The sequence below is a fragment of the Notothenia coriiceps genome, unplaced genomic scaffold (genome assembly GCF_000735185.1).
Source record: "Notothenia coriiceps isolate Sejong01 unplaced genomic scaffold, NC01 NC01_scaffold00031961, whole genome shotgun sequence".
NCBI lineage: Eukaryota > Metazoa > Chordata > Actinopteri > Perciformes > Nototheniidae > Notothenia > Notothenia coriiceps.
In genome coordinates this window covers 5699-63210 of record NW_011364662.1, presented here as the reverse complement: position 1 = coordinate 63210, position 57512 = coordinate 5699, and the positions used below count along the sequence as shown (strand labels likewise).

The window sequence follows — 57512 nt, the reverse complement described above, 5'->3', positions numbered from 1 at the left end:
GTGTTTGTGTGTGTTTGGTTGCCCTTCAACACATGGAGGCAGCATGAGTGTGTTAGCAGAAACATTCAGCAAAGGTTGTGAATCTTTTTTCTGTGCTGTGTCACTCCATGAACTGTAGCTACGGAGCAGTGCTTGGTCAGCGACTCATCTCCCGGTGTGAACAAAGTCTGTCTGCACACACACACACACACACACACACACACACACACACACACACACACACACACACACACACACACACCTACCCAGCACGGCTCAGAATGGCACAGCAGGACCTGGCAACATTGCTGGGTGCTACAGGTAAGAAAGCTTCTGCATGTGTCCAGAGGTAAACCCGGCTGTAAATCTGGCATCAGCCTCTGCGTCACAGGTAGCCTTCAGTGGGGGATTAAGCTCCATCCGTGTATCACAAAATGTTTTATAAACTGCTGATCGATCCCGCTGTGGCGTTCAACATAACTTTTTTCGGTTCTAAACTTCAAAGCCTAAATTAATCTATGGTCATATTATATTTGTATGTCATAAGTCAAAAGTCTAAAAGTAAAGAGATAAAGATAAACATACCATCCGGTAGATTTTGTGAGGTTAACGTCTGACTTTGAGTCTTATCTTCAGTCATATGAATGCTACAACCAAAGGTTGAGGAAGGTAAGTTAAAGACTACAAAGACGCACACAGCTTAACCCATACAGAATGTTTAAGGGATATACGTACATAAATGATTTATAAGTATGATGACTTTACAAGTGATCAATAGTATGTTTCTCTAATTTGTTGCATTACATCTAAATAACCAATTGAAGAAGTATCACTCGAAGAATAGAACAATGGCAGCAAGTACTTGAGAAGTACTGCGCTGTGGTTTAGTCAGCCTGAAGTTATCTTGGGGCTCTGAATGAGCCAGACCTCATCCATTCTCCTGGCATGGCAGAGTCACTTTAAAGTTCAGAGAGTCTTTAAGGTGCCTTTGGGGGTTCAATTTGAGTTGGAAAGAGTATGTTTGCAGACCAAATCCAATAGAGATCAATATAGCTTGGCGATAGAGCTGAAACAGTGAGCTGTTCTTTTCGTATTAACAGTAAGGCCATCTACATCATCAGTGAACTAAGGAATTGGTTTTATTTGAAGGGTTACCACTTAAGCAATCATTAATGAATCCCGAGCTAGCTTTTGATTAGTGCCCAATGCGCACCGGCTCTTCAAGTGATGAAATTAAAAAGTGTAACAAATTACCACCCCTGCTTCCTAAGTAGACATACTGTACTTTGGTGTTGGTTTGATGTTTGATGTTTTTTTCAGAATACATTATGAATCAAGACAATAGAAAGTTAGTCTTAATTGCCTCAAAGGGGGATCTGACAGGTGCTTTTACCTTTTTGGCAACAGTTTGGGGAAGGCCATTTATGTTAAAATGCCAAAGCCAGCTCTTTCTAACAAATGTTGAAAGTGCTTAAGTGGTCTGTAGAAGAGACCTGACTTTAACCTAACCCAACATGTTGGAGAAGATTTGGACCAAAGACTGTGAGCCAGGCATCATCCCCCAACGTTAGTGCCTAATCTCACTAAAGTTTTCTTGAGGCCGTATTAGAGACAATTCCTGCAGCCAGGTTTTAGCATTTTGTAGAAACCCTTTCCAAAAAGTAAAGGGTAATGTAGCAGCATGTACAAAAAGCATTAAATGAAAGGCGGCATGTTCAGGGGTTGGCATACTTTTAGCATTAGGGTATGTTGCTTGGCTATTAAGTGGACATATTTTTTAAATGTCTGATTTGCATATGTTAAAAGTCCCATGTCATGCTTTTCTGGTTATTACCCGTCCTCTTGTGCGTTATGAAGGTTTTTATGCATGTAAACGGTCTGCAAAGTCACAAACCCTCAAAGTACACCCTGTAGCGAGTAAAACTCTGTAAGAGAAAAGACCTGTCTATGCTGCCCCAGAACGCCTCGTTGGAGATTTCTCTTTTTCCATTGTTTTCTTCCTGGGTACAGTGAGATGCCCATACCCAAATGGACCCATTGGTCCAAGTGGACCAATCCGTGGAGCTCCTCACACACACACACACACACACACACACACACACACACACACACACACACACACACACACACACACACACACACACACACACACACACACACACAAACACACACACACACACACTCTATCAGCGGCAAAACTGTGACGCGCTGGGGGGGATGCTAGTGGAGCCTCGTAGCGGCCAAACTGTGGCGCGCTTACACTGTAGGTGGGCCGCGTTTGGGGGTGCGGGTGCTAGTGGAGCCTCGCAGATGGGGGTGCTGCAGCCCCCTCAGCACAATACATGGGCTGCACAGGTTGTCATGTCCGACTATCACAAGTAGAATCATAATGAAAAATACGCCGGTAAAATGTACCTGTACAAAACGGCTTATGCCACAATAGGATAGCAACAAGTACCGGTAGTCAAGATAGTCAGTTTAGCTTTGGTTGCTATGCTAACATCACCCATTGTATACCAGAGAAACTTTGATAACAGCGTTGTGATGCCAAACAGCGGGCACTACTGCAGCGGTCGGTAAATGCCACTGAAACACATTGATAAACAATGAACCACAGCATTCTGGAGAAAAGTACAAGGGTTGAGAAGTAGTTATTTAATCTGGCTTCGTATGATTAAAAGCAACACGATCATCGATCCGACGCCGTTGGGGAGAAAATCAGCGAGGTAAACGGTGACGTCATGACGCAGCAGCGGCAGCACCAGTCGGGCTCTGGGCGGTGTGAACAAAACGGGGGCTGACAAGAAAAAACGGTTCCTAATCAGAAAAGCCCTAGCACGGAGCTAGAACGGGAACCACGTTGGTGTGAAAGGAGCATAACACGTATATACTGTAACATAAAACCTCTAACAGGTTGGCATACATAGTCTACAATCAGCATATTATATAGAGAATGTTCTATAAGTGCTGCAATGCATTACGTTTTCAAATGTGACTCATGTTCAGTTTGCAAATAGATGTGCTGTTCAGCTTTATACAACAGTGGGGTCTCTTTTCATTAATTATTCAACTTAAATATTTCTTAAGAATGTCTCATCTTATTAATGTGTGTTGAGCACAAAAAAAAGCAGAATTATTTTTACATAGCCCTTCTTCATTGGTATTCCATCAATTAAATATGAAAAGCCACAACAGAGACATTCGTGTTTTAGCAAGACTCAACTATCACAAGGTACGACTTCATAGTGATTTGTAAATCCATGAAAAACCGATACTGGCCAAAATGTCCTCTGAATATTAAGTATAGACTCAGCATAGATATGAATGCTGACATATCCCATAATCCTTGATAAGAATGGCTTCGCTGGAATAATTATTCTTCTTAAATGCAAATAATCGAGGATGACAAATGTTATTCCATTATCTTCTACAGCCTAGTCCATATCTTCCTCCTTTAGGCAACATATTTTAAGTATTTATAACTTTTTATTGAAATATTATCTGTGTAAGTCATTTAAAATCAGTGAAATACACAGTTGGGCAGATAACACAGAGATATGCTATTAATGATACATGAATGTAATTACATCCCTCTGAGCATTTAGCCTAATATGCCAAATGAATGTGGAAGCAGAATGATGAGAACCCAGCATGCGTTAATTAGCCTCATCCATGAGCAAAAGCGCTTCTATTTTGCAGAGAGGCGATGTTATTACTTCAAGTTGATACAACTTCAGATTCGTGCAAATGCATTAGTTCAAATGCAGTTCAGGCTCCTTGATTTAATTGAGGTCAGACTTAAATGTGTCTTCCTATTTCAGGAAAAAGGGGAAGTCATTTCAAAATGTAACTTGCTGTCACACAAGGGAAGCCTGCAGAAACTAGTGCTTCTTTTAAACCAGATTTTGAGTCTGTAATGACAGCATGGGATGATCATGGATGTGAAAAGCTGGAATGTGCACCGCTGTTAACATTTTGCAGGAAGTAAAACTGGTAAAAGATTGGACAATCACCGATAAGTCCCGCTCTGCAGGGACAGGCATTGCACAACTGCTCCGAAGAAATACAGTTCTTCAATGCAGGAATTTTTTTACTTGATATTAAAGTAATCTTCCTCTTTCCTCTATAATGAAGTCTTGAATCACAATGACCATGAAAGTGGAACCTCATTATCCAAATTTCAAATATCCTTAATGGGTTTAATAAATCTGACAAGCCTACATTATGTAACAACACTGAAGAACCTTCATAGTAAAAGAGCACTGTAATATTAATTTTCAAGACCATTGTCTAGACATTATAATAGAACATTAAATCAGCACAGTCAATGTTAATTAATGCAGAGTTGTTAAGTTAAATAGATGCTACATTATGTACAAAGGTACTGATCAGAGTTGAGTAGAAGATTTGTAGTGGTGCAGTTCTCACTCATTTGCTAATGCTAGAGTTCGATGCTCCACTTCACTTATGTATATGGGTGATTTGCATGAGTCATAAATGAGTTGCGCTACTCAAGCAAGGCTCATGGGACATAAGGCAGTATATAGAATGATGTCCACCCTTGTGACACAGTTCTGCCTTTTTCTCTTCACCACCATAGCAATGAGAAACCACATAATACAGTAAGTGAAATATAAATTGTTGGAATTGAATTAGAGTCCCAGAGATAAAATTCATTTAACGTTTCCCAAACCTTTGAAAGGACAAAATCAGTAAAGATGCTAAAAAAATATTCTATTTTTTTCTTTAATTTGAACAGCATAGCTTTCAGTCTTCAAATGTCAACTCGCTATCTATCTTGCTTACTAACTAATCAAGTTAAAACTAATCAACATCTTTTATCTAGCAGAGCTAATGACTCAGCACGCTTAAGATTTCATGGCATGATTTTCAGTTACTAAGAGAAAAAGTTTTGCAAAGTAAGGATGTTTGTGTCATCCTTTGTCCATTGGTGTATGTAAGTCTTAAATCATGTGAGAAAACAACATCCGTTTCAGGATCCAGGATGGCTCTGCCTCAAACAAAAACGCAATGAGGCAGCAATGAGTAAAGTAGGTGTGTTTAAATTATTTTATATTAAGTACCAAATATAGAAACAGTGCAAGATAATAAAATAAGCAAAAGAGACTGTGTGGTCCCAGCTTTTATACCACAATCTTTCAATGTCAGTTGACATCAATGTCGATAGAGCTTGGCATATCTCAGGGGAGGATTTAGAGAGATTCATATATTTTTCATCAGTTCAACCCCCTTTCTCCATACATGTGCACTAATGCACACACAGGAACACACTCACACACACACACACACATAATATAGCAACATCCATGCATGAATATTATATATTATTCCATCCACATAGACAAAGATTAAAATAATGCGACCCAAATCCTATTCAGACAGCAGTATAAATATTTGATATTTCCCTACACACTGTTTATTTCAGCGGCCTTAACAATGCACCTGTATATACAGATTAACCTTGGATACAGACCTTCAGACCTACAGATCTTTATATATACAGTCTATGATACAGACAGAACATTTAACAAAGGTCTGAGAGAAAAGGGAGACTTTTGACATGATATGCCTCATGATTATGTTGTTTGTGTCCACTGGATTGAGGAAATGACGTTCAAATATTTCAAAAATCTTTAAGAAATGTGTTCTGTTTCCCCAACAAGTCCTACTGCTGAGGTCTCTCTTTCAAATACCCTCCACCAGTAGATATAATGACAACAGACAAAAGGTGAGATTGGTAACATCCAATTCAAATATTATTTAAGAAAAAAATGAAATCTATTTATTAATGAAGGTGATATCTCTAACTCTTGTGAATGGAAAAGAACATAATGTGACCTGTCCCTGACCCATTATCTATTAAGGCCTTAGAGGAATTGTCCCAAAAGTGGATGGATGCAGTATTTGTACTTTTTGTACTTTTATCTTTGCAATTAAGATATGGATGAAGATATATCTGTGTGTCTCATTTGATTTTCTTAGATAAGGTGTGGCACTTGGACTCCAGATATTCTAACTCCCACCCTTGGCTCAATGATGATGACAATTGTGCATCAGTGCTGGGCTTATGTATACTGGGTTTATATGACTCATGTCTTTGTCTCCTTTGACTCTGTATGTTTGCAAAAGTAAAGCACTCAAGTAAGTCATCTTGCTCCAGTTTCCTTTGAAAGCATTACATCGCTCTGTGTAGATAAATGCTGAGTGCTCTGGGCATCTCAAAAACATTGAAAGCATATATTGGCAGTCTCCATGCACCATTTTATCAGCATCTCTTTCAGTTATCCCTAAAGCTTTATTGACTTTTCAGACATGAGGCTGTATGTGTTTGAATGAGTAATGAGGTGTGAATCCAGGAATCCTGTCTATAAAATAAATCCAATCCATTTGGACTGAGGACATTATCTTATGTGTTTACATATAAACAGGCCACTCAGATTGATCTGATTGAACAGTTCCCTAAATAAAATAACATGCATGTTTGGTACATTACCATTAATCTAACAATGAAGGTTTTCTCCAAATGTTTAAACAGCGATGGAAGCTTTTGAAAAGTGAAGTTTGAGGTGCGCAGTCTGAACCTGTATCCAAGTTAAAGTTTGCTTGCACCCTCTGGGTTAATGTATACATGGCAAAAAAAAGAGAGAGTGAAAGGATGTTAGAGTCAGACAGACAGATCAAAAGATTGTAGTAGAAAACAGAAGAAAAGAGGCAACAATGGCAGAGTGGGAGAGTGGATGAGACGGAGATAGAGAACAACAGAATTGTCTACAGTTACTGCTGCTACTCTGAATGCATTATGCTATCATCAAAGCCATCTGAAAATGATGGTAAACTGTGATTAAGGTCAGCGCTCTGGAACACCCACTCTTTAGTTAACCATTTATACTTACAGCATGTAACATTCTAATCAGCGTCAGCCATTGTGTTTTTAAAATATATTTTGACCTGGTAAGAATCCAGATGAAAAAAATAATTACCAAGACAGAATCAGCCAGACCTTGCAATGCTTCAATATAACATTTTTAGGCTGATGAATTGAAATAACTAAGCAATGCAAAAATCATTGTTAACCCAGTTTCGAAAGCAGAAAGTTCAAATGATGGGACCTTTAAAAAAATAGCTGACTTGCAATTTGCTTATGAGGACATTTTGACTTGCCCCGAAGGAATTTAAATAAATGATTTTGACAATTTTTGGCAAAAAAAGACATATTCTGCCTGTGAACATACCTCTTAAATGTGATTACCCTCCAAACACACATTTGAATATTAATGAGTCAACAGTGCTCTTGCAGGCGTCAGTCTGACGTTGTTTTTGTTTTTAATTAGTGTAATCAAAAAGCAAGGTTGAGTTGATTACTGTGATCCCTTCCCTCTATCATCCATCGGAGTAGTGTTTTATTCCTCCCATCCGACTCAGAATGACAGCTGAATTATCACTTAGCTCACTGAGAGACAGCTCATTCAGACACGTCAACATAACCATGCTAGCCACAGCTGGCTCTACAGTATCTGATTTAACACTGGACTTGCTGCTTCTGCTTAGAGGAAATGTTATTAAACATCTCACCCTTTTTCTCCCTCTCCCTCTTTTTACTGCTGTCCTTAACCATTGACACTGTAATTCATTCACTGCCCCATTTCCGTGGGCCGGGGGTTTCACTGCTGATGCATTTAGGGTGAAGAGCCTCTCCTCCAGGGCCCGGCCGTCGCTCACACACATGGGAGTCTGCCCCACTATTATGCATGCTATTTGCACAAATTGCTCCATTTGTGTTTGAATATGAAATACATTTTCCCAAATATGACTAGAGACTGTATCTATCCCCTAAGAGAGCAGTTGAGATGTGGGAGATATTTTATTCTTTAGTGTGATTGCCTCTTCATCTCCCCTTTTCCATTAGCTGTAAGGGAAGTTTTAGGATTTCTACGAGTAAAAACCAAAAAATCCAACTGCTAATGCTGGATTGTTATTGTTCAACGAATCTCAATTGGTCCTTTGTAAGGGATGGAAAGCAATAAATCCCTAAATACCATGAAAGAGCACAGAGCACTCAATTTAATGACACGACTGCACATTACAGCTGCTGCTTAATATCAAGACTTGTACATCAGGCCTTTAAATGTCTTTCTTTTATCTTTAATCTTCAGATACTGGCTCTCAATTTGGTTACATACCCAGGCATTGGAGCTGTGTAATTTAACTATATTTATTTTGGGTCAATGAAGTTAAGATGATAATAAATAATTTATTTGTAAAGGGCTTTTATTTCCAATAATTGGTATTTTCCTCTTTAAAACTAACAATACAATCACAGAGATTGCTAAAAGATGTGACTGGGTTATTATAGATGTATTGACTTAACCCAAAATGCCACATAATATAATCCATATAATTGTATAATGACAAAGAAAAAATCTACGATGTATTTATTGCATAATGACTATTGAAATCTGGAAACAAGACTTATTCATACCATGTAGTGGCCCTCAACCAATTTGAAAATAACTAAGAAAATCAGGATTTAAGTTGTTGTTAGCATCACAGAAATGTACCCTGGAATATTGCAGTCTGTGTGCTATACATTGATGTTGTACGTGTGCATGGTGCATTAACTCAGGTGAAAACATCTTCCCTCAGGAAACATATTTTACAACCACTTTTTAAAGGCAGGGAAAATACACATCATCCAATAGAGTGTTGTAAATACAAATCACAACCTTTAAAACCCTGTTACCTTGTTAATCAATAGGCGGAGTGATATATAAAAAGTGCACTGTTAAATTAGTTGGCTTAACAGAGTTGGAATACATTACATCCAGCGATTAAGCTATTATAATATTTATATCCACTCATTATTACTTGGAAATGAAATTGTACAACATTATTAAAATGATTATTCATATACATTAAGTATATGAAGCAATGACCAGCAACTACTCACACTGATGTGTTAAGACCAACTGTGAACACATCCAGATACATCTTATTTCTGCATTAAAATGAATGCTTAACCTGAACTGAAGCCCCAAAAGTTACCAACCAAACCTTAAACTCAGTGTAACTTTACATTGCCGAGAACATGAGATAGGAGACAGGTAATCATGGCTTAATAGAAATATATTTGCTCATAACAGAACAGCTCAACAGGAGAACTCAAGCCAACCTTTTAGAATAATTTCGACCTCCCTGGCCCGATGGGGGTTTTGATAATGAGAAAAACCCTGATAATATGAGCTGATTTAACAATCTGACATCATAATTAATCTTGTGATGCTGACAATATACCATAAAGGACCTACCAACTTTGACCCGTCTTCCATTTCATCAGACCTCATGACCTCATCTCATTTCATATGCATGATTCTAATCACCTTTTTGGACACAGGTGCTTACCTCGACTCACAACGAGAGCAAAACAGACCCTCTTGTAATATTTGTTATTTTTGCAGCTGATCTCTTCCCCGGTAGCTGGCTGCCCGAGCCATTTTACATTTAAATGTGTTGAATAATAAATTATTCAGTGATTTAACTCTAAAGAAAGTGGCAAGTATTTCTGAGAACAAGCAGCGCACCTGCCTAGCTATGGGTGCCATTTCCTCAGTGACTTGTTTATAAATTACATCCACGATAGGATTCTCATTAATCTTCATGCATTTCAAAAGGTTTCAGGGATCATAACAACTTTCAAAAATAGACTTCTGTGTGAGTATAAGGAGTGACAATGATCAGACAATCCTTGGAGTCTATGAGTTTATTTCTGGAGACTCTTCTCCGTGGGATATGGGTATACAGTAGTTTGTCGAGATCACAATGTCTGTCACAGCAGCTACGGTGCTTTTATGTGCCGTCTTGTCGCTGGAAAAAAAAGAATGGATGTGGACAAAGAGCTTCAGAAAACCTCAAATTGCATATTGAATTCTGAAAGCACAGCCTCAAAGGCAGAATCCTGGCAGAGCCCGCTCGCTCATGCTGCCAAAACCCTGACAATGGTAATTGCCTGTCATATTTAGGAAAATGATGTAGGAAACACAAATGTCACATTACATTTTTTTTTTTTTAATTCAAAGCCCATTTGATTCATATTCATATCACTTTGTCCTGGAAAGTTTTATTGGTGTGATCGCTGTCTTGATTCCTTACTGACTCACTGCTTTAAATGTTGTCTCATGTATTTCATATTAGCCCCAGTGCCTGAGTATCTCAAATTCAATTGTTGCCTCTTGAAGGTCTTTCTTTGAAACTGCCAGTGTATCCATTTCAAAGCAGTGACACCAATTCTTATAAAGTGCTGCAAAGCACAATGTGAACATTTCACTAATGAGTATCACAGATAGGGCGTAAAGGGCACTATACACAAGCAGGTATTTCTGAGAACATCTGCCATACGTTTGGCACGGAAAGGTGGAAGAGACACGGAAAGAAACACACCCACGTTTTATTAAACAGCTAAAGCGTGCGAACCTCGACAACCCAGCTGTCCTCTAATGTTCTAGCAGAGAGAGAGAAAAATGGGTGAGTAAATCAGTGCCCTACAACATAATCATATTTTCCACATTTAAAACCCTAAAACAATAACTACAAATAGAAAATCCATATGTTGCCCTCTGCGTTGATAATGTGAAGGGCCACGACAAATAAGTCCATATAAACTGAGCCTGAAGGTTCATTCATGACCTTGGAAATAGCAGTACAAGCGTCTGAAATGCATGGGTCACTAATGGACTGAACACCGTCAATGCTGCTCTTGGGTCACAATGATTTCACCCCTACAGATACTGAGAGGTTTGCCAGATGGCCAGAGCTAGTGTGGCCGCAGTGAGAGACTGGACCTAGGAAAACTGAACAGTGAGAGGTAGCAAGTGTTGACAAGACTGCACGGACAGGGGCAGAACCAGGAGCACATAAACAAGCTGGAGAAAGGTCACACACAGAGGCAGAAACACAGCAGACTGACTCCATTGAACCGGCTCAAAGTTCTACAAACAAATATGATTTATGTGAAGTTATGCATGCTGAAATAATTCACTTGTTTGGAGAGAACTGGGCACTATAAATAAAAGCTAGGAAGAGAATGAGCCTGCCCCTTTTTGCCATGCTCTTTATAACCAGATTATACATGCAGCAGGATACAGATTTTTCCGTTATATACAAACTACTTTTAAAGGCATTATTGACCTATTGTATGAGATGAAATACTTTGTTTCATATGTGTGTAAGACGAAGGGATGACACACTTAGTGGACAGGCTTTCCTCCTTTTCTTGCTGACACTGAAAGTAAAGTAAAACTTTGACAGCTCGAAAAGAAGGATAAATAATTAAGCGTAATGATAATTGAGGATGAAAATAACATCTGCCTAATGCTTCTAATACTAGGACGGGTTAAATGCAGAGTATTGATTTCCCCTCTGTGTGTCTTGTTGTGTAAAAATTGAAAGTTGATTTCATTTGAATTGTACATTTACAATTGTAGTAACTATTGTCCTGTACTGTTGATGCTCCTGGTTGAGTAATCAATCGTCTATTTACTTTTTGCTTGACTGCAACTGTCCCCTTTTGATGACCCTTTGCAGTCCACTGTGGTGGCCACAATGACATGCAGTGCTTGCCTACCATTCGGCACATTGATTATTTATCTTCATAATCACTGGTGTGAAGATAATACAACAGAAGAGCAAAATTGTTTCGAACAAAAGGACGTAAATAACATCAAGTTGAAAACAACCACTCACAAAAATAAAATGTAACTCTTTATCGCTAAATGCAAGGGCACAATTGGGTACTTCATCTTTAAATGAATCCATCAGGGTGAGCACCTTTGTAACTTATATAATTGTATGCTGTCTCTGATCCAATCTTAGATTCTGGGACAGAGGGCCATGTCTCCTGCTTGCCTAAGTTATTGGTAAGAAGGCCCATGACTTGGCAGTAATGATAGCATTCACTCTGAATGGTAATCTCTTTCCTCAAAGTCTTTGTGCCACCTTTTAACAAGGATTCGACCAATTATTCAGGGGTGTTGAGAATTGGACAAAAACCTAGTTCACCTTCCATCAGGTAAGAATAATAAATCTGATCACATCCGTCTCTTTCCCCTGAAATGACGACCTGCTCTCACCCAGCACATGATTATCAGATTAGCAGATAGTAGATTAGTTTGTAGCAAAAAAATATTCAAATTCTTCATAAGGAACAAATCATTTGAGAAACTCGTCTACAAATATTTTGTGATTTATACATCCGAATAAACTTAAAACAACGTTGATGACATCTTGGGTGTATTGAAGTATTTAAGATTAAGTGTGTTTACTTAGTCATAGAAATGTATTCTGACATTGGCTTATTAATTGTTCCACTTCTCTGGGGGTATGCTAATAGACCTTTTCCTCTGCAAAGTGCTACTGAGTGAAGACCTTGCTGGTTGAGATCCAAATACAACGTTTCCTCAAACTCTGGCAGGAATATATGTTCTGTGTATAAATGCTTGTGAGTGTACGTGTGTGTTAGAGATGGGGAAGAGGGTAGGCTCAAAAAGATTGAGTGTCAGGAAAAGAAAAAGCTGAGCGCAGAGGCATATAATCTGAATTCGAAAGCAATCATTTTTTTCTCAGCTCATAAAGCCGTCTTCTGTTGATGGGTAACGCAGTAAAAATCATAAGGATGAAGGAAAAGAATGGAGTTTGTAGTGATGCAGACATTGAGACAGCAGCAGCTTTAAATACAGGATATAACCTCCAGCGAATTATACATGAAGCCTAAACAGAGTCACAGAAAAGGACAGTCGTTCGGTTACAAATACAGTAGTGTATTTATTCTCTGTTAAGAGTAGCTGCCAAAAAAGATAGAATTACATTTTACTGAGATAACATAATTTGTAATCAAAGATAACATAATTATTTGATAAAAGAAAATCAATCAGTGGGAAAAACAAGCCACTTAGGGTTTCACCTTGGGATCTCGGACACTAAAAAGTGGATTCTGGCATTTTAGAGACTTCAGGATTAATCAGCGAATTAAAAAAAGAATGAATCGTTAATGAAAGTAATCATTAGTTGCAGTCCTATCAACATTAGATTAAGATCTTGGCAAGGCCAGTTACTGGCATGTGCAGAATAGGCAAATGGGGCGCCAAGATACTGTAGCGAAGAAATGCAACTGAAAGGGACACAGGTTAAGAAAATTAGCACTTTTCTTTTTTTGGATAACATAACTCAACCACTAATTATTTTGTTGCAAAGTTTTTGATAGAAAAGCGAAAAAATTGGGTCAGAATTGACAAACAATAGATGCCATATTTTCTGTATCTCTCTTGTTTTAAACGTAGATCAAAAGCTTTCACATTAGCTTTGAATTATGGAGTGGTGCAGCAATGTGTCCTAAAACCCGGAAATTAGTTTTCAACTTGTCCCCAAGTCAATGTCTTTTTTGAATCTGTATTTGTTTTGATGCCTTAAATAAGGTCAGAGGTCAACAACAAGGGAGTGAATGTCTGAAGCTTTTATATTACATTACATTACATTGCATTTAGCTGACGCTTTTATCCAAAGCGACTTACAGTAAGTACATTCATACAGATACAACCTTGAAGATAATAGAATCATAAAAGTACATCAGGTTTCATAGAGCCAAACATTTCAAGTGCTACTCAACTGGCTTTAGATAAGCCAGTCCTTTGTTAGTATATAAGTGCTCTGTTAATAGTTCTTTGTTAGTAATTCTATCGCTCAAAGTGGAGTCTTAAAAATGATGGTTGCTAACAAATAGCTACAGTGGTTGATAGGAAGTCAAGCAACGGTGATGAAGTCAGGTTATAGCCTAACAATAGCCTCAACTTCTGGATATTCTGAGGATTTACGCTTCCACAATTATCAGCGTAAATCCTCAGAATAATAATATGCGCATATCATTGTTTTTTTGACACAGGGTTTCTTTTCTGCAAGATTCCAAAGACCAATGGAAACATCTTGTTGTCTTTTTGTCAACAAGCTTTGCTAATTTTAGGGTCGGCCTATACAAATATGTACCTCTCCATATATCATAAATTCTTTAAAGATGAAAAGAGGGAAGCTGGGAGGACTCTAAAATAGTGTCTACCTTCTCCTGCTGAGTTGTCCTGCATGTCTTTCTCCACATGTGTGTTTCAGTCTCTGTATCTATATTCTATAGAGTGTGTGTGCGTCCCACTGGTGCAGCTTGACCCAGTCAGAGTAAAGTGTTATTCAGAGTGCCACTGTCGTTCCCTTTTAGTCCCTGGAGAGTCCGTGTGCCCTCCTTAAGCCCTTCAGCGGTATCTGCAGGCACGCTCAACACGGAGCTTACACTGCTGCTACAATTCCCTTTGTCTTTGACTTTCAGACTTTGGCAAAAAATTATCACAGCGTGAAACTTTGGCTCCCTGTGAATTAAATCAGGGAGGGAATGAATCATAAATCCTGGTCCGATCAAATTTAGGTTTATGACAATGGGAAAATTGTGAGATTTATGATGCAAATCATAACTTTACTTGAAGATTTTCAAATGTTGCGACCACATCTATAAAAAGGTGGGGCGATTTTAGCATAGCCTGTTTCATTTTACTTTTTGATTAGGTCCTCAATGACTCAATGAACTTTTCGCTTGGTAATCTTTATTGCTCTGTGCCTTAATGAAGTCACATTTCACAGAGATTTATGATGTGACTGAGACACTGACTTACGACGTTCACAAGTGAATGTGTATTTTTTTCCCCTACATTCTAATATTGCAGGATGTCTTTAATAATCTACATGACAGTAACTAGTCAGCTCTCTAAACTGGTTTTGAGATGAGACTTTTTGTGAAAAAAAGTTAAAATACAGTAGATATGATGCATAAACACAACACTCTTTGATACAAAGGATGCTTAGATTGAGTTGCAAAAGAGATGGAGAGAGACACAAGTAAAACTAATTGATTAGAGTTAACATCTAGACCTACAGCAGAGCAAGAAATATTGCCTCAACGGTCCATAATTTTCAGTACGTCGCATCTTTATGTGAGAAATCTGTGACGGAGGAAATGCAAACGTTAGCAGGTTTTGTTTTCCACCTAGCGATTTACTGATTTCCTTCTCCACCTTGAATGCAGTGAGAGTGAGCATTTCACTTCCACAGTGCATTATACAATATCACTCCACTATCACTTCTCTAATGCTACATCTGCACTGTGATCATGCCTCCTCATCACCTTTCTCCTTACTGTCTAGAAACCTGCAGATCTTGAACAAATTATAAAGTACCACCTTGAGATGTGTGAGGTATACAACTTGATTTTACAGTTCATGAACACAGTGTGGGCTGCAGAAGAAAACCTCAGCTATGTAGTGCAATGTGTATTCAATGAATAAAACACAAAAAGGTTTAATGACTTCCTTAAAAACTTCCTGAATGTAAAAAGCAGTATTTCAGTCATGAAGTAAAGTGCTTTCTATAGTTATCTTTGGTTTTAACAAGTTATAATACAACAGTTGCCAAATTAGCCCACATTTTCTTCTCAAAATAAACTAGATAAGAATCAATACATTATTTGAGTCTAAAGGGAACAAAATAAGTGAGATAATTCCATTAGGCAATACATTATTCATTTTCTGCAAACTCAGTTAAAAAATTGTATTAAATGTAATCTTAATCTTTTTAATTAAATGTTTTTTTGTCCTATCATAAATAAAGTCATTTTAATTTGCTTGTGGTATAAAGATGTTATGCAAATAAGCTTGTTTTGTCTACACACCAGCATCTCATACACATCTTACTGCAACTGTCTGGCTGTACCACATGTAACCTCTATCACTTCCATCAGTTCAACACTGCTGAACACATCCCAATTATATTAACGTCCACAGCCATCATACTGTACCACAGTTACCTATAGACTGCTGAAGACATGAGCAGTTTCATTGAATTAGTAACTGGCCAACATCCATCTTTTTCTCACAAGAGCATTCATCAACATCACCGACTGTCTTCAATCAGCGAGCAATTAATGAATTGCTTACAGCAATTGTAAAGTTCACAGCCAATTCACAAGTGTGTCTTCCTATATGTTCTGTTAGCTTGGAAAATGGCAGATAAATACCTGCAGCTATACAGGATGTGGAAACAGTGCTGAGTTATACATCTAATTTAAATTCGTATTGCAATGTCCTTCAAAAAAACGTTTATATTGCAAAGCCGCATTTTTGTTATGCTACTAGGGCTCTTCCAAAAATGATGCTATATGTGAAGAGTATGTAACAGTTGTTGTATGTACTTTCCCCACACTGTTCCTCCTCCCTCCTGTTTGTCTCTCTTATCATGTGAAAGTGAAACATTCAAATACAATTGTTGAAGGTCATATGGACTTCAGGAAAAAGTCTTGAGAGACAGTTACTGTAGGAAGCAAATATCAAACTCCAATTATACAATAATTGAACATTCTTTATTCATGGGGCTTAAACAAGGTTCCATCTCCTTCCTTTCTATGATTTACATCCTATCCTTTGTTGCCTTTAATTTTGTCCTACTTTCCTCTCACCTCTATCTTTGGTGATTTGTGTTAAGTCCCTCTACTCTACTACTTTCTGCTGTTCCCTTATCCATCGCTCAACAAATCTTTAGTTTTTGTATAACGTTCACTAAGGTCCACACTGTGACACAAACACTGGCCTTTGGACTGCTTTTAGGACAAAATAAATAGAGACGCTGTGACTGTCTGTCGATTTCAGCCAGCTTTATAAAGCTACGTTTTGTATTAACAGTAAAGCAGACAGTAAGCAAAACTTCAATATCGCAAAAGGTCACAGCATGCCAAACAAAAAGGCAATCAAACCATGTTATTTAATTGAGTTACTAAGCAAGAACATGACTTCCATGCGAACATATTTTCCTGGCCCCTCCCACATTCCTGCTTCCCCCCGAGCTTCCTCCACTCTCCTTTCCTCCTCCCAGCATCCTCCCCAGTCATTTTCCGCTTATTAAAGAGTCTCTCTGTCAACCTTGTCCCATCTAATTCTCACCCAATTACAATCTAAATGAACCACAGGAATGCTTAACTTGCCTTGCGTCTTCCATTTGTTTAATTTGTGACGGTAACAAACGCTGATTAGTGCACGGTAAAGGTTCATGAATTAAGCGCTCAAGGCCCAATTAATCACCATTCCCTAGGAAGATAAATGGGAAATATTCAATTTTCCCATATGGATCCAAATGACAACAATAACAACAGTGTGGAAAGAATCTCAATGACTGCATATTTTCCAGACCGTAGCATTTTGACTACGGGTGGCTGTGCATCACCAGCCAGTGAAATGTCACTTACTGAGAATTTCTGTCTAAGCTAGCTGAAAACTTTTAGATGCATTTGTTATACTAAAGCAATTTTCACTACTAGCATCTCCGTTCCAGAGGTAAAAGTGGGCCAATCTGATTAATGTCATTGTCTCAACGTGAGGAGCATAGACACCACATTAAAGGGTTTACCAAAGAGGGAGAGAATGAGGGGAAATAAGAAGTACAGAAAATGAAAGGAAGGGTGGAGAAAAACATACAAAAAAAACATTTTACAGGGGAAAAAAAGTGAGGGTAAACTAAAAAGAAATTAGCAATCGAAAGTAGGGGAAACGACCAGCCAAAGGGTGTGGATACAGACAATCCCAAAGAGCTACACTGATCATCAGAGAGCAAAACAAGAAATGAAACGCAATTGCCTGATTCTGACAGTGGATCTAGTTTAGCATACAAACAGGAAGTGGATAATTAGTCTCGAGAGGAAAATCAGCACACAGTAAGTGGGAAAGAAGGCCAATATTAGAGCAGCTGTCCTCAAATGGCAGGGCAGACACATTACAGACCTTTCTGGTGGCTGATGGAGATTTCCCCCCTGCCCTCAACGTACTACTGCATCACTTGTATCTACTGTATGGTATGTATATATACATTTTGAAAAGCATCAATCATCTTGAAAAATATACATGTACAAAGAGAAAGCATCAGCATTCTATGAAAACCTGAGGATTAAAAATAGCTACTATTATAGCCTACCGAACTATAGGCTGATAACCTGTTCTATCGCAGTCCGAAGAAAGCATCACGATATGTGAACAGATAACTGCAGCTTGGTAAAACCTGCTCAGGTTGTGTGGCGTGAGGGAGACTGAAGCTATTAAATACCAGGCATTAGTGAGATATACCACTGCATCTCCCCAGTGGTGAATAATGTTCTTGTCAATTATAGTATATTCTGTCAGCAGTGCTGCAGAGCCTTTCAGTAAGTCATACACCTTATCTTGGTATGCTGATGCTGTCATCCAGACAGCCAGAAACACAGGAACACACAAACATGTTTACACACGACATGCAGAGAATAAATGATACAGCAGGCAGGCACAATGAACAGCACATGCAAAGTGTGTGACCCCCTCCTGTGTGCTCTCCACCACACTCACAGTTGGTTAGCTGTCGGTGCAGGTTGTTGGTTGGGTTGGGTACCAAACTCTGTGCTTTTTAAGGATGCAATACTAATGAAATTGGTACTACCAAGTTAGATTCACCTTAGATCTAGAGATTAGAGGAACAGAGAGAGCAGAATTCATGATGGAGACTACTGGATTGTTTTCACTCTCTATACGGAAGGAATAGTCAACATTCTTTAAAATACTAAATGGTGTATGATATTTTTTTATTGTGTGTGAAACCTTGATATGGAACCATAGTACGCAAAATTGCCAACCATTTACAACTAATATTATATGTTCGTGATTACAGAGAGTACAAAACCCAAGAAAGATGCCGTTCATTACAGGTACCAAAACCCAGGTATGTTGAAGTGTAACCTATCTCAGTCACATCATGCTGTAACACATTTAGCCTTCCATACACATCATTAACAGTCAAACTAAATGTTGCTGTAAAGATGCGACTGTCCACCATGATTATATCCTATTATCACCTTGTCCATTGCAATGACTCTGAGACCTGACTCAGATCAGCGAAAATAAAAAATGAGTCCAGAGACAAAAAAAGGCCTGGAAAGTTGTTGCTTTGCAAACTGTCAAATGTAGATGCTGAAAGGAAATTAGGCTGACTCCTCACTTGACAGCAATCAATGAATCTAAAGAATGGCAACTAAGCCATCATTATTGATGAACAAGCATAGCCTCCACATACTGTATAGTCAGATCTTCACATTCACAGACACGAGGGAAAGCAACAAATAACCACAAGAATCCAGAAAACAATTACTTTGTCACTTTGACTCAAAGCTCCAGAGACAATTATTTAACTGACATGTTTATGGAAATCCAACGGCATGATCTTGATACATTGTCAATCATTTCTAAGGTTCCCATTAACATCCTGCGACTAGTTTTTCTGCCAACACAAGCTTATCATTTTTTTATTTTGCCTTATATTTCTTTAAGCTTTAATTAGCCCCATCCCCAAAACACTGATGCATTTATTTATATTTATTTTCAACGTAAACATATGTCAGCATCATGCACATATGTCATTATCAACAACGGATTATAATAAAACACCTGTCAAAAAAGCCCATCCCATCGCATTGCCCATCAGGATGTGTTAAGGCAGCTGCAATATAATAGGCAGCTGAAGAAAACACATATTACCAGAAAACCAATTATCACTTAGAAAGCTACATTTCAGCAAATAATCGGATGTTATAAAAAAGAATTCAACTAACAAAGATCCAGAGGTAAAAAAAATAAATAATAACTTTGCTGCAATAGATGCTGGATAGTATTACTGAACATGAACAAAATAACTCCTCTGGGTCATTTTTAGGGCAAGTAGAAGCGAGCACGGAGAACTCCGCTCTGCAAGCAGAGAAGCAGTTTCTCACTCTGGAGATGAAGACAACACATAATAATGGGCCTAATGCTTTAGAGGAAGTCACTTGTCAAATAGGAAGCAGTCAGCCCTAGAAATATTGCTGTTACAGTAACTTGCACATAAACCGTTCAATCTCCTTGTTACGCAATACAATACAGCAAAATATACTCAGCGGGCAAAGAAAAACATCTGTGGATGCTTAGGCCGTACACAAGATGGAGTAAAAAGGAACAAACAACACGTCATCTTTATGAGTGAAGCCAATGCAGCTACATGACAACACCGTTCACAACAACTCTAACCGCCTCTAACAATTGATGTGCTGCATGGAGAAGCCACCAGGAGTAAACTAAAGGGTATAAAAGCAACATTGCTGGTTGCCAGATAATTCAAACATAAATAATTTCAGGATTGATGCTTTGAAAACTGGATTAAAATGTAGTTACTTTCAACCTCACTAATAGTGGACATTTACTTTGTATGTTACACAACTTTTGGCAGTAAGCTGCAGCAGAGGTAATATGTATCATTACATGTGTCCCTCAAATCAATAGAGAGTGGTACAAATAATTAAACAAACAGTAAGAAACTATCCTAGTACCGTAATTTTCGGACTATAAGCCGCGCCTTTTTCCCCATTTTTCGACGCTGCGGCTTATATAACGGTGCGGCTAATCTATGGATTTTTACAGCTAACGGCCACTAGGGGACCTCCTAAATCTATGGATTTTACAGGTTACAGTCCACCACCTTTAACTCTATGGGCTCTATGGCCGGTCCGCGCCCCCCACCTTTAAGCGGCGGGTTCCAGCAGGAAAAGCTGGAGGGCGGAAAAGAGTGAGACGGGTAGCGCGCAAAAGTAAAAGTGGAACCGAGAGTGGTACGAGAGACAGAACGAGAGCAAGACAGACAGACATTACGAGAGCGAGACAGTTTGTCCCCGTACCACTGGTTGAAAACCACTGCTGTAGATCACTGCCGGTACGTGCGCTGGGTCCGCACCGTTTAAGTTTGAAAGTTGAAAAGTTTGTGTGTCTGAAACGCTATGTGATACAGTACAGTTTACACAGCACAGTACATGTTCTGTAGCTACTATTGCACTAAATGGTAACACTTGAATACGTTATGCAAATATGCAACTGGTTTGTTGAAATGTTAATAAATGGGAGCTTCCTCAAACAGCCATCTCTTTCCCGACAATCCCCTCTGTGCACGAACCCTTACATATGGTAATTAAACATTAAAACACCTGCGGCTTATAGTCCAGTGNGATGTGTACATATATAAGCCGCACTGGACTATAAGCCGCAGGTGTTTTAATGTTTAATTACCATATGTAAGGGTTCGTGCACAGAGGGGATTGTCGGGAAAGAGATGGCTNCAGCACCAATGAGATGTTACTTTATTATAGCAGTAGTAGTATCAAGATAATTAGTATAAATAAAAAATGTAGAGTACAAACAAAGAGCTTGATTGGTTGGTTATCTTGATACTACTACTGCTATAATAAAGTAACATCTCATTGGTGCTGGTATCATAACTCTGGCTGTTGCTTCTGTCACTCACATGATATAGCAGATTAGTCATTCATCGTGGAGTTATTGATGCCCGTTACTTCTCTATGCTTAAGTCTTATCAGTCAGACTAATGGGGGGGGTTGAGGGTCATAAATGTGACTGATATTCCTTATGGGGCATCAACCGTCTGAGCAACCACTGCATTGTAAAACCGCCTGAGGTCTGAGCCAAACAAACATTACTTAATCATTTCTGACAGGGGACTGAGGAGTGTTGACAGCTGAGTAATTATTCACCTGACAAATATATCCTTCAACCTATAGAGGAGTTCCCACCCGGCATGAGAGATTTCAGATGCTTTACCTCATTGTCTGTTGATTTGAAGAAGAATAGCAAAACATGGTGGAGTTGAGTTTTACACTATAAATCAAAGATTCTCCTTTTTATTTAAACTAGGCTATCTTGCAACCAAATAGACAAATGAATGCATGCAAGTCCCTCAGCTGATTTGTTGGATCTGTTGGCATCAAATGACAACTGAGATTCTTTCATAGTTTTAAATCTGAGATGTTTTCAAAAGCTTCCACTGAGGGGAATACAGTAATAAATGTGACGCAAGTGGGATCTTTTCAAATTGTCATTGTTATATCATCATCATCAGAGGTCTTCTCCATAACACGCTCTGTGGTCTGTTTTATGAGACCCGTTTAGATTTGAATGATTTTCCAGCAGCATTTCCCAGAAATCAGAAAAGTGTATGCCGGAATAACAGCAGAGACAAAGCAAAGAAACAAATACTTTGTCATGGAGCACAACATGGTATATTTTGAAAAATGCTGTTTGGTTTGAACACAGTAAGTGTACTCACATTGATCGATGTTCCCGTCTGCTTTCCCCTTCTCCTGCAAACAGAGAGCACACACAAAAGTGGTTATTACAGGTTCGAGGAGTGAGACAAAAACAGCCATTTCTGCAGCATTTTCGCGCAAAATCCGTTACCGTGCCTTTGCTCCTTTCTCGGTTCAGAGAAAGACGACGACGGGAAACAAAAGGTGAATAGACAGATTGAGTGTGAAAAATTAAAGAACAGAGAGACAGAGAGGGTGTGACAGAGAATATATATGACGGAGTCAATTCAACCCTAATTGGAAATACACTTTAACAACAGGCTGCTCGATGGCAGTTGTCACTATATTGTGCTGGAATCTTAATCATGATGTCAAACAATTGACACCACAAAGATGATTTCATTCGTCAGTCCTCGCTGTGGTTGTGATATTGACATGCAGCTTTACATTTATCTTAATACATGTCTTTCCAAATACGCTGTGTGGATGTGATTGGATGACATCCAAGTGAGGTACTGTATATCACAATTATCAAAGTTAAACAAAAACATATTTGCTATATCAAAGATGGTCAGACTTAATTCACTGAATTTAATAGGGAGACACCACACTGTACTGTATATTGGTGACGATAATATGACTGGCTGTTAATTAAATCTGAAGAAATAAATGGATTCATTTGTGGGATTTCAGCCACTTGTAATTATGCAAAAGCATGGCTGCGGACTAGGGACGCCAATAAAAAACAGCTTTTATCTCGACTGATGCATTTGTGCGGACAGTACGGTCACTTTGGGGCCACAGCAGAGATTAAAACTGACTAACTGACAGAAGCCACAGACCACAATGCTCATAACCGTAATTGCAACAAAATATGTCAGGGAGAAAGACAGTATGATTAAGTTACAACTCTTGGGACGAGGGTGGACAATATAAAAGGTACGGTATGTTTACCAATTTTCCACATTTTGTCTGGATTTGGTTTTTGTTGTTGCGGTGGCAACATAATGTAATAGGTGTGTTCCTGAACACCATGTCCTACCCACTAACACAGCATTGTGTGCTTGTTAGTTACTGATTATTTGTGCTTATTACAGCACAGCGCTCTGCATACATGCATCTGAGCTTGAGACGCAATTGAACACAAACTGGCAAAACGAAGGATTGAAATGCTGTTTAAAAATAGCACAAAAGCAGGTCTTCTAATGCGACACAGCTCCTGGAGCAGCCAATATGTGGCAGCAATTGAAGTGTTTTGACATTTTGCATTCTTGTCCCTCAGTGTGGATGTCACTGGTAATGAGGCTCAGTGATAAAACATGTGTGAGTCTGCAAGGCCCTTTCAGCTTCCCAGGAGACTAAGAGCTTCAGGAAAAACACAGCAGTTTTAGTGCCTCCTGTCACTGCCTCCTCCTTTGTCTCCACATCTCTCTCCCTCTGTCTTTCTGCCATCTGTCCGTCTTAATTGCAGACGTGCTTCCTCATGATGGCAGGATACAATTGAGTGTGCTCATCAGCAACGCCTTCCATCATCTGGAGAGCTGCTGTTTGATCAATTGATTAGAGAATCAAACCAAGCATAGAGGTGAAAGACAGGCTATGTGCTTCTTTCTAAAAAGAATCATTTTTACCATGAATATTCAGGGCCCTTTTCCTTTATACATTCAGATTGAGATGATTTGAAATATTAATGATGAAAGGCAACTACAATCATCATCAGTTGATAAGATAAAGTAGATACATTCAACATAGGATTGGGAAGCAGATAATATGTTTCTCCTTCAATGCATTTACACAACATACATATAAATAACTTTAACACCATCATTAAACCCACTGTGTTTCAATTAGGTGAGATCTGCGTTTCTCTATCATAATCCCTCTTTGTGATAGAGGCTGATTAGATGGCTGTATTATTACATACAATATAAATGCCCAGTGCAGTTAGGATTATGGGATAAGATTATGATAACATTAGGGATGCTGAAAGATGCACAATAGCCAGACAGGAGATTTAATGTATACCGTCTAACCTCTTGAGCCTGGGGCTGTTTTTGTTCGAATTACGCTTCCTCCTCCTTCCTATGCCTCTTATGGCATAGTTCCGACATGTTCCCAGCATGTCATACATTGTTATTTTCAGTGCATCTGAGGCTACTCTGACATGAGACATTTTAACGTGGAAAAAAGGGTTGAAGGGGGTTTAGTTACCTTGAAGCAGCAAGTATGTGCACATTAGGAAAACATGTAATGGATGCATAACACGTAAAGGGAAACGGAAGACCAAGTATGATCACCAGATGCCATGGCCTCTAACAAAAAAAGTGTTTCATGATTTTTTAATATCATGATGTCGTTTTTAAAATTTGTTTGTAGAGAAAACGGATGTCATTATACATTGCATGTTACAGTAATTAAGTGTTGTTAAACGATTTTTTAACATAAATGTCAGCCATCAGAAACTGATACTTGTATTGGCTGTGGAATAACTTGGAAAGAGTTGACAGACCTACAGTATAGCTATCTGGTTTCACATACTTAAAAAACACCTTAAATGTCACGTTGGTTCAATGTTATTGATGTCAAGGCCTGTTTCAAGTTTGACTACTTTATTCGTTTCTGGGGGAGCAATCAATAGAGATAGAAAAGAATACACATTCAAAAAGATGTTTATAGCCTCTAGAAAAATGTGAACAAACAAATCTCTTAGTGCTACATGCCTCCATCTTGGAAACCATAAACCCACACATAAAACAAGAATCTGACATTGCTGCCACAGAGACAGACATTTTGTACGAATGCAATTTGGACAGCAGGGCAGTTCAAGTTGTGTCTAGTACAAAGTGTGCTTCAATATTTGTGTTCCCCCCGCTGCAATAGAGGCCCTCTTCATTCAAGGACCCATATGTCTATTTGTCTACACTTAGTTTCTCTGGTTTTTAATCCCAGTCAACATCAAAACTCTCTGCTAAAATCAGCTGCCTGTATTTTCTCAGTTTTACTACTTATAAGCAGTAGCTTTTCATAAGTTATTGTTATGTGACGCTTATTGATTATTTGAACTTTATAAGATACTACCCGATTAGGATGAAAAGGCAGCTAGAGAAGCAGGAAAGTAAAGCTGAGTCCATCAGTGTCTGTGTTTTCACAACAGCCTTTCTACATTCAATAATATGTGTTCCCCGATGTCTGTTACTTAGAAATGTCGGCTTTCTTATCTAGAGTAATCCATCAGTGCACCAACAAACTACTTAATGAGCTGAACGAATAGGAGCCAAAAGAAGAAAGAAAAATGTTGGCAATGTACTGTATGTGAGTGGCAATACCTTCAAAGGCTTAACTTTGATTTATCTGAAAATATAATTAAAACCCAAGACATTCCAGCTATTTCCCTGCATCAAATAATAAGGTAAGGGAACATTATTTCCAGCAATGTTCACTGGCACGATCTCTCCTCTAAACATCTTCATTTATTTTAAATTGTCCCCAGCTTCGCTACCTTACTCTTTTTATATGCTACTAAGATACAGCACTTCTTCGATCAATGTTCAACCAGGCCACATTTCTGCTTGAAGAAAAAAAAAAAAAAATGGAATATATGTTCTTTTCATTGCTGTTTACATTTCTATCAAAAATGATGGAAGTTCAATGCCTATACAAATGTCTCTTTAGTGTTTGGTACATTTACAGTGGCACGTTTAAAAAAAAACAAGAAGTACTTTACACCGTTTTTCATTGTTTTTGTTTCTTATTTGAGGATTCAACACTTATATTTCACTTAATTTAAGAATATTCAAACATCACATGTTGTACTCCCTTAGCTAGTATGCACACGTTATTTGAATGGCTTCTAGCTGTGTTAAACCCATAGTATACACTTTAACTCAGTAAAATAAAACATGTTCTGAAACGGGCCAGAGGGTTGTGCTGAGAAAAGAAGGTGTCCCTACCACACAATAATTAAAGAAGAGAAAGGAGTATTATTCTTCATATTTTCTTCAGCTTTGAGTACAAGCTCTCAAGAGACTTGAAAACACCCTATGGGACCACAACAAAAACTAAAGCTATGTACAAGTCATAATCAAAATGTAAATGTAGTAGGGGGTAGCCCCACTACTGGAAATAAAAACATAACAGAAAAACATGCGTTCATGGAGAGAATACTTTCTTCATTATTTTCCTTTTTCAATGTTCCTGCATTTATTCTTGATTCATTCAATCCATAAACCTATTACTCCTAAACCCTTCATCCACTGAACACATTTCCGCCTTTTTCTGCGTAACAGCAAAACCAATTTACTGCTCCACTATTTTCCTGCTTCATATGGACCACTCCCGAGCCAAATTACAATCTTACCGTCAAATAAGCAGTCTATAAAAAGCCCTATGTGTTCATCAGTGTTGCGTTCAGAATGCTGCAAGATTTATCATTACCACTATAAGAATCCTGAACCAACAGCTACTGCCCCGTCACAGTGACACGTTAAGAAAGTGGTCAGATGAAGCATTTGGTATTTTTTCTGCACTGTTTAGTTGAAAAAAGAGATGAATTATTGCAAATAGTCAACATTAAACTGTGTCTTTCAATCTAAGTCCTAATTGTATCAAAGCTGACACCAATACAGTATGAATAGCACATTACAGAGATCTTGGTTTCTCTGAAGGTATCCAGGAAGCTGACAAGCGTAAAAATCAAAGGCTTTCATCTGGACTTTTTTCTTTATTTCACACTCTGTTACACTGCTAAGATGTCTTATTGTCCCTCTGTCTTCATGTTTTCTATGGGGCTTTTTTCAGGGTTGGGGTATATATAAAGAAAATGAAAATCTGGCATAACCTACACATCACTAAAGGCTTTAAGAATGCATCCTGCATAATCATGTGAAGGCACACATTTGGAAGATTCTCCCCAGGGTCGACTTTAATTGCTGGTGCCAATTGAGAGCTTTTTAAGTTTCAATTCTGGCCAGATAGACAGAGGGAGGAATGCCTGAGAATTTCTGTTTTTTTTAGTCAAGGGAATTCAAGGGACACAACCACCAGGGCAAATTGCATTCCCCTTCCTGCTGCCAACTTGGCAAAACCCAAGACCCAGACTTAGAACAAACCAGGGAGTGTACATGCTTCATTTCACGAAGAACTAGGACGACCGCAGGCTCTATGGTCCTGTGTGTGTCTGTCTGTGCGTATTTCTTTCTGACAACCTGTTAGGGTTTTATGTGTCTCTTATGCAGAGAACATTTGTTTAAGGCTTAATTCTTGTTGGCAAGGACCTGCTTGCTCAAAGGGCAAGTCGTTTTTTCCCTCTCTTTAGCCTGGGAGTCTCTAGTGTGCAATCAGGATAAATGCAACCAGGCAAGCTCAAGAGTGTTTAGGCAATTATCCTTTAGCTGTTGCGTAACGATAAACAAACAAAGCTGGGTTTTAAAAAGGAAATACACAAAACAAGAAGTTGAAGGAAAGCTACTTGCTTGTTGTTGTAATAATTAACAAAAGTACAACAAAGTTCACATTAAAAACAGGCACCAACCTGCTAACCTTTAGCTGCAAAATTGAGCAACAAATGAGTTTAGTTCGACTGCTTCACTTCATTTTCCTCACCACTCTGATTTGCCTTATGGTTGATATGATTGATTGATATCTCTGTAAAGTGTTTCTCTAGCTTGATAGAGAGTGAAGGTGATGTCCTTGTTCGGTAGCAGTTTAATGTGTGTGCGTGCGTGTGTGTCTGTGAGTTTGGACAGGATATTTACCATGGGGTCTGGTTCCTGGGAGGAGCTACGTGGCATTGCAGCTGAATGAACGCTGCCTCTCCTGCTGGTCTTGAGCCCTTCAGCCAGCCAGCACCCTGAGGTGCCCAGCAGAGCGGCCACAGCCCAAACACACAGGCTACCCATGAGTGCTTACCTGTATGGAAAAGTAAAAAAACAAGGCACACAACATTTAGACTCAATTATGTGGTAAATAATGCATATTGATAAAACAAGTGATAAGTCATTTTCGTATTCATAACACATCATCGTATTTATGTTCTGTTATCAATATAAAATGTGTATTGGTTAATTTAGTGAATAAACCATTTTAAAGATGTGTCTGATGTGTGATTTTATTCTTTCCTTAAACTATTTGTATGCAAATTAATGAATGGCTGGTGATATAATTGTGGGTTTAACACCTTGTTTTCAAGCAGGCAAAATGAGCATCATTGTGTTTTCATGGGAGATAATAAAGACTGATGATTCAAACTCACTTTCAAATCAACTCGTGCTTAGTAGTGTATGTGATCTTATCTTTTTTACGTGCAATAAAATAGATACAAATGTTGCATGAATGTCTGCAGGGTAAGTGAGACAGAGGAGAACACATTTCAGAGTTAAAAGCATCTTGAATCAGTCGATATTTCCAGGCAAGACATGACGAAAGAAAATATGTTATGCCATAAAGAAGGCAAATATTTACAGGCTAACATATAATACCAATAACTCAATAAAGCTGTGTGAATAGCATCTGTTACTGATATTGTGTCATTTTCCAAGTCTTCTTTGAAATCCTGTGATATACAGCTCTGTATTTTCTACACCCGATATTATGTTCATTCACACACGGTTACACACAATGGATAACATATTGTACACTCACACAAACTGAGCACACACAAGCACATGAACACACAGCATAATACGGCTATGTGAGCATCAAAGCCCACACTGATATAGATAATTATCTGTATTACAAAGGACACAGAACATCTTTTGATGTCAACAAAGAACCCTCTGAAGTCACAATTCGGGGAGTGGGTATGAATTCAGCAGATCAATTTCCCTGCTGTGACACAGAGACCCTGACACACACACACACACACACACACAAATCACATTCAAATCTTCAGAAATAATACATACATCCCAACTGTTCTGATAAAAGCACCTGAATAAAAGCTGCAGTGAAACATCATTATTATTATCAGGTAATGCCTTGTTCCTATGGTGAATAATATTGAAAATGGCAAGCATGCATTTAACGATTAAATGTTAAAATGTGTTTAATGGTGCTACTCTGGAGGACCCATAAGCTCAAGGGTGGATAAACCAGACAGCTATTCATTTCAGCTGGAACAAGATCACTAAATCATGTTCACAAGGGAATAAAGTAATAATAATATGACAACCTCTCATTAAAGCGCAACCCAATACACCAAGACCGCAAACTACAGACACATTAAATAGTAGAGTAGCAACAAATAATGAAATCATATCTGCTTTCCCAAACATTATTTATTGCAGGGATATTGTCCTTGATTTATGCTGCATTGCACTGGTTTGTTTTGTATCCTGTCCACCCTCTGTAATGTCTTACATCTTTCAGAAAAGACTTGATAAGAAATATTTATTGGACTCCATCAAAGCACAAACTTCTGTTGTGTCTAATCAGCTGATGCAGGTCATTATGTGACACAGCAGTTTGTTATGTGTGTTTTTGCACTTTCAAGTAATGTGTTTATTGTTTTTATCGTGGTCTTAAACTTTATTATGGGATTTTATTTTGTATTTTACAGCATCGCCAGTCTGAAAACAAATTTCCCTTAGGGGGCCATAAAGTGTGCAATTGAACTGAAAGAAGGGCACACAAACATGTGATGCAGCTCAAACAGCGCAGGAGCTTGTGGTGTTATGTGTCCGCAGCATCTCCTCACTAGAATATTTAATATTGGAAGGGTGTTGTGATTCACCTTGACCTGTAGGTGCCCTCGTCCTGCTGGCTGCAAATGTGTGTTCTGCTTTACATATCCATTTTTGCATTTTGCAATAAAGAAATAAACACATATCTTGAAATATATCATCATATTAATACACTGATAAGATGAGACATTTTGCAGCTGTAATGAACAGTATTTGTCAAAGAGAAAATCATCTTTTTCTTTACAATATCACAATGTAAAAAACCTAGAAATAGAATGAGAGTAGAAGATAGATTCCCATTCATATCATATCATCATGTATCATCATTTATCATATAATCAATGCGCTCCACTATTTTCAACGGCTAGTCACCTCCTTTTTCATAAGAGCTTTTTTATTGAAAACCTCTGGCTGCATCTGTAAATGAGCTTAATAAAAGCATAGACTTGAGCAAGAAAACCGACATTGATCCAAAATACGAGAAAGTGGATGCAGGAAGAATTGCCCCTGTCGTTATGAGTATCATTATGTGTGATCATTTGTATATTGATTATTAGAGTATGTATGACCCAACTCCTACAGTCCATTTACTCTCATTTTTACAACTTTCTCTCGCAGTCCTTTTGAGAAAACTGAAGCTGGCCTAGATGTCAAACTTTGAGATGTGTTTGAAAGCTCAGCGAAAAAAAGTGGACTCGTAAGTAAAAGTTTTCTTGTTACACATAGAGCTACCAATTGGACAAGAATGAATTAAGTATGTTTCTGAAATTATAATCTGCAAAATAATGAGAAGTGTCAAATAAGTGCTGTAAAACAATATTTGTCTAAAACATCATGGATGTTAAAATTCCCCTAGAAATCACCATTATTATAATATGTAGCTATATCTTCTTTGCACCACTGCTAACCATAGGAAATAAAGTCCTGTGAGTGTTTACATCATTCTGCAAGGAACCACCAACATCCTTCAGCTAGCTAGCCGGAGGCTAAGGACCCTCACAGATGAAAGATCTCTCTTGTTAAATTAAACACGAAATGAGAATCTGCCAGTCACTGTCTTAATGTGTGGCCTGGCCTCCTGGCGTTGGCCTACACACAGCTCAACACACTTTGTTCATTTGTACACACACAAACACACACACAGAGCCTTGGGGGTGTGGATTGAATGGTCCATTTAGAAATTCATCAGGAGGGAGAAAGTCTAAGAGGAAGCCATTATTCGACCGGCATATTAAAAAGCTTAAAGAGACAGAGTGTCCCTTTTGGCAGCTTTAGTCAGATCAGACTGTTTCAATGTACTTGTATTACAAAAAGACTCAATATGCCAAAACATTAAATATAATCTATTCACATCCAAACTACTTTCAAGCCCTATCTCCACTTTTTCATGTTTCCTTCTTTCAGAACTTCATATTTAAAGGGCACAAAAGTACTGTCGGGCACTGAAGAGTCCTGCTGAGCGACCTGCAGCTGCTTCCAGTCGCTTACTTTCTGGAAGTTAATTTCATTTTCTTTATATGTCTTGCAGGTAAAGTGGAGAGTGCTTTTTAAATTATAACCTGAGCCACTTAATGAAATGAATCACAAGCTTGTAATAAAAGGTTTAAACATGAAAAAGTGAGAAGAAACAAAAGGGAAGAATACAAAACAGGAGGAAATGAACATGACGTACAGAATTGTGAGGGACTGACTTGATATACATACTGTATAATGTGAGTATTGCATTAAGACAGACTTGTTGTGTCCAATAGGGAATAACAAATGATAACTTGTAGACCGTGCCACATTTTGACTTTCATTGGTTGTTTGGGTTGCAGGAATTGAAGATCTATTCTATATCTTTAAACGTAATGGAACTAAAGGAAGAAGTCAGCTTAATGCCTGAAATGTGCAGCGCTCGGGTTCAGTAAAGCACCATCTGCTCACCATCACGTTTTAAGATGAGGCATTTGGAGCAAGGTGACATCTCACTAGCCTTTCAGACGCATCAGCGACATTCAGACTTGTTTCTAGGTCGAGGTAAAATATTCATTTTCACCCACTGTTTAATTTTGAATGACTGCAAAGGTTTCTTAATGAATGCATGGATAGGCACATGGAGACACACACACAAACACAGAAACATTGACATGATCATTCCTCCTAGCAGGAGTCTGGTCTCATGAAGATATGGGATTGTTAAAGATGTGAAATGTCTCAGACCTGCATGAGAGCATTTGAATGATTAACGTTTGAAATAGGTTTCATCATGATTGAGTTTCCTTTCAATATTTCTAAATGAATCGTAATGTGTGAGAGACTATTCAAGAGGCTAACATGAGTATATGAGTTGACTTTAGATTTAAGTTGGTATTCTGCATTTAAACAAGAGAAATACCTTATCTATGTTTTTCTAACAGCTCAAAGTTACTTTGTGTTAAGTTATTGACCAAACAATACACCAGTAAAAAAAAAAATGTTATCTCACTATTCTTTTAAATTGTTTAATGATTACATTGTACTATGCTTACACAATAATAAACGAATGTATAGCCTCACCCCACTTTTCTTTGCCACAGTCAAAACTTCTTCATCTGGAAGTTTTCTCACTTCAAAAATTGAAGTACTTGGCTAAAAAACAACTTATTTTAATTTGACTATACAGTAAACACGAGATATGGTGAACTAAAATGTGAGGCTCCTATCAAAGTATGATTAGACACATCTAGACTAAACTGGAACAAATGTTGACCCTGAGCCTGGGGGAGTAAGTCTGGCTTTTGGTAGAAAATGATAAGTGCGTGATTATGTGACAATTTCTATAACTTCTAACACAGACAACACAAAAGCCCTTTCTTCCTCTGTGTGAAAAAGTACAAAACATCTGGCTCTGCTCTAAAGAGAACAAACAAACTGTCAGGCTGTGGATAATGGTGATATGTGTTGGCAATATCATGTATGGATCCTAGAGAACATAATGTTCCCCTGCAGTGATGTTGACTAATGTTTCCGGTTTCTTTTGTGGAAAGAATTCTTTACTATTTTCAATGTTTGACTAGGGTGTATTTTCAACTTATCTTTTCATAAACTGATCCAAGCAATCAGCACACTTATTTCTTTTGTTAACAGTGTTAGTTAAAACATACATGATATGATAATCTTATGCTAAAGAAAAATGTTAACAAACAGAAAACAAAATGTTTAAATATTTTGTTATTAGTATTTTCCTGTCACAATGATGATGGCATAAACGTACCACCACCTACAATTTGTGCACCTCTATGTTCTATGTTTTTGCATTGATTTATAACAAATGCGAGACAAATGTCATACAAATGTTAGCATGCATACAGTCCTCTTTAAAGGTGGGGTAGGTAATTTTGGAGAAACCAGCTCGAGTGCGCTAGAATTTGAAAATACACAGCCGGAACAAATCTGCTACTTCCTTACAGAGCCCCTCCTCCAACACACACGAACGCGCACATGACCAATGAGGGCACGAGATAAGTTTGTGCACAGATGGAAGGCTGACAGGCAGGTAGGCCATCCAGTTATTTTAGCCGGCCCGGCTAAAACGATTGGTCGTGCTTTTTACAGTACTACGGCTTCCACAGATGATATTTTTTGTCAAAGCACTTAAGATATTCATTCTTATCGGGACGTTAAGAGCATTCCATTCCGGTTTCTCAAACGTACCTACCCCACCTTTAAGTCATTTAAAGATGTCAAAACACTATGTTGTCAAAACTTAGATAAGAAGGTCTCAGACCATATTTAGTTATACAGTATCATTTTAAACTTTGAATAGATATGATTTAACTCAAATGGAACTAAATGAGACTAAAAGTATTGTAATGAAGCCGAGTCTATACAAATTGGCATATAAATGATCTCTGCATACTGTTTCTCTTTGTCACAGTATCAGACTGCCTCCACCTGACCTCTGAGAGAAATTCAAGTGATTGTGGAACAGGTTTAGCTCTCTTTCCTGCTCTCTTTCCAGCTCTGTGCTCCAGCTACGTTTGCTGTCACAGTTACAAATGACACGCGCAGTTCCAGTACGACAGTCAGTCCCCACTCAGCATGCTTCCACTCTGCAAGTTGCTGAGCATTTAAAAATATTACAAAGTAAGTCGGAATGAGCAGAAAAAAAAACCATCTGCGAACATTGAACACCACCTGCTGAAACCGTAATGTATGCAGTTCACTCTTTGAACTAAAATACTTTGCATATGAAGCATTCTATTGAGCAACTGACATCTATGTATTTTTAGAAAATATTCCTCCAATAATCATGAGAAGAACTCTGTGTGGAAGAGTAATGTGTTTTGTCAGCTTGGTTAACCTGCTAATGTTTAAAATTAGAAGCTAAGATTTGCCCTCAATCATTCTGTGAAGCAGGTGTCACTTTTTCCCTACATGGTGCATGCCTCAATTTGGAACAAACCTCTCTAGTTTTTACTCTGAGTGCTGCCTCCAACTCATGCTCCTCTTCAGTTAAATCTCTGCTATCATCCTGTGGCTGCGACCTATCTGCCTGCACTCAGGTTTCAAACGGCCTCTTCCTCAGACACATGTCTATGTAGCAGGAAATAGAGCCACCAAGGGGATCGCCTTCGCCCAAAATGTTTTCTGAGACACTTTGCGTGCGGCAGCGATTCGTTCGTCTACTTTTCATTTATTCTTGTTCCTGTGTGGTTGGGGAAGATATGGAAGAGACCAGAGGTGTCAATCTGTCTGTCAGACAGGCATCAGGATCAGAAGCTCTAACCCTAGTTATCTCCCAGACACTCCAGGTGAAGAGGATACACATCCTTTCAGCGTTTTCCTCCTTTTATTATTTTTTTTTATGACAAGTTATGTGAGAAATCTCAGGACGCTCTGGAGTGGTGTTTCCCAAAGAGAATTGATATAGCACAGTAGCCCGGAAAGATAAGGTTATGAACCGTCATTCACTGCAGTGTAAAAGGCTCATAAGCATTGCCCCTTGGAAAGGAGACGGTGTTGACATCTCACTGGTTAAAAGCTCACAGGCCTTATCAGCCAAGATCCAGGCAGCTCTCAATTAAAAGGATTTTGTTCAGAAAATGTTGAACTAATTACAAATGGTTAAGACCCAATTAATGATGACTGTGAGCAGTTGGAACTAAAGGGAATATCCAGACGAGTTCATTTCCAGCAATTCAATTTCCAAAACTGGCTATAAGGTTTATAATAGGACCAAACCAGTGTTTTACCTCTGTCACTTATCATCAATTGACCAGATAATATGAATTGTGAAATGTGTCCCTTGTAATGAGTTATTTTTCAACAAATTGCAGTTTCCTTTTAAGTGTCTTTTAGTCCTTTGAACCATGGTTTTACATCCTACATTTTGCTGATGTCTTTCCTTTTTAACATTGTTCCAGGCAACCATGGGTTTTTGCTCATTGCTGATATGAAAATCAATTAGCAGGCGCTTAAAATGTGTCCAAAGAGATTGATTGTAAAAACATAGACAGGCAATATGCAATAAATACCATTACAAGACCAAAAACTATGGTTAGTTTGTTTGTCTCTTATCGGTCCTCTGTCACAATTGTCATACATTTATAAACTAAATCTATTCCTGCAGCAGCTAGACAGTCAATTTGTTCGGGGACACTTTCAGCCGGTGATGTTGTGCTCTATTGAGTATTTCCGCAGCAGGATGGTGTATTTGGAATTGAATCCAAATGAAATATAGTTAACATAATCATGAGTGACACTATCCTTCATTACCATGTACATTGCCATGATTATAGTAATGAGGGATAAAGTCACTCAGTGTTACGGTGCGGCTCATTGGCGTTTTAATACTTTTTGGACATCAATGGTGGTCTAAGGCAGAGAGGAGTAAGCTATACAGGCGCTTGGATATACAAACAATATTTGTTATTAGATCAATTCATTAGTGGTTTCGGTCTTTTCATGGGATTTTCTGACAAATAAGGAAAATATTGATTTCACAACCCTTTAAGAAAGTTTCAAGTGTCTGCCAATTTCTACTGTGTGTACCATATCAAAGAATAATGGAAACCAATGGCTACCTGGAATGGCAAACAAAACACCTTTAAACGTTAAATGGTTAGCTGTGAACTAAAGCATTTCTGATTTGTAGTAATGAAGATGCAATGTGCAAAACTAAACTAATTAAAGTTCTTTCATTTAAACAGTATGCAGGGCATTTGTTGAGAATCAATAACTACATTTGAGAGAAAAAGGAAGAAAAGTATAGCAATTTGTAAACACAATACAACTCTAACATAAGGCAGAAGCCAGAAGCAATCAAGCAGTGCAAGTAATGTGAGAAACAACAAGGGCATCATTAAAGCAATTAAAATATGCCACAAAAAACATATGGTAGCAGTGATAGAGGAATGAATGTCATGGCTGTTCAGTTAAAAAAACGGAATGTTTCATATTATGTTCTTGTAAGAGAGATAAAACAACGAGTCAGCCTCCAAGAAAAGACACAGCAAATACAGAAACAACACAAGGCAGGTTATGGGGGTTTAGCAAGACCAAATATCCTTATCAGGCTTGGCTTCTACTGCTTTACCTCAGAAGTAATGACTAACTGAGACTCTCTCTTTGCCACTTTGTGTCTCTGGAGCAGAGACAGGGCTTCAGGCTGTGAGGTAGTAATAAGACCCCATCTCGAAAGCAGTGAGAGGAAGAGTAAGAGGCTCCTCCTTTCTGTGTCATACTCTACTAACCCCCCCTCTCTCTCTTTACCTTTCTTCCTCAACACTGATATTGACTTTTGGCTTTTTCTCTGACAAGTGCCTGTGACCAGATAGGCAGCCCAAAGGGTGTTAAAAACCCACATCCTGCTTGTCAGGTGGGGTGGAAAGACACACAAACAGCAAGCGACTTGTTAAATCCAGAAATCCCCCCGCCGGCTGTATGATATGGCTGCAAGAGCAAAGAAAGTATCAGGATGATCTGCAGTGCCAGAACAGGGCGGTCTGCCTGGCTAACAGGACTGCGGATTGCTAATTATAGAGCGGTGGCATAGTGTTTGAAAACAACATGAAGGATGTCTGTATTTGCGACAAATCGAAAAAACACCCTTTTAAGCATAAATGGCTTTTCAGAGGAACAATGTGGTTTGTAATCATCATCAATCAAGATAGCGCCAACTATAGTCAGGTGAATGAGAAACCCACACTTAGTCTCTACAGATTCAAAGTTATAAATATGTATTTTTTTTGCCAATACTATTTAGACTTTGTTGCAAGATAGTTATATATTAAGGTTCACGGAGGGGTTTGTTTGGTGATGAGTTTAGTACTTTGACAGGCTGTAACACTCCGCGCTGGTGGTTGTCATGTGTGTCCTACTTCAGCGCAAGTTTCAAATCAAATCATAAATCCAACTTTTTTAAAGTCAAAATATCAGGAAAGCTGGTTTCAAGGGATAAAGCCAAATTAGTAAATCCAAGGGGAACTTTAAAAGAAGGCTTCAAAACCTTTACTTGTTATATAATTGGGCAGAACTTTCTCAGTTTGCGGTGAAAGAACAGGGTCATGTCTCTGTTTTGTGATATGAGGTTTCCTACCAAATCTAACAGAGTGGAACGGTGTATCTTAAATAGATGTTGTAAGTGTTATGTTGCTCAAAGATCTGATCATTTCAGACAAAATGAAAGGTGGCAAATAAGGCCAAACAGTCATATACTGTACCACCAAGATGTATTTGGCAGTGAAAATATGACCGTCCTTCTTTAGATACTGTTTAAAATATCAAGTTAAACACATGGCACAAGTTCATGTTTGACCTTGGGAGCAGTATGAGAAAAATAATAAGCGCCTTGAATTCTTAGAGCTTTTCAACACTTTCTACAGAGAACTTCAAAACAAACTTTCTAAATATAATTGTCCTGTATTCACTGCATCTCGAAGCTATTTCCTCTCATCATTTTGCCTTTGCAACCAACCATTATCTTAACAAAAGAAGCTGATCGTGTTGATTACTCAACCTCACAGTCGCACTGATATGTATTCATTAAACAGGAGGCATAAGACATGTTGAAATGATTGCAGTAACATTTGTGTTGAGTCACACCACTTTTACGTCACAACTGAAAGCAAAATCACTTCTATAAAGTTCAAATAAGTACAGTGGGGGATAGGCAGATGGCAGACAGACTTTGCTGCCGAAAAAAACAATCTTTTCTGGTGACCTTTCTGTAACCTCCAGCTCGTTTCTCCCTCTCGACCGACTCTTTCGTCAGTTTCCTCCATTCAGGCAGAGGATGCAGCGAGCACTCTTTGCTCAGAGCTGCGCTGCTGATGCTCTGAGCTCAGCTGCTGTGTTCATATGGGATGCGGTGGTAAAGGTCATTTCTAGAAGTTCAACATTAGTGATCGGAATTTCAAGTGAACCGTGTTGCCCACATTTTGTGACTCTGCTCTCTGCAGGGAGTACAAAGCACTCCTCGGGTGATCTGACGGGCACGGCCATATGTCTCTGGATTAAAAAAGGATACAGAATGTAATGGTGCGAGTAACTGGTGCCCCTGAGTTTCAGTCTCATTTATATTAAGTGCTCCTCATTGTCAGATGCCTCATGTTAATCATGTAATACTTCCCTGGCCATGAGTGTGTGTGAGTGCCAGTGTGGACCAGCTTAACCCACGAGTAAGAGTTTCATCAGTTCAATTTAAAACTAATCTTGTGATCAGGATGTGAGCGTATGGCGAAAGCGCCAGCTCAGAAGAGTGCGACTCAACATCTGTAATGCGTTTTTTCCTTTGTTTTGGAGTATGGCTCGTTATACTTCTTTGGAACACTTGCAAAGCTAAACAAATCAAAGTCACAAAGCGTAAAGAAGGAAAAAAAGGGGAGGAAGTGGGTTTGGTTTACCCGAGGGGGTGGCTTTGTTGTGTGGAAATAAATCCTGCTCCTGATTAGACAAGCTCTGCATGGGGTTCAGGCGCTGTGATGCCAGGCATTTCAACTGTTCATGAGAGGGGCATTATAATTGAAACATTTAATTTATTCTTCTTCAATCTTATATGGACTTGTCATCCATGGCCCTTTATATGTGGATTGCATAAAGCATGCAAAATCTACCTTGAATTTATATTTTTTGTCTATAGCGTACTCTGTGTATAGAAGAAAAAAGAAAAAACCTTTGAAGCATAAATGTTTGAAATTCCAAATATCTACCATGGTAAATATGCATGTGTTCTGAATATTTCTAGCCTTAGTTACATTTCATATGTTTAGTAGCAAGCCCTGTACGCTTTGCCATCTGGCCTGTATGTTCACAGAAAAGATTGGCATCAAACTTGGGCAAGAAAGGATTTTTCTTCTCCGGCCACTACTTGCTATGAAACGCAGAACAGGAGTAAGAATGATCAAAATGCTACTCTGTCCCGCAGCCTATTTATTCTCCTTAACCTTAACAGTGACCTAAACGCTAGACATTTGCCAAACTTCAGGAACATATTTTAAAATACGAAACAACTTAAAAACAGTCCCGAGTACTGCAGAAAGAAAGAAGAAGCATGTGGGAAGTCAAGTGGGCATAGAGAGTATGCTTTTTCCAGTACAACTTGTTTTTCTATGGTAGAAAGCCCTCAATCACCTAAAATGTCCTGGAGCATGACACTGAGTCTGACCTCTGACCTTTCACCAGCTGGGATCAATACATTAACACACTCATCATGTTATCACATTGATTTCAAAACAAGCCAGGGGATACTGTTAATTTGTATGTGCATACATTATTTTTCAACTCCGACAAAAAAGTCTAGAAACTCGAAATCCAGTCATCCAATCTGAACAACAAATTGAGTACTGACAAAGTTAACAGTTTCTTATCTAGAGAAAGCTCACGTCAGATTGTATTTAGCCAGTCACTCTGTCAAAACAATTACTTGCTTATGTTAATATGTCTAAATCTAGCCAGAAGGCATAGCTAAATAGACTGATGCACTAAGAATATCCTCACATGCAAGATCTGTGGAAGCGTGTAGAACCTCGGAAGATCCGACCTTTACTGCTATTCTTGAAATATGTAGCTTTATCCAACCAACATGCATGACATACTGCACACATGCATCAATTCACGTATGCTGCAAGTCGTTTCTAGCCCTTTAAATGCTAAGCGAGGGGAAGTAAAACAAATTAAAGTGTAGGTTTTCTTGTGTGTATTTATCTGTGTGTGTGTGTGTGTGTGTGTGTGTGTGTGTGTGTGTGTGTGTGTGCATACTCCAATGTGGCTCTTGTGTGTCTTCAGCGTCAATCTTTAAGTGTGTGAGTCATCCCACTATTAGGCTGTCTCTGAAGCACAACACGCAGCCATAATCTGCTGGACACCGCGTTGTAATGGCTCTCTGTGAGACAGCTAATAAGTTACACACCAGATTGCGGACTGTAATAAGCCCGACTGAGTCACTTTTCTGGGCCACATCATTATTTTATCAACCCGCTGACTGTGACCCCAGGGTGGGCTGCAGAATTGATGGGACAGGGTTCGGGACATGATGTGACTAAAAAGAAAAAAACCTGCAGAAGTCACAAACCTGGAAAATGGACTTAATGTAGTTCAAATATTGGGTTATGTGCTAATGTAAGGCTCTTATCCATTGTTTAATCATCCTTTAATTGAAGTTGAGTAACCTCAGTGGTGATTAGCAGTGGATTCTTTGCTCTGAAAAACATAATAAATCAAACTGTTGATTTACTCCATGAACACAGACTGTCACTTTTTCCTCCGGTGATCATTTGTCACATGTGATGGCTTGCCGGTTTATTTCCGCTGCAATGAATGACCAGGTAAACCCCTTGAGGTTTTATGTTGGTGCAAACTGCAGGTCCAACTGAGAACAGCTGCCATTAATATTCTCATTCAGGAGCAAGGGCAAGACATTGATCCAGAGCTCTCCCTTTGCTCGGATGTGTGTCTGCTATGTGTGTTTGTGTGTGCCTGAGTTGAGAGTTAAAGGGGTTGCTGGCTCTCACAAAAGCTGAAAGCTAGGAATTACAAGCAGTTGTTCGCAGATAGCACACTGTTGAATGGCCCTAATTGTGTTGCTGGATGTTAGCCACATATCTGGTTCCAGGTGGAGAGGTAATTCAACAAACCAAGGAACGATAGGCTGGGCTGGCCGGGGAGGTGAGGAGTGGAGTATGGCAGCAAGAGGCTGGAGCGTTTTCAGCACCATGGAGAGCCCCGGCGCAATATGCGCTGTATCACGGCAGCGTGCGCGGTGACCAATCCTCATTTCCCACTCCGCTGGCCGTCACGGAGGCTTTGCTGCTGCTGTGCCAGCTCTCTGGTGACACTGATAGGATTTTCCCAAGAGAGAGCGCTGAACCAGCTCATTTAACACAATCAGACAAGAAAATCTCGTCTTGTTTAGGAATTTCTTTACATTCCTGAGAGTTTCTGTTGACTAGATGAGGGGGTGTATGCTTTATAACACACTGATCGTTAAAAGATGAAGTCTTGCCAGCCAAAAGAGGCAGGAGGACCGGGTGAGGAGGGGGGTTGTTGGGACCTGGATTTCATGCCGAGAGCCCGGCGAGGGATGTGCGTGTCTCACTATGTTATCATCTCAGCCCCTCTGCTGCTTGAGCAACCCTGGCACATCCGGGCAGAGGACTCCTAAGCTATTCATCAAACACTATCCTGTTGTTTCCGAGCAGGTATAGCCCCTGCACGGCTTTATGAGGCTACCAAAAGCTGGCATCTGGTCATATTGAATGATTAATCACATCCCGTGTTGCGCCACACAATAGGCAGTGTAGTTAAACACTGTCACAGACTGTCATTGACATCGCCCTGCGCTATGAGGCTGCACCTCACACATATCTTTCTGCCTGTAAATTGTGGGGCTCGCTCTCTATTATTGATGCATTTTTCCTCAGCTACTCACAAACTAATTCAACATTAAAGCACACAACTGCCACCCTCTTTACAGTTCTATTCACTCAGTCCCAATGCATATAGTGACGGATACAGCGTTGCGCACACGGAACAACCAAACTTGTCAAATACATTAAAACGTATTTAAAGGACCGTGGAGCCCCTATCCCGCATAAGGCAATACAGCCTGCACCTTACCTGTAGTATTCCAAAGCAAGAGGGCAGAAAGGAAAGGAGATTCGTGCAAATATGCCAGAGATCTCCCTCGCAGCGACGAGAGACAACTGCGCACTTTTAGTTCCACTCCTTTCTCGGCAGGGTTTAAAGGCTTCAGATTAATTACGGGCTGGTGTATCAGAAGCAGCTGTGTTTGAAGCGACGGGTAGCGTGTCCCAACTCTCAGCAACGGCTCGCCATCCTTCAGCTCCTCCGGCTGCTTTTCCTCTCAGCGCTGCTCTCCTGCTCTGCCCTATTTCAACTCCCCTCACTCCGCTCCGCTCCTGACGTCAGCTGCTGCGCGCCAAATGCGGTGAGGCTGCATCTGCGGATTCATCACACAAGAAAGCGACACCTGTATGTGCATGCATGCGCGGTTGTGTGTGTAACTATGTGTGTGTAAAGGACCACAGAATAGCAGAGAAAATTGTTTGCAGATGCAGACTTTTTTCTTTTTCTTAATTTCAGGGTTGGTAACATATGATTTCCGGATTTGTCTGAAATGTGGATTTGAGAACATACTTTGGTTGGGGTCAAATTATGAATGACATTGAGTTGATTTGCGAGGTTGCAGTTAAGGGGATGAATGATGTATGTGTCTGTGCATGCATTATGTAATAAGAAAAAGAAAAATGAAAGGAAAATAAATATTTGTAAATGCAAATCAGTTTGTTACAATAATTAAATTAAGTCACTCATAATATCTGCTGAATAAAATACTATGTTAGATACTGATGGAAAGGAACACATATTGTTTTTCTGCCACATTTAGCTGTTATCATGGTTTTGAATGAAAGTGTGTCACTACTACACTTATTTGTCACTACTAAGATGTAAGTCTTTACAAACTGTTTTGTATGCAATACAATTGTGCTAATTATTGTTCACATTTCACAATGTTCACATTTACATTGGCTATGTGTTAAACAAAAGACAAAAATCGAGGAAAGAATCACAGAGTGGTGACATGATGTGGTTGTTAAATGTTGTCAAAAGTATCATATGCATATTTTATTTGTTTTTCAAAGATTGTTTTCCGCTCAGACCCTGTAAAGCTTTATGAAAGGACTGTCGGCTGTATGACAAACTCTATAAAGCATCACTAATCAACAAGGCAGCAATGATGTTCACAGAGGAATTAGACAGAGGACCGGCAGGTGTGTCTGAAACACTTTCACAGATGAGCAAGTTTACAGCGGCTTACCTGCTTATATTTAGGTTCAAATCTTTAAAGACACACACACAGTACTACAGTACATCTCTCTCTCTCTCTCTCTCTCTCTCTCTCTCTCTCTCTCTCTCTCTCTCTACCCCTTTGTGTTAAAGTAGGAGAGAGAAGAGCACATGGCACAATTAGGCCTACATACTGTATCCCGAAAAGATGGTGGTGTCCCCATCAAAATTGCATGTGTCAATAAAATATTCATTCTTGATGTAGCATTTATCAAGACTGTGAAAAAAAGAGAGAGAATAACGGGGAGGAAGACAATAGTACAGAAAGGAAGTGTCATGCATTTGCTATACGTGAGTCCTTCAAATGATTTAGGATTAGACAGAAAAAGTAAAGAGGATAAGAAAGAAAGAAAGAAAGAAAGAATAATAGGAAAAAATAGTAGATATTATATGTAAAACAGCACAAGCTGCATCAAGAGGTTTTGTCTGATGAGATGAGGAATGGCCTCGCACAATGCTGCAACAATTTGTAGTTGGAAAACTGTCTCTTCAATTTGATTAATGGTCATGAATTATTGATATGAACCACCCCGGTTACACAGGCTCTTCCTCGTCTTTTAAGGCATTTTTTTACTTCATTGGAAAAAATGACAAATATGAACATGGATTTAGTTGAAAGAGGGGTGAATCAAAAGGGTGGGGGGTGAAGACATGTAGATGTTTACAGTCTGGTTTGACACTTTAAAAGCGCTCAAAAAGTAAAGGGTTTAAACATTTGTATAATTGAACGATTGGCTGTATTGTGTATGAGGTTCAAATGCAGTCTTTATTAAAGCATGGACAGTTTAATGGAAGTGGAATAATGATAACTTTTTACAAGATAATAAACATGTGTTGCCACACATGTTTAAATCCTCATACAGAAACAGAAACTGTTACAGGGTCAGATATAACATACATTCTGTCCATGATCGCATGAGGTTTACACAAAACATATTTGCAAAATGCAGAAATTCTGTTCTGTAGAAAAAGATAACCTGTTGCTTTACTCTTATTATTATCATATAACTTCTCAAAACTCTCAAAAATCTTGTGCCAAAAAAAGACATGCATGTCTCGACAGTCGGATTTTTATATAAATCCCCAGTAACAACAGGATCCTTCTTCAAAAACAACACATTTGTACTACCTCTGCTGACATGTAATCTTTTTCAACAATTTCAACCAAAATGTGTTTCAGAGCACTCAGACAGTTGTCCTGTAGCTTTCTCTGAGGGCTTTAAAGTAGAATTGCCGTAACTTTTCAGTGGTCTTTATTGTTTGCAATATCAACAACAGTCAAAATCAACAGAACCTGAAAATCTTTCTTTGCATATTTTCCTTGTGATAGCAGCTTTATCAACACAATCACTCAGCTCACATCAGTGCATTTCCCCAAGATGCAATAAAGCAACAAACATCCTGAATAATCTCAATATTCTGAAAAGATGGCTTGTTGCTATATCACTGTGATGTAGAGTACCATAGTGGATACAGCACAGCTGTCTGAAAGTGTTTTCCTCCATCTTGAAGTTTGCTTTCCCGATCAACACACATCTTAAAGCTTAACCGAACACCTATTTAACATCACATTTCAGACGTGCAACCATTAATACACACACAGACACTCACAAGGTGCTCACACACACACACACACACACACACACACACACACACACACACACACACACACACACACACACACACACACACACACACACACACACACACACACACACACACACACACACACACACACACACACACACAGGGCCCTGGCAGTGGATATTTTCTGATTCAAATTATTGACAAACGCATATCAGATCTATTCATAAAACCAACAGCTCTCTTCGCAACGCAGAGACAAACTCAGACCGCTGTAGGCGTACCCTGAGTGGCAAATCAATCACGCCTAAATGGTGCAAATATGAATCGACCCTCCAGGGGCTCATATAGACGACATCCCGTGCATGGCATTACAAGAGGAACATCAAGCGCATTTCACCCACAGCTACACCCACGGCTGAACAAACTGAGACTAGCATGTCGGGACTGAGCAGCCACAGCAGTCATTATCTCTGCCATCATTTGCTCAGGAGTGTTTGTACTTGCAGTCATACTTCAGGAACATAATATCCTCTCCCCTCAACCTTAAAGGCACTCAGGCATGTGTCAGCACTAAAAGGTCTCTCTCACGTAGCTGCTCCCCCAGAGACAGACACACCATGCAAGAGATAGAGCCATAACTCTTCTTTATGTCCTTTTTACTCCAGCTCACCACTGCAAGTATACTGGTGTGATTCACATGTCTGCATCATATACAGTAGAAGGGATACTCATTTATTCTAAACTCTTTTTAATCGTTGTGTAGGATCTTTGTTCAAAAGCGTGTGCAGATATTGGCAACTGTTTTTAGAAAATATACAAGAAACCACTCAGTACTGATATGATTTGACAACACTATTGCCAGAAAATAACATTAATACTGGACATACGTAAAAGTATGGTATGGGTAAGCCAACTAAACATCATTATTATCCCTTTGCTGTTGTTATGATCTAGGGGCATTAAAAAAGCCACCAAAAAGTCTGATTAAAAGGATATAAAAATCATTCAAATTCATCCCTCTATTGTTTGAAAGGTTTTTTGTTTTAATGACCAAAACACACAGATAGAGGTTACGAGTTAATTGAAAAAATCTAAAAAGAAAACACAGTCCAACCGCATTTTTTTTTTTTTTTCCTATGCTGTTTTTTCAGCTGCAAAGCATTTTATCACACCAATAAATGTCATGTAAATGTATCACTATTATAATTCTTAATAGCCCATCATATAACTTAACCAGCACTGCACCCAAACAACACTTAATCATTGCAGATGCAGTATAAGCACAGGTTTAGTGCTGGATTGAAGGAGAATTAATGAGTCTCTTTTCTTTTCTTCTTTCTTGTTGAATCACAAACTTTCCGACCAAAAAGACAAGGTCAGAAAGTTGACTTGAGGTAGAGCGTGATAGAAAGAGCAAAATATACATTTGCTAACCTTGAATGCTTCGAACATATTTCTGCCATTCTTTAAGAGGCCTGAATCCCATTGGACAGTCATTGAGAAGGTCAGCACAATTGGGGTGAAAGGTCAATTCAGCTTTTACTTAACTAAACTTTTGCACAGGCTACATTGATTTTGAAAAATCTATATAATGTGTGCTGCTATGGCTCATGATGCACCTGCAGGAGAAAGCACAGCGAGTCCCTCCTTAAGAAATAATGGCACAAATGTTCTAACTTGAAATATATTTCTTATTGTCACACAAACAAGCAGCTGCTAAACAACTGTGTGCACTAACATGCTCTATGACAATGAATGCCAAGACTCAAACTATGCTCTCTGCATACAAATTGGCGAGTCCTTTTCACAAAAACACAACTAACCAGTAACTTCCTCTGTACTTTGCAGAAGAGTGTGGTCAAAGAAAGCTGTACTGTATGAGCTGCAGTGCTGTTGTTTATTGAAACGACCTGCCACTAGAGAGAGAAAGGGGGGGGGGGGGTGGAGTGCAGACAAAGTGTTGAGCTGGCTTCTCTTTGTAGCCTCCAGCCATGAGGATTCTCATGGACATATGAGGGCTTTTGATTTGGTATGCAGCCTCTTTCTGTACCTCTTTCCCTCTCTCTCTCTCTCTCTCTCTCTCTCTCTTTCACTCTGCACACAGACAGAAATACATGCATGCACCCTCATACGCAGAAACATGCTCAGGTTACTGCCCAGAAGTACATTTATCACTCTCGGCCCCAAGCCTGTGCACACACACACACACACACACACACACACACACACACACACACACACACACACACACACACACACACACACACACCTTATATAATAGTCTTTGTTTCCTCCTTCTGCCCGGCTCCAATTTGATGGCAGTGCGGCCGCCAGGTTCCCCAGATGACCATTGAGATAGAGCTAACAGATGAAAGCAGCAGTAAGACGCTGGCGGTAATGGTGCTACAGCTCCGGCTTACAGCCCATATTTCTCTCTGATGGCTCTCCTGCCCTGCCTCCCTCTGACACCTGCAGGAGTGAGCTGCTCCGATGAGTTGTTTGCACTACAAAGCAGGGTAGCAGGAAACCGGAGCTTGGATAAAACATGCACACACAGTAAAAAGACTAGGTTTGGAGTAATAAGTGAATGCACTCTCAGTTTATGCAGTCTTTGTGAAGCAAGCAAGGGACTATGCGTGTACTGCAGAGTGTGGCGGGGTGCAAACAAGGATAAATGCATGTTAAGAAAACTTAAAAAATAAAGTAATGCTCCTGGTAGGCTGAATGCAAATTGTAAAACAGAACCAATCACAGTGAAGGAAAAAGTTGTGTTTTTCTGTTATGTTTCTAATGGGACTGCACAGATTACCCTCTAGATCAGTGATTCTCAAATGGGGGTACGCGGACCCCCGGGGGTACGTTGGGGTACTGCAGGGGGTACGTGAGATTTAAAAAAATGAATTAAAAAAAGTTTAATTAAAAAAATACCATGCATGATTACAAAAATAATCTTAGTGGAATAAGTTAAATAGAAAACACAAGTTTATATAAAATATTCCTAGAACCACCAAGGGGGTCCTCATATAAACATGTCAAATGTGTGTATTGTATTTTATAGTTTTTCACAATATATAATTTTATTCATTGGTTTGTTAAACATATTACTTCAATTGAAAAACTCCTTGGAAAAATCTGTTTTATAAAAATGTTGTTGTGTTATTTTTTTTCATGCATGAAGATGAAATAATCCTTTGTTTGTTGTAATGCATGCACAAAGGAGTTAATCAATCACACACTGAGGGAACATCACTACTGTATATTGTAATTATTTATATAGGCTTTTTCGATCAAAAATGTTCGGGGTCGGCCAGGGGATACTTGGCTGAGAAAATGTTTGAAAGGGGGTACATTACTGAAAAAAGTTTGAGAAGCACTGGTCTAGATGCTGTGAAAGTCATGAGTCTTGTCCATCTGCAGAAAGGAATGAATAGTAGGACATTTTAACAGAGAGTCTATGGAGGTGATCCGTGTATTCACCCAAACCACAAACGTTGGTCCACCCCTAACCAAGCCACATAATATGCTAAAACCCAATTTACTGTAACCCTAACCATAGCAGTGCTGGATTAGATTGTGTACAATATATAATAATATTTAGAAAAGCTCATATTTATTTTCAGGTTCATTTGAAACAACATGCTGCTCCTGTTACATGGTACACTTTGATTGTTCACTTTATACTACTGAGTTTCATTTTGATATCAATGATGCATTGTTTGGTATAACCTTGGCACAGCTTTGTTATGCGTACATTTGGTATTGCTAATTCCATATTATGTGTAATTTAGTTGCTGTGTGACAATGAGTTTTTTATCTTAAAAATATATCTGTTTTTAATGACAAAATGGTTTGTACCGATCCAAATTGTTGTATTTGTTTTAGATTTTATTTTTTAAACCAAGGGGAGTCCCTGCTCCCCCAATAAAGACAATAATAAATGATGTTGGGAAGGCTCTAAAAACACAAGGTGCAGTCTCCCAACCCACCCCATGAAGGAAGCAGCCTGACGGGCTGACTCTCAGAGTGATGTGAGCCTGCAAGCCTGAGTCTGCACCTCAAACACATACGCCTCACACAGACAGCTGTGCAGTAACAAACCTCAAACACAGTCCTTATCTGAGGTGAGTTACGACCTCTCTGTCTCTCACTGTCACTGTGTGTCATATTGTGTCACTTCGGTTTCCCGTCGTTTCTATTTCTTAACATGTATTTTATTTTCAGTTTGTAAATGGCCACCTCCTCAGCCATGTTCATTTGCTGTATGACAAACAATAAATGTATTTGCCCACTTTCTTGTGGAAAAACTGGTTTGAACTGAAGTCTCTGTGTACTGAAAAGCTTCTTCAGCTCTTTCATTTCTTTACAAATGTAATTGTATCAGTATCCATAAACATCATCATCAGAACATTTAACAGCATTCAATTCTGTGGCAAAGAGAGAGTAGTCGCAGCTTTCAAAGCAATGTAAGCAAATTGAGCCCCGCACATTATCCTCTTTGGGCATGTTGTTGTGTACAGACCCATTAACCCATAAGAGCTGTAATACCTCACATGTCATTGTAGCTCTTTTTCTGTCTGTTCAAAGCCAGCAAACAGAAAACAACAACAGTAGTTATCAGGGAGTGTCATTTTTTTCCTATACAATTGATTTTATTTTTAAGGTTTTAAGGACATCAGTGTCTCCCTGATATTTGTTTCTTAAATTATACTGGTCATATTATCTGCCTAGAAAATGTACCAATGTTTTTGTTGCTTGATGCAAATGAAAAAAAAAAAAATGCACTCAAGAATGCACTGATTTGTTGTTGTTTCTGTTTAGCACACCTGCATTTCATTCTATTTTTGGATTGTTTACTAGAATATGATGAGGGAAAACGGTGACTCATTCCACCATTTTTTTGTGAAAAAGTAATAATAGTAGAATAGAATAGAATAGAATAGTTTAATGTCATTATACATGTACAATGAGATAAATGCTTCTCCCTTTCAAGGGTGCCATCAAAACAAAAACAAAACAACACAACATAAGACAACAAAATACACGCAGCATACATACTTAGGAATAAGGGATAAAGGAATAAAGAATAAAGCGCAGTAATTATTTCCAGGAGTATAAAAATAAAATCTGTAATGTAATAAATAATAATAATAATAGTGTGTATTTATAATAATAATAATAATAGTAATGATATATATGTATATGTACAGAGTCACATTGATTCACATGTCAGGTGTTAAGAGCAATGATGGCTCTTGGGAAAAAACTGTCTTTGAGTCTGTTTGTTTTGGATTTGATACACCTGTAGCGCCTGTCGGAGGCGCTACAGGTGTATCAAATCCAAAACATTGTATTGTAAGAAATTACGAGCCAACAGTATAATATGGATTCCCCAGGGAAATATATTTTCAAAAAAGGGTCACTTTTAGAATTATGAGCCCCGATAGTGTCCGTCTGGTTCTCGTCATTTAGCTGCGTAATTCCCAGAAAGGGACGATCTGCCTGAGGGGATTTGGCACATGAAAAGTCAGATCATAATCTCAGTCAGCAAGGGCAGAGGATTAAAATACACCACAATATACATACACATCTTAACCTAACCAAATCTCAACCCTAGCAGTATGAGATTACAAAACAAATGTCGCTTTTTCCTGATTAGTTTGTCATATGAGCAGAATTATACTTTGTCTCTTTCTAGAAAGGGCATGACCCAACAATTTATTGTGAAAATTGATTTTGAGGACTATGATTGAAGCTTTAGAAATGCTAAATGTATCCAGTGCCGTCTTGCAATACTGTTTTAAAGGTTGACATGTTAGGAATACAAATATTTGTCAAATATACAGTAAAATCATAAATGTCACATTTTGTACGTGTGGAGGAAAAGATGTCACAGGATAAAGAAAAGCCTGCTCCATCTCTCTAAAAATGTATTTTTTCTCAAAATGTAAGTGTAAACAATTATAAATAACCTTTGGAAATATGTAAGTCCTGTTTTCTTTAATGCATGTTGGAGCAAAGAAAGCATTAATAAGGATGTGTGCTCACCTGCTTGAGTTCTGTAGGCTACTGCTCATTTCACTTTCAGCTGTAAGAAGCAGGTCTGTTTTCACTTTGATTTAAAGAGCAATATTTATATATTTGAAATGTTTAACTGAAGCACGGCCAAACTTCCCTAGATGAGTAAAGCAGCCGATGGAAAGCTGACTGTCCTTGGTGGTGTGGCTGTCTGTCAGTCTACAGATTGTTTGTGTTTCTTTGTCCTATCATAACCAACATCGCCTGATTTTTACGACTGTGAGCTACAATAATTGTACTCGTCAAATCGGCTTCATTGATTATGGCAGCATGTTGGCAAAGCAAGCAGAGAGACGCCATAGTGGAGTTTTTAAGCCTTAAAATAACACACTTGTAAATTGAACTGAGGGTTGTGCATTCCAAAATTAAGAAGTCAGTAGAGAAAATCAAATGAGACTGATGATCAATGCAGCAGGAGGAGAGTAAGGTACGTCCACACAGCGGCTTTGGAAAAAGCGTTGCCGTGTGTAGGCTCAGTGAGATGCATGGAAATTCCCGCTTTGCTTCCCACAATGCAGTTTGGCGAAAGTGAGGCAAAGTGACGTCACCCCATTCAAAGTGAATGGGCAGAAGCGTTGGAAGATTTTTTTAACGCTGCTGTGTGGACGTACCGTAATGAAAGAGTAGGCTACATGGTCAATCCCTGCCACAGGCTCAAACAAACAAAAAAAATAGTTGACAGTAGCATAAGGATTAACATTGAGAAAGGCGAGAGTCCACAGGGTCAAGTAGACTCATACAGATCAAAACAAAACAAGTTCATGAAAACCCGCTAGAGGTTGCAAACGTTAACACATTACCTTTACCTATAAAAGGCAACACATCTTGCTGAATTATCTACAGTATCAGGTTGCAGCAACAACTGTGTTTTAATACTTTTTTTAAACTTTGGACGTATGAAACAGAAAAGCCACTGTGAAATGTTGTTTTTAAATATCCAACTGTTGGAAGAGTTTGAAAGAGATAAATATGTAGTTGTCATGTCCTCACATAACGACGACAAATAATGATAAATTCAGGATCATTTATAGAAAATATCAACATCCAACTACCTTTCCAGAGCAGCTCATCATGTTTTATTATTAACCACTCCCAGACTACCTGTAGCCGATTGTTACATTAACAAGAGTTCAGTCACTAAAATGCTACCATTTTATTTACACAAGAAGCCGGGTGGTTACTAAATTAGCAAAAGACACCTTTCCAAATCAACCCTAGCGTTTCCTAGTAGTCATTTTGGTCTGCATGCAAAACAACCACAACGTTTTAAGCACATGAAATGCACAATGTGCTGATATGTAAATGAGTGTATGATGTCATCGGACTGACTTTTAGCAGCTTTAGGAGCTAGTACTGCCAACTATCTTTCTTTTGAAAGAGTTGGCAACACAGGACACACTGCATTTTGTTTACACCGGCTTTGAGGCCATAAATCAAGTTTCCATTTTCCTGGGAGATCACACCTGATGACGAACAAAACTGAAAACGAGGTTTATGGGAACCAATCTAAATGCAGATGCTTACATCATTCTATAGCCATAACACCATACGACATGTACTAATAGGTTAAAGATAAACAACTCAAAGGACAATCTATGATCCAACAAAGAGGTGTTGGTGATATTGTGTGAAGTATTTATGTGTGAATAATAGTGATCTGTGTTTTTCCTAATAGGCAGATTAAACTCTGGTGCTGAATATTTGAAATGCTGTGTTTCAAAAGTGTTTCAAACCATGATGTTCCAAATTGTCGCCCTTATTTGCACATCAAACTACAAATTAAGTATACAATAAAAAGGAAGTGGATGTTTTGTTCCTTCACTGCACACTGAGACTCTAATATTCCCTCCATGATCCATTGGAGAATGCATTTTAAAAAGTTCTTTGTAATTGATATGCAAATCAAATCATTTTAACTGCAGTCGTATAGAATAGTATTTACATTTTCCCCTCAGACTGCGGAGGGACCCGAACAATCCACCCGAGAGGAGTAGGAGATCAGGAGCAGCTGCGAGGAGGGATTACATAAGACTGGTGGCCCTGTCAAAACATGAGCCCGATCAATACTGAAGATGTGAATCTTTGTCATTATGTTTAACCGAGGGCCAGCAGAGGGCTTTAGTCACTCCCTCGGTCTTATTAATATGCTACAATAAAGAAAAAACTGTTCCATCATCAGTTCAATATCATTTGTAAAAGTGCCAGATTCATTTATTGTGGTGGGACACTCAAGCACCATTTATGTCCATATGTGTTTTTTTAAACAGGGCTCAATCGTCTAACGGCCTGTCCACACGGCGGCGTGCGTTGTCGCTTGCCGGCCGGGGGGGGTCTGAAACTAGACCAACAACCAATCACCTGAATCTCCCGCCCCGGACACACAAGCAGCGGTTTGATTGGCTAGAGCTTGTACTGGCATTTGATTCGATTGGCTGACGCTTCCGCCGAAGCTTCAAAAGTTGAACATTGCTCTACGCTTCGCTCCCACAATGCAGTTCGGCGAAACGTGACGTCACCCCATTCAAAGTGAATGGGCAGAAGCGTTGAAGCTTCAACGCACGCCGCCGTGTGGACGGGGCGTAATGAGTTGGAAAGTGTAGAGTTGAGAAAACAAGATGCAGAGAAAAAAAGTTTGCCTTTATCTGGTCTGCATGGATTTCCCAAAGCCATCCAGCAGTCACTTCCTATAAACTTCAAAATAAATGATGGCCCTTGTGCCCTTGCTTCTTGACAACACAAACAAACAGGGGGAAAAAAAGTATTTGAGAGCTAACAGCTTACAATGTTTGAATTCAAAGAGTCACTGCTATATCCAGTTAAGCCCCATGCCCCCGATACCGGGGGCAAAATGCAACATCTTGCAAGAAACAGCGTCTGAGGGCTTCTTAACATTTAAAAAAACTGTGAATGTGTCATACCCACTTAACGGGAAGAAACTCAGCTATCAGACAATATTAACAATTTTTAGCTAAACAAAAAACAAGGGTCATACATCGCCTCTCAATTAGCCCTGAGCGAAAAAATGCAAACGCACTTAGCACAGAACTCACGGTAGAGATATCTTATTACTTATCGGATCTGCACAAACAAGATATCAGCTAGCAAGCTGAGATTCCACAGATTCTAGGGGTATAAATATCATCACTGAGCGACCAAAAGGGGGGAAAGCAAACCCAGACAACACACAACGTATCTTTACAGGACCAAAACGGAAAATAAGTCTTACCGTCGCTGTTTTCTGATCAAAAGTTGTGTTCAATGGCATTAAAACGCATACAATCCTGCTGAAGGTTAATCCAATGTGTCTGTGTCACTTTGAAATGATTACTGATTATCCATCTTCATATTTATGTTAATAACGGAGATTTCATATTAACTGCTATGAGAGTGTATGACAGCTTCCGGTTTTGGGCATTCTGGCTACGCATCACTCATTCACCAATGGGTAATGTTTAGATGGATTTTAGGAACTTCCCCTCGATTCCATTGGCTCTAACGGTTAAAAAGAGGTGTCAATCATCAAAATCGACCAAGGGGGGCCAGAGGTATGGAAAATCCACCCAAATGACCCCAGAAGTGTTTGTTTTTTCTAAACCCCTCTAAAAAGGTCAAATGTCACTTGTTTTGTACTTATTATGTTATAGTTTGGATTCCTAAAGCTTTTAGTCTACTATCCCATCATTCAAGGGTGGTTTTCACAATAAGTAATGTTTTTTTTTTGGACAGACACTATCATTTACATTGTTTTACTATGTTCAATCTGAATTTATTTTAAGATAAAAAAACATCTGTATTGATTCTGACTTTTCTACATCCAATTCACAGCTGTATCATTGCTTTGAGAAAAAAGATTATGAATTTACCCCTTTTAGAAGTGAAGTTATGGTAATTTGTTCTGGGAATGTCATTTTCGAGCCTGAGACCTGAAAAACAGGCTCGGGGCTTCACTGGATAAAGATCAAAATGATTGCCAGCAATTTTAAAAGTTTCTAAATATCCAGCTATCGAATGAGCTAGGGATCTAAACAAGTGAGCTAAATAGTTAACAACCAGGTTTTTATTTTCTCCTCAAAGCGAATGTCTTTCTTTTTACAAGCTAAGTATTTCCTTCAAAATTAGCGCGCCACATTTGAGTATCATGCAGAGAGACTTAAACACACGTATGATAAAACAATTTTAGTTCAGTTCTCAAACTCATTTTGATACTATACTTTATATAAAGACATACATTTAGTACTCCATCGACTGCTGAAGAAAACAACCATTAACAAGTGCATGTTTATGCAATATCCGATCTAAATAACCATGACAAATATAACATATCATAGCTGGATTATGCAAAATCAACCCACTGGTCCTTGACACATCGTGTACTTCATGTTGTGTGCAAGTACTTTCCATTATCATATCCTGAATAATGAAACAAACCTGTTTGTTCTGTTTGTGATTAGGACAGGAAAAAGCACAGAAACACTCATCTTGAATATCACCTTAAAGATACATGCTTTTATCTGGAATATCTTGTGCTGGTAAACAAGTCCGACGTCATCATCCCTGTCAGTTACTGAGATTTCGGTTGCACAGTGCTGTCTGTTCTCTGTCTATTTCAGGAACAAAGACAGACCTCCATGAAAGAAGCAGAAGAAGATATGACATAGAAAGAGAAAGCCAGCGAGAGAAACAGAGTATGTGCATATTATGTACATACTTTTTTTGTCTCCCCCAATCGCGCATACTTGTTGGTGTTTCTCTTCTAGTCTTGAATTTTTGTACAAGGTTGGGTGTTAGTCACAGCTCTACCATCTTTGGCCTTTAGCGATTTTTCAATGTCTGTCCCATCTCATCTGTCAAGCTCCTCGTCGTGATATACATTCTGAGCAATCGTGAAAAAGCACCGTACCCCTTGAAACCCTGTTTATGGTTTCACTCTCCTGATAAGCAACATTTTAAGATGTCTCTTAATTTTAGGAATGTTCCCGAAGGATAATTGAGCAGTTAACGAGTCGCTCCCATTAATTTTATGTTGACACATTCAGTCCCTGCAGCCATCAGTAAATCTAACCTCACATATCCATCAGCAGCAGGCATCCTGTCAAAAGCGTCCTTGAGCTTCTGAGCCTCTGAATAAATGTGAAAAAAACGGAAAAGTCCCTCAAAATATAAAAAGAAGAATAACACCATCTTCTTTTAAAATCCATTTAAAAGTAATCTCAGCCAAAAAAAGGAAATCCATTCTTTAATCACTTCTCCTTCCACTTCATTTATATCCCTCTCTCCATTAATGAACCAAATTTAATAGGTTAATTTAATAAAGCATCAGCACTTTCCCTTATATTGAAACGCTCCGTCTATTACAAGGAAAGAGCAGGTGTGCAGCCAATGTATTATTCACTGCATTGTAAAATGAAGGATTTAATCAAATAGCAGTGATTGGACGTTCTCTAAAATTGACCCTTCCACCCTCCTAGGGTCGGCAAACCTCCGGCACTTTGAAAGACGGATAACACCTTCCTCTTAATGCTGAATATGTAAAATGTTTAAATATGACTTAAAATCTAGTAAAGAGAATTCAAAGAATTTTAAATATATTTATAGAAGTCCAGGGATATTTTAATTAGTCTACACATTGATTTAGCTTTACTTGTTCTCAAATAACTTTGTTAGCAGAACTACGGAGCATAAGAAACATTTTAATTACGTCTATTCTTTGTTTGTCTGTTCACTTTCTGTTTCTGAAGGAAAACACGCATTTTTAACCTTTCTCGTCCAACATGTCTCCTATGAATGTTGCATTTAACTGCATCCTCGATTAGGATTCAAGGAGGCTTTCTCCCTGATTACAGTTGGCTTATAAAGTTAAAGTAGATAAACAAACTAATTGGTCCGGTTTAGAAAAAAGGATCATGGTTTAGCTAAAAATATGTATTTTTGTTAATTCCTAAGTAATGTAAATACAGTCGCAGTTTACCTGATTTTACAAAGGACACTTAAACCGTTGTCAATAAGATGACGTTGTTTGACCAATCAACAACAATCCCCTTCGTAATACATGGACAATAAGAAACATATCTGAAAAAAACGAATTGTATCAGTCTGAATATGTTGGCCACAAGACGTAGTGGGAAAAGGCAGTTTAGCAATATATGGAAACATAATAATTGGAAGTTGAGGCTGTGTTTTTCACTTCCTGAACACTTACATTTTTGATGAAAATAAAAAGCCAAAACTGTTCAAATTAAATCTTTGCAAACATACCTTCCTTCACATAATACCTAGCCACTCCCATAGAAAAACACTTCCTCTACTGTTCCTCAAAGCAGACACACACTGCAGTGTATTCACAGTGAAGAGACAGATGCGAAGCCATCCGTTGCGTCGTGACTCCCTATATCATTGAAAGTGTACACCCATCAATAGCTGGAGGGGTGTGTGTGGGGGGGGTGGATGAAGCTTTACAACACACAGTCAGCAGTGCCTGTGCTGTAGATACTAGTCTCTCGTGTTTTCTTTATCTGGGGAGGAAAGTTGAGCAGAGGGCAACAGAGGAAAGGCTCTTTAAATCTAAAACAGGTTATATGGGCTTTATTGGAGATTCAACAGACGCCTGTGTGAGAGGTCCCCCCCCCCCC

General features: G+C 38.8%; 1 long non-coding RNA gene across 1 annotated transcript; it reads right to left on the bottom strand.

The window, feature by feature from the left end:
* Positions 1-22233: 22233 nt before the first annotated feature.
* Positions 22234-42203, bottom strand: LOC104960567 (uncharacterized). The gene is made up of 3 exons (XR_800002.1): positions 41971-42203; positions 27967-28120; positions 22234-22267 (listed from the first exon to the last, which is right to left on the bottom strand). It is a non-coding gene; the product is annotated as an uncharacterized lncRNA (long non-coding RNA).
* Positions 42204-57512: the final 15309 nt, after the last annotated feature.